The 71,827-nt window shown below is 45.4% G+C and overlaps 1 protein-coding gene across 1 annotated transcript; it reads left to right on the forward strand.

The window, feature by feature from the left end:
• The first annotated feature begins 25,024 nt into the window (after positions 1-25,024).
• On the forward strand, positions 25,025-42,059 carry LOC148590945 (ATPase family AAA domain-containing protein 2-like). The gene is made up of 6 exons (XM_088538282.1): positions 25,025-25,072; positions 25,188-25,300; positions 27,518-27,701; positions 28,172-28,357; positions 28,826-28,961; positions 42,001-42,059. The coding sequence occupies exons 1-6, from the start codon at positions 25,025-25,027 to the stop codon at positions 42,057-42,059; spliced, it is 726 nt and encodes a 241-aa protein (XP_088394408.1).
• Positions 42,060-71,827: the final 29,768 nt, after the last annotated feature.

Consider the following 71,827-nt stretch of genomic DNA (forward strand, 5'->3'; position numbering starts at 1 on the left):
TTGAAGATGTTTTTGTTGTTTTTTTTTTAACGTCCCTTGCCAGATTGCGTTCCAACCGCGCCTTAGTTTTCCTTGTCATAGTATTATTATTATTATTATTATTATTATTATTATTATTATTATTATTATTATTATTATTATTATTATTATTTCTTCTTCATCTTCATCTTCTTCTTCTTACTCTAATTATTCTTATTATTTTTATTATTTTCCTTTTTCTATCCACCCCAAATCCCTCCCGGTCCCCCTCTCCCCTTCGCCCCGCCCGTGTTTCCAGGGCGACCATAAAGGCCATTGCGCAACCGGCTCCGCTGCGTCCATGGCGACCGCAGGGGGGGGCAACCGCCTCCCGGTGCCACGTGGCCGCCCCCCCACCCCGGGAGGACTCCCTCCTTCCCCCGCCCGCCCGCGGCTACCGAGAGGGCGCGTGCGCAGTGGGCAGGAACCGCAATCCCCGCCCCCGCGCACGCGCAGTGCCCTTCCGCCATGAGGCACCGCTGGCGCAGCCGCGAGCCGAGAAGCGGCCGTGAAAGATGGCCGAAAAACGGCCAAAAGAGAGCGAAAAGCACGAGGATAAGGAAAGCTGAGGAGGCCCCGTCAGCGGACGAGCACCCCCGCCGCGGCATTTTGGCGGAAAAGAACCATCCCGACCCAGTAAAGTGGTGGTGTGGGCGGGGGGGGGCGGTGCGGGACCCAGGGCCGGGCCGGTGGGAAAAGCAGTGGGACGACTAACGTGGGGGCGAGGGAGTGCGTGTGTCTGCAGAGATGGAAGCCGCGGTGTCAGGGCAGGTTTTGATACGATCCCAAGAGCGAGATTAAAACACAAACTGGGTCAAATGTCAAAAAAGCTTGTAAGTTTTATTCTCATACACACAATAGGCCAGGGCGGAAAAGAAGGGAAAAGGAAGGAAAAGAGAAGCAAGCGGGAGAGACACAGCAGGATTGTGGTTGCCACCACCCCCAGCGCAGCTGAGTGTCGCTGGCTGCGCCTGGGTGCGGGCACAGGTGCCTGGGTGCAGGCGCTGTCCCGCAGCCCTCGGTGCAAGGGATGTTGAGGGCCAGAAAGCGTGCGAGTGGGTGCAGGGGATGAACCACACACCTGGGAGGGAAATAGCACACAGCAGCGGAGGGGGGAAATCCGTGCTGCTTTTATGTGTCCATTCTTGCAGAGTCTGCCCCTTTGTGCGTGCTCTGGTGCTCCTCTTCCTCCAGCTCCAGTGCCAGCGCCGCTCCGTAGACGCTGCAGAGCATCATTTGGGCCTGGTGCTGGTGGAGATAGAACACCTGGAGCTGATGCCACAGTCCTCCCAGAAGCAGGATCCCAAGGTGAAAAAGCCGTAAATCAGGTGGAGATAAGAGATCCCGGTCTTCTCGGAGACGGGATGGGGAGGCCAAGGAGTCGTAAATTGTATGGAGATATCCCAGTCCTTGCAGAGACGGGATGTCAACGCGTCAAGTGTCTAGAGATAAGACACGTGGAGCTGATCGATGGGAGGCCTGGGTCAAGAAGTCCTAAAGGGTAGAGCAACAACGTGGAGCCCACCACGATGCAGGGCTCAAAGCAGAGCCCCGAGCGGAGCCCGGCCTGTGGGCAGGCAGGCGGCAGCCGTGCCAGGGCGCTGCCTGAGGAGCCCTCCTTGGCAGCCAGCAAGGCTGAGGCCGCACGTTGCTCTCTGCCACCGGGCTCATCCGTGCCAGGAGGAGCCCAGCACAGCAGCAGCCTTCCTCACGGCGGCCCCTGGCCCCTGCCGCTGCTGTCACCCCCCGGCAATACGGAACATTCCAGAGGGGCAGTTATCGCCACGGGAACACCGATGCTCCCCAGGGCTCCGTGGAGCAGTGGCCCCAGCGCTGGCCACGCAGCAGCAAGGCCAGGTGAGCAGCAGGTCTGCGCAGCACCAGGGCCACTCGTGGTGCCCACAGGGTGCGGGGCAGCTGCGGGGCTCCGGGGCAGCCTGCGCGACGCCTTCCAAGGGAGGCCCCAAAGCCCCGCGCCCCCCTCGGCGCTGGCACCGCTGCCCTTGCCCTGTTCTCTGCTCCGCTTGGCACTGGGCTCCCCGCGTCCCTGCCAGAGGGGCTGCCGGGGGAAGGAGGCTGCTGCGGGCAGGCCCGGCACTGCCTGCTCCGGGCCCCACCGCTCGGCACAGAGAGACCCCTGGCACAGAGAGCCCTGCTCTCGGGGCTGCGAATGCCAGCGGCTCCTTGGCCCTTGCAGGCCACGGGCCCCTTCACCCTGGCTGCTGCCAGCAAGTGCTGGGCCCACAGACGCCGTCATGAACGTGGTATGGAAATGTTTCTTTCTTGATTTTTCAAGTAGTGTTTTTTGTTGCTTATGTTCTTGTTAATGTTCCTGTTATTGTTAAGGAGATTGTTCTTATTTGTATTCTTGTTGATCTCTTTCATATTATTTTAATGCTTTTGGTTTCAATCTATATTTTGAGGTCAGTAAAGGCCCATTGTGAGGTCACGGGAGGCCCATTGTGAGGTCGTCCATTGTGAGGTCGTCCATTGTGAGGTCGTCCATTGTGAGGTCGTCCATTGTGAGGTCGTCCATTGTGAGGTCGTCCATTGTGAGGTCTTCCATTGTGAGGTCACAAGAGTCCCATTGTGAGGTCATCCATTGTGATGTCGTCCATTCTGAGGACATCCATTGTGATGTCATTAGAGGCCCATTGTGAGGTCATCCATTGTGAGGTCTTCCATTGTGAGGTCACAAGAGTCCCATTGTGAGGTCATCCATTGTGATGTCATTAGAGGCCCATTGTGAGGTCGTCCATTGTGAGGTCATCCACTGTGAGGTCATCCATTTTGATGTCATTAGAGGACCATTGTGAGGTCGTCCATTGTGAGGTCACAAGAGTCCCATTGTGAGGTCGTCCATTGTGATGTCGTCCTTTCTGAGGTCATCCATTGTGATGTCATTAGAGGCCCATTGTGAGGTCTTCCATTGTGAGGTCATAAGAGGCCCATTGTGAGGTCATCCATTGTGATGCAGTCCTTTGTGAGGTCATCCATTGTGATGTCATTAGAGGCCCATTGTGAGGTCTTCCATTGTGAGGTCATACGAGTCCCATTGTGAGGTCGTCCATTGTGAGGTCATCCATTCTGAGGGCAGTAGAGTCCCGTTGTGAGGTCATCCATTGTGATGTCGTCCTTTGTGAGGTCATCCATTGTGATGTCGTCCTTTGTGAGGTCTTCCATTGTGAGGTCATAAGAGTCCCATTGTGAGGTCATCCATTGTGATGTCGTCCATTGTGAGGTCATCCATTGTGATGTCGTTATAGGCCCATTGTGTGGTCATCCATTGTGAGGTCTTCCATTGTGAGGTCACAAGAGTCCCATTGTGAGGTCATCCATTGTGATGTCATTAGAGGTCCATTGTGAGGTCATCCATTCTGAGGGCAGGAGAGTCCCGTTGTGAGGTCGTCCGTTGTGAGGTCGTCCGTTGTGAGGTCACAAGAGTCCCATTGTGCGGTCATCTTTTGTGATGTCGTCCATTGTTAGGTCATCCATTGTGATGTCATTAGAGGCCCATTGGGGCGTCGTCCATTGGGGCGTCGTCCATTGGGGCGTCGTCCATTGTGAGGTCGTCCATTGTGAGGTCGTCCATTGTGAGGTCGTCCATTGTGAGGTCATTAGAGGCCTCACATTAGAGCCAGCATTCTGAATCTCTGTCTGTGTAGCTCTATCAATTTTTGAGTCAAATCAGAAATTTTACTCTACTATTAATAAGCTTTGCATGGTGAGGCTTTGTGGTTTTTTTTTTTTTTTTTTTTTTGGGACTTTTTTTTAATGCACTTCTATTTTATTAGGCCAGTTTGATGTGTAGTTATTTATGAGCAGCCTGTGCTCCTGGTTCATTGCTCTTACCAAAGCTTTCATTTTACTTGTTTATACGAGAAGCTCAGAGGACAGCACCAAGTATAACTTATATTCCACGGATCAATGTGTGATGGGAAACGGCTGGCATTACCTCGAAAACTACCTTTACAACGTTCCTAGAGAACATTCCAGCATTTGCTCCGGATTTGTTGCTTGCAACAGCAAACGTATCGTACATGGATCTCCAAGATGAGGTATTTCTATCAACACTTTTCCCGATTCTTCTATTCAGTTTAGTTTTATGAATCCTTTAAGTATACGAATACTGTCCTCCCTCAAGCAAATGGATCCTTTTATTACGAGGGCACCCTTCTGAATCATGTAGATTTGCTTAGACACAAAGCAGCGCTGAGAACGTTTGTCTCGGTTGTTTTGTGAGTCAAGGGACTCGCTTCCACTTCAGCAGGAAACCTCAAAGGTGGGGGATGTCATCACTCTGTCAGTGCATCGTGTGCTCGTCCATTCCCTGAGCTTAAATTCTAGAGCTTTTCCTCAAAGAAGATATTTTATTTGCCATCCTGACCTAAAGAAATCTAGCCTTTGATCACCAGGAAGATAAGATTATTATTATTTATTATTATTATTATTATTATTCAGATCATTATTAAGCTTAATTTAAAAAATCCTCTTTTTGACGTAGTGATCTTCTACCTGAAATGTCTTTCCTTCTCATGCCATAGATACAGGAGTTGTTTATTGAAGATTATGGAGAAGTTTTCGATATCCCATTGCCTGCTAAGGAAGAGAGAAGCAACTTTTTTGAGGACTTAATTTTAAGTCAAGCTGCTAAACCTCCTGCATCTAGAAAGAAAGCAGGTGAGCCTATTCTATAGATAAAAATTTGCTAACTGTATGTTAACAGCCTTACAGTATTTGTTTTGGTAGTGGGTTTCCTATCAGTAACTCTGTGTGTGCTCCTATTTGAGTGCTGCGGATGAAATAAACTTTTCTGGTTCCCTTAAGCTCGGCAGGCCCTGGAAGTGCTGCCGGTGGCGCCGCCGCCTGAACCTCGGGAACCACCACGGGGAGAAACGCAAGGGGCAGAGGAGCAGGAGGAGGAGTCCCTTGGTGCACTTAGCGTTTTCTTAAGGGATGTTACTCTCAGACTTGCTACTGACAGATGTTTCAAGGCCTTCACAAACCCTGTTGATGCAGATGAGGTAAACTGCTCTGGGTCTGTAATACTGTACTGTCTGGGTGTATTTTTAACTGCCCAGTGTTGGTGTGCTCTAGCGAAAGGCTTATCTTTAGCACTGCACTAGAAGAATTTATTTTTGAGGAGCAAAAAGTGTTTTGTATTTTATTTTGCTGACTCCCTGAGGCTCTTCAATGTCCTTTTTTTGAGTAGTCACTGGAAGCCCTGGTTTCCTCCTAGAAAGTCAGAGCAGCTACCACCAGAGTTTGCCTGGGGAAAGACTTTGATATGTAGGTATGCTACAACTCTGAAATAAACAGTCAGCTTTCTTTGGGGCTGTTGGAATAAAGCCTAAAGCTCTCGCCACGTGTTTGTTGGCTGTCAGTGGTTCCTCTGGGAACAGGAGAAGAGCAGATGTTTGAAAAAAAATTGAAGATTCCGCCTGCCATTTTGTCTCTGGCTCCCCAGTACAGGATCAGCCATAAATGACATGTGGTTTCATCTTCCCCCAAAACTTCCAAGTCCCTCTTTTACTCATTTAATTTACTGACTGTGCCCCCATCTTAACAGACTTATACTTCAGAGTCAGATGCAATTTTAATACAGCTGTGTATCAGCAAGGGCCCTGTTCCTCTGGGCATCCCTCGTCTTTCCCTTCCAGGCTCTTGACATGTGAATAGTCTAAACAAATAGAGGTCTCCTCACCTAAACTAGCCTTGAGGCTCCTCTCAAGCTCCCAGTAAGGACATAATTAGCTCTGCTCCAGGTATCTCTTCCTAAGGGAGATGCCTAGAGCAGCTGCTTCCAAAGGGCAATTCCGGCAGCGGATTTCTTGCTGCCCAGAGCAGAGCCTGGCTCGGGTGGCTCAATCCAGTGTATTTACTGTGATGTTTTGAAGCTGAAGGAAGCAAATCCTGCTCTGCATGTCTGTTCCCTTTGCTGTCCCACACACACTCCCCAGCTTCCTGCTGCCTTTCTTCTCCCTTCCAGTGTGTCTCTTCAAAGCCCTTTGAAAGAGCCCTTCCTTTTTCAAGCAGCTAAGTGGTTAATTCCACTATCTGCTCATAATGTCACAAATATTCATGGTTTTTAAGAAGTCATTTATTTGAATTTATTAAATTAATGTGGGTAGATATTGTGTAAGTCTAATACAACCTCTGAACCCATCTATTTAATTTGTAAGTACCTGATTATATCACAGTTATTAAACAGCCAATGGACCTTTCGACAATTCTCTCTAAAATTGACTTGCACCAATATATAACTGCAGGAGATTAACTGAAAGATCTTGATCTAATCTGTAGCAGTGCCTTAGAATACAAGCCAGATAGAGAAGCTGGAGGTGAGGATAGCTCTTTATCCCTCATTTAGACAACATTTAAAATGAATAGATTGAGAAGAGTTGTCTCTTTACAATGGCCTTGGGATTAGCTCCCTTGAAACATCCACAGAGAGCATTTTTTGCCACTTTAAAAATTGGTGTAGTGTTAAATTATTTAGAGATGAAATTATGTGCAATCGGTGCTAATGAAGATGTAGTGCCTCTGCCTTCATTATTAACTTTTATGTTCTTCTGCCAAAACTATTCACTGAAATAGCTTGCAAAACCTCTTTGGGAAAAGAGTTCATCTTTTCCATATAATCCAAATCAAGGATTTCACTTAGCTAGTGGCAAACACTCAGTTCTGACTGTCAACTTTCAGATCGTCTCCTTAGAGACAAAGCTTGTGCTCTGAGAGATGCTGCCTGTGCCATAGTGAAGGAAGAAATGGATAAAGACTTGGAACAACTTTGTGAAGAAATGAAAGAGTCTCGTGAGAAAAGAGGTATGTATTCCAACCCTAGGGATTTGAAGACTTGCCTCAGTATTTGTAAGTAGAAATGTGAGACCAACTTTTTTGCTGTCTGTTCTTCATTGCAAGGCTGCAGCTCTTCACAGGATGTGCCATCTCACTACGAGGTGATGCCACAGCAGCCCTCTGTTTCTGGATGTAATAAACAAGATAACAAGTGTAACGAAAGAATAGAGATGCCAGTGATGCCTGGAGCCTGCCCTACACCACGGCCTAATGGCAAGTTGCTTTTTCTTTTTAGATTTTTTTTCTTTTTTTCTCCCCACCAACAGGCTTTCTGGGTGATATTGCTAATGCCATTGATATCCTTCTTGTGACAAGGTTTCTGCCGGTGGAAACTTTGCCAAGGATTTCACCCATCTGTTTTGTGCAATATTCTGTAAATAGAAAGAAGGGTGGGGTTTTTTTGTTTTCCTTTTTGGAAGGCATAAGGACAAAAACAGTTTTAAACAGGTTATCTGAATCATAAAACTTTACTGAGAATTTTCTTTATCCTTCAGTTACTTTCTTGAAATGGTCTCTTTTTAACTCTTCCCAGCATTCACTCTGCTTTTGATCTTTACTGGTTTTATAAGAGATTTGAAGAAGAGCTTTTCTCCAAAGGCTTTTTTGCTATTCATCTCTATTAGTTCATGTAATGAGACAGTAAGCAACTTTACCCAATAGGCAGACAATAGGACTGCAAAGCAAGGCTAAAGTAGGAATTTTCTGCGCTTCAAATCTAGTTTAAAGTCTTGAATAAATTTAAAAATCTAACAGCAAACGGACCACATGAACTTGCAACCTTTTCTTTAGACCTACATGTGTAGTGAGATATGTCAGTACTTTCAGTTCTTTGATTGTTTTACTTGACATACATACGAGGAAGATAAGAAGAGCAAATTTTAAAGGAGGAGCTGCTTTGCTTATATTTTGGGTTGTTTTTTTCTAATATCTTATTGCAGTTCCGTCCAAAAGAAAGCGCAAAAGGAAGAATTGCACTTCCAGTGGTGAAACAAAGAGGAGAAAGATTTTGCAGTGGAGTAAAGTGAATAGAAGTGGAGAAGACCAAGAGGAAGTAGACAGTGAGGGAGAAGAGTTCCTGGAAAACGGTGCTTCTAGCATGCACCAGACTGAAGGTGAGTTCATAGGAGGTTCTCATGTGGAAGAAAGCCACAATAGTCTTCCACGGCGACAGACAAATGTCTATGAAAATAAACATGAAACAGAAAACAAGAGATTTTTCCTCTGTGACTAAATCTGGCTCTGAAAAGAAAAGAGCCCAGTTTTCTCCCAATTCAGGGCTAAGAAATTGAAATGACACTTTGGATTCCCAAAATACAGCAAGTTTGCAAGAGGGTGATTCAAAAGGTAAGCGAAAGGTCCAGCAGACCAGGTAGCTCCATTTTGTTGTTGAGGGGTTTACATTAGCCTCCTTTAATTTCATTCTATTATTTCTTTACAAATCACTGCACTGTGTTGCTTCCGTTAAGATTCTGTCCCTCTGATTATGCCACCAAAGTCATTTTTCTTAAGCTGCTGCTCTTCTGATTGTGAAATCAGTTTTGTAATTCTATCTCCTCGCAAACCAACAATCATTTGCTTTCTTTTATGGCACGTGCATCTTTCTGATAAGGAGCAGCTTGGGATAAGAAGCTGTAACTCAGCTTGTGTAGATTTAGTCACGATGTGGCAGAGATGACTCACATCCTAATGCTTGCTTCAAATGGGAGATGGGTTTTCTTAACATTCAACTTCCTTAAGTAGGCACTGCTGTAATGGCAACGTTTTGACTATTGCTTTTTTCTCCTCTCAACCCTGGGCTTTTCACTCCCACTGCTTTTTGATCTTGGTTCCTATTTTTTATGGAGGAGAAAGTAGAAGGCAAGTATTTCTCAGTGAACAAATAACAGGGAACCATAGAGAAAGATTGGATGCCACTTGTGGGATAGCTGATGGGTATCCATGTTCCGGAAAAAGAGAAATCATGACTTAAGAAAGTGTTTTCATCCCAGAGACTTACATGCGTCATGAGAGTCTGGCCGGACGTCATGAGGGTCCGGTGGGAATTCCTGAGGAGCCGGATCTCCCCGTTGTGGTGGATTACAGCAAGCTTGTGGTATGTCTGTTTTCAGTTTTCTTTAGAACAAGGTAGGGAACTTTCTTCCCGCACTGCTGTGAGGGAAGTGGAGCTTGGTGGGCAGTTGTGGGCAGTATTTCCACTTGCCTGGTTGCTGTGTGTGGGTCCACTCCGACAGCCTCACTCCACGCACAGCTCCTGGACAGTGTTGGCAGTCAGTTGTGCTGTGATGGGACTGTTTAGCTCCTGAAGCCTTCAAGAGCTTTAGCAGAAGGTCTCGTGGTATTTTCAACTCGTGTTGTCTCCATTTTGTTTTCAGCATCTGCTGGATTCTGTCACTAAGAGGACAAGGACCTTCAACATCTTTTACCTGGAAAAAAATATACGCTCTCCTCAACCAGTGCATTTACAAGCACCGGAACGATTATGACAAAACTAAACACAATATGGTAAATTTTATATATGTTTTCTAATGGTTATATATAGTATTCTGTCATGGTTACAGAGTCTGCATGCCCTCTGGATATCATGCTTATTTCATATTCATTGCTTTAGTGCTTAGCTGTCATGTTATAAGACTTAGTATTTCCGTCTGGAAGACATTTACCCATATTGCAAAACCATTGTTATATTTGGCATAACTCTTTTCAGTTTCAGCAGGAAAAAGAGATTGGACTTGAAGACAACGGTTCCACCCACCCAGCTCCTTCAAAGCAATTAACCTTGGAGACTGTGGATAGCTGGTCTTGCTATCCACAAGTGTATCCAAGGTGTAGGGGGACCATGAAAGGAGGGTGCTCTTCTCAGTCTGTTACTTCCTCTTTCTCCCCCTCCTACAAGCAGGCAAACATTTACAGATGTCTTCAGGAGGCATCCACCACCCAAGCCGGGCAATCCCAGTGTTGATTTGGTTTAGAGATGCTGGAAATGGAGTGTTCGGGTCCAAAGAAGCCATGAGCCATGAGTTTACCTTGAAAAGAAGGAGCCTCTTTGCTTAGGCACTGGTATCTCCATCTCTTCCCTCACATCTGATTGAGAGGTAGAACGGACACTCTGTTCTCACTGTGCACAAATGGGGATATTTTGGATTCAGGGAGGTCACGCCTGACAGACGTTCCTTTCTCACCTGGTATAATGCCACGTACTAGCTTGAGAAGGGAAAATATTGATGTTATCCCAGCACTTGTGGGCTTCTGGAACTTAACGTTGGAATGCTCAAATTAAATGTGCCTGGATTTCTTTGTTTCCTCCATTTTTCTTTAAAAAAAAAAAAAAGCATTGTGATGCTTTTAGCACATGATATAGCTAAATATCACCAACAGGGGAATGTATTTACAGATGCTTTAACTTTGTGTGAAGAAAGAATCTATCAGGTTCTTAAACTATTATTTGTGCTTATTGATAATTTGTCTTTTCTTTATTATCAGGAAATGAAGAAAATCATTAGGAACTTCTACTGTGCTTCATAATGTGATCTTCAGAACACTTCACTTCTACTTTATTTAAAATAAAATTTAAATTGCATTCTCTTTTTAGCTGTAAAGAGTACTTGTAAATATATTTATTACATACATACAGATATGGATGTATAAGGTATATACGTATATAAAATTATATAAAACAAATAAGATATATTTAATAGTTGTACTATAATTATATATATTACATATTTTATATGTATTTTATATATTTATATCTATTAAAATAAGTTTTAAGATATGTCTTTTACACCTCCATATTTATAAAGCAAATATACCTTTCAAACAATAAAAAAAAATATTGTTTTAATAAAAACCTATTTTAAGTAAAACAGCATTCGAGTTTGTGTGTTTTAATTGTAGAATAATTTCAGCATTAGAAATCTTCCTTGTTCCTGGTATATTAAGTAGATCATGGGAAAGTTTACCTCCTTTTTGGTTTATCAGTTATATAACTGAGGCAAACAAGAAAAATGCATAGTGAAGAAAACAGGAAGCTCCCATCTTGCCTTGGCTTGATCTCCAACTTAGCTGGCTGCTGCCTTTGATTGACAAGATGGGTCTGTATGGATCTTAGCGAATAGGATGGCTTTCCATTTTTTTAAAAAAAAGACAAACTGTGCAGTAGGGGTGAAGCTGAGAAATTATGAGAATGATGCCTGAAAGTAGCTTCTGAGAAGCCCGAGAGAGTACACACTGAACACGTCCAGTTTTGCTTCCCTCCTCGTTTGCTTTTTCGGTGCCCTCGTGTTTCTCCTCTAGCTGGGCTCTGCAGGCTACATTGCTGGGATGCTAAATGGCCCACCAGAGCAAGCAAGCGTTGGCTCTGCTTCCTACGCTAATCTTAGGTCAGGACTGCCCATGTATAAAAGGGCAGAGTCCTGCATTATAGCAAATCTAGGCCTAAGGCCACCCAACCCTGCTTTTTATGCTGTGTTGTACTGCACAAAGCTTCCTTTTTCAGGTGAAACTTCTAATTGTAAACAGAGTGGCTGCGTTAAGAAAGAGGTATTTCTTGCATTCTAGCTACTCTATGAACAGTTCTTCTAGCGCTATTTATTTTTTTTTCATATAGGGTTTTTTTGTTGTTGTTCCCCAGTTGTTCCCCTGAAAACACGGAGTTTATAACCCTCTACTCAAAGAGAAAAAGCAAGAGCCCATCGCCACCAAGAAGCAGCAGGGTCAGCTCCATAACCACAGGCGGGCACCAAGAATCCCAGAACCACAAGCGGGCACCGCTCGGACCCCCTGCTCTGCCCACCCTGCTCACGCACCAGCTCTGAAACCAGCCTCTCCCAGCGGGAAGCGGAGCGTTAACTCCAGCCTGCCGGCACCGCTGCAGGCCAAGCTGGGCACTAAGTGCTGAGCTGAGCTCGTCCACGCACACAGAATTCCCCGAGGCCGGACGCCTCGGCTAGGCAGCCAAATTAAGCCCCCCCCGCCCGCCAAAAACACTCACAGGAACTCTTCCCAAAGCACGCACCCCTTTTACGCCTTACCTTAACAGGAAGAGAGAGACGACTTTTGCCCAAAAATTCTCCAATATTCACACATCCAATTCTTTGGCCCACTCTAAGGGGAGCCCCTGCCTCCCATGCCCACTGCAGGGGCCTACTACTGAAGGCCCCTATCTACAGGGCAGCTAATAACATCAAGCATTTCATTTTTTAAAAAAAAAACCCTATATGAAAGAAAAATAAATACTGCTAGAAGAACTGTTCATAGAGTAGCTAGAATGTAAGAAATACCTCTTTCTTAATGCAGCAACTCTGTTCACAATTAGAAGTTTCACCTGGAAAAGGAAGCTTTGTGCAGTACAACGCTGACCCCAGCATAAAAAGCAAGGTTGGGTAGATTTGCTATAATGCAGGACTCTTCCCATTTACACACAGGCAGTCTTGACCTAAGATCAGCTTAGGAAGTGGCTAGATAAAGAGATATTAGAGATAATAATAAAAGATAGAGATAAAGATAATAGATAAAGATAGAGATAAAGAGATGCTAGAGATAAAGATGGCACGACGACTAAAACTTACATGCAAAGATTGCACAGTTGGACACTGAGCATTGCTAGGTGTTATGTCCCATGCCATGTGCAATAGCAGCATGATATATGTTCTTTATTGTGCTTTTATATAATTCCGTTTTCAAAAAATGGCTGTCCCGTCACGAGTCCGAGATTGCAGCAGTTCCCCCGCGTCTGTCAGCAGGGAGGGGAGTTTGGGAGGGCCCAGGCCCACCACCCACGGCCTTTAACGAACTGGCCCAGAATTAAAGATTTAGAGTGGGAAAAGCCATACAGATCCAAAAAACATTTCTGTATATACCTGTTGAAAGCTGAGAGGACCTCTTCCGTCAATACGCACTCACAGGGTGAGTTTTAGGATTTAGTTTAGGGTTTAGTTTTAGCTCTTGCCCCGCGCTCTTCCTGCAGTGATGTGCTTCTCCTCGCTGTTTTTAACAGGGTTATGCGGTTTTGAGGTCAGACACCCAACTCTGGGAACAGCAGCAGAGGTAGGAAGAAACAAAGAGTGACTTTTAGGAAGGATCACCCCCATAGCATCACATGAGGGAAGACCACCGCTATTTGCCCATTTATACACATACACTTCTAAAACACCATAGCAACAGTTTCCTGCCGAGAGCAGCAGTACAAAAAAAGTTGAACCAAAAGTTTGAAGTGCAAAAGCTTTACCAGAAGATTGTTTCTGGGTCTGCCTTTCCCACCCTGTCCCTTCTTTTTCAGTGTAAGAAGTTTCCCTGTTACCACAGAATGAACCAACAGCGACTCCCTGGTGAAAGGTGCATTTAAGATGTCAGGATTTCAACACCATCTTCAAGGGCTAAGAAACAGATTTTTGCTTCTATAATTTTTTCCCTCTCCTCTCCCTGGAGATGCAAGGAAACCTTCCTGGTGCCCAGTGGAGCAAGCACGTGCAGGCCCGTGGCTTTCACACAAAGCACCAACAGACAAGAATTGCCTTCACTTAACTTACAGGCATCCACTTTAGAAATCTGGACATTTTATTTTCCACGCTTAAGTGAAGCCTGGACAAAGCCTGCATCTGTAACCCATCCAAGAAAACAACTCAGATATAAAACACAGAGCTTACCTGGCACATGCTTTGCCCTGGTTTACCCAGAATATATGAGACAAGTAGCTCTAGTAATGGTTAAGAAGTGAATTTGTACACTCTGCAGGTGAGGCCTCGTGTCTCAGGGGTGGGAGAAGCTCCTTAGCTCGGCCTGGGAAGCAGAGCCAACGCTTGCTTGCTCTTGTGGGCCATGTAGCATCCCAGCAATGTAGCCTGCAGAGCCCAACTAGAGGAGAAACAGAAAAAGCAACCGAGGAGGGAAGCAAAACTGGACGTGTTCAATGTGTACTCTCTCGGGCTTCTCAGAAGCTACTTTCAGGCATCATTCTCGTAATTTCTCCGCTTCACCCCTACTGCACAGTTTGTTGACTTCTGTTTTTTTTTTTTTTTTTTTTTTTTTTTTAAAAAAAAGGAAAACCATCCTATTCTCTAAGATCCATACAGACCAGTCTTGTTAATTGATGGCAGCAGCCAGCTAAGTTGGAGATCAAGCCAGGGCAAGATGAGAGCTTCCTGTTTTCTTCCCTATGCATTTTTCTTGTTTGCCTCAGTTATATAACTGATAAACCAAGAAGGAGGTAAACTTTCCCATGATCTACTTAATATACCAGGAAGAAGAAAGATTGTTACTGCTGAAATTATTCTACAATTAAAACAGACAAACTCGAATGCTGTTTCACTTAATAAAAACCTATTTTAAAACAATACAATTAAAACAATAAAAAATATATATTTGTTTTATAAATATGGATGTATAAAAACATATCTTAAGACTTATTTTATATGTATTTTATATATTTATATCTATTAAAATATGTAATATTTATAATTATAATACAGCTATAAAATATATCTTAATTTGTTTTATATATATTTTATATACATATATGCCTTATACATCCATATCTGCATGTATGTAATATATTTAGAAGTACTCTTTACTGAACTATACACAGCTAATAAGAGAATGCAATTAAAATTTTATTTTAAATAAAGTAGAAGTGAAGTGTTCTGAAGATCACATTATGAAGCACAGTAGAAGTTCCTAATGATTTTCTTCATTTCCTGATAATAAAGAAAAGACAAATTATCAATAAGCACAAATAAAATTTTAAGAACCTGATAGTTTCTTTCTTCACACAAAGTTAAAGCATCTGTAAATACATTCCCCTGTTGGTGATATTTAGCTATATCATGTGCTAAAAGCATCACAATGCTTCTCTATTCTCTGTAGCTTCAGAGACATCCCTATGTGTCCAAAAGAGTAGACGACACAGAGCCTGGAGCAACAGTGGTTAAAACAGGTCGGAAGAGATCCTCCCTGAGCAACCACAGCTAAAAGTTGAGAAAGTTACTTGCTGGATGCTCCATAATTAATTTACCTTTGCTACTTGCCCAGTGCACTCAGAAGAAGAGAGAACTGTACTTAGAGCTAAAGAAAAAGGGAGGAAACAAAGAAATCCAGGCACATTTAGTTTGAGCATTCCAATGTTAGGTTCCAGAAGCCCACAAGTGCTGGGATAACATCAATATTTTCCCTTCTCAAGCTAGTACGTGGCATTATACCAGGTGAGAAGGGAACGTCTGTCAGGCGTGACCTCCCTGAATCCAAAATATCCCCATTTGTGCACAGTGAGAACAGAGTGTCCGTTCTACCTCTCAATCAGATGTGAGGGAAGAGATGGAGATACCAGTGCCTAAGCAAAGAGGCTCCTTCTTTTCAAGGTAAACTGCAGAGGGACCAAGAATTTTATCTATCCTCACACACAAGCGCCTCAGGGACGAGTGGGCTCATGGCTTCTTTGGACCTGAACACTCCATTTCCAGCATATCTAAACCAAATCAACACTGGGATTGCCCGGCTTGGGTGGTGGATGCCTCCTGAAGACATCTGCAAATGTTTGCCTGCTTGTAGGAGGGGGAGAAAGAGGAAGTAACAGACTGAGAAGAGCACCCTCCTTTCATGGTCCCCCTACACCTTGGATACACTTGTGGATAGCAAGACCAGCTATCCACAGTCTCCAAGGTTAATTGCTTTGAAGGAGCTGGGTGGGTGGAACCGTTGTCTTCAAGTCCAATCTCTTTTTCCTGCTGAAACTGAAAAGAGTTATGCCAAATATAACAATGGTTTTGCAATATGGGTAAATGTCTTCCAGACGGAAATACTAAGTCTTATAACATGACAGCTAAGCACTAAAGCAATGAATATGAAATAAGCATGATATCCAGAGGGCATGCAGACTCTGTAACCATGACAGAATACTATATATAACCATTAGAAAACATATATAAAATTTACCATATTGAGTTTAGTTTTGTCATAATCGTTCCGGTGCTTGTAAATGCACTGGTTGAGGAGAGCGTATATTTTTTTCTAGGTAAAAGATGTTGAAGGTCCTTGTCCTCTTAGTGACAGAATCCAGCAGATGCTGAAAACAAAATGGAGACAACACGAGTTGAAAATAGCACGAGACCTTCTGCTAAAGCTCTTGAAGGCTTCAGGAGCTAAACAGTCCCATCACAGCACAACTGACTGCCAACACTGTCCAGGAGCTGTGCGTGGAGTGAGGCTGTTGGAGTGGACCCACACACAGCAACCAGGGAAGTGGAAATACTGTTTTCATATACATTTGTCTGTCGTCATGGAAGACTATTGTGGCTTTCTTGCACACGAGAACCTCCTATGAACTCAGCTTCAGTCTGGTGCATGCTAGAAGCACCGTTTTCCAGGAACTCTTCTCCCTCACTGTCTACTTCCTCTTGGTCTTCTCCACTTCTATTCACTTTACTCCACTGCAAAATCTTTCTCCTCTTTGTTTCACCACTGGAAGTGCAATTGTTCCTTTTGCGTTTTCTTTTGGATGGAACTGCAATAAGATATTAGAAAAAAACAACCCAAAATATAAGCAAAGCAGCTCCTCCTTTAAAATTTGCTCTTATCTTCCTCGTATGTCAAGTAAAACAATCAAAGAACTGAAAGTACTGTCAAATCTCACTACACATGTCATAGAATCATAGAATCATAGAATGATAGAATGCTTAGGGTTGGAAGGGACCTCTAGAGATCATCTAGTCCAACCCCCCTGCATACGCAGGGACACCTAGAGCACGTGGCACAGGACTGCATCCAAGCGGGTTTTGAAGATCTCCAGAGAAGGAGACTCCACAACCTCTCTGGGTAGCCTGTTCCAGTGCTCTGTCACCGAAGGACCGCAAGTTAGCGGTCCATTTGTTGTTAGATTTTTAAATTTATTCAAGACTTTAAACTAGATTTGAAGCTTTTAAGCCCAGAAAATTCCTACTTTAGCCTTGCTTTGCAGTCCTATTGTCTGCCTATTGGGTAAAGTTGCTTACTGTCTCATTACATGAACTAATAGAGACGAATAGCAAAAAAGCCTTTGGAGAAAAGCTCTTCTTCAAATCTCTTATAAAACCAGTAAAGATCAAAAGCAGAGTGAATGCTGGGAAGAGTTAAAAAGAGACCATTTCAAGAAAGTAACTGAAGGATAAAGAAAATTCTCAGTAAAGTTTTATGATTCAGATAACCTGTTTAAAACTGGTTTTGTCCTTATGCCTTCCACAAAGGAAAACAAAAAACCCCACCCTTCTTTCTATTTACAGAATATTGCACAAAACAGACGTGTGAAATCCTTGGCAAAGTATCCACCGGCAGAAACCTTGTCACAAGAAGGATATCAATGGCATTAGCAACATCACCCAGAAAGCCTGTTGGTGGGGGAGAAAAAAAGAAAAAAAAATCTAAAAAGAAAAAGCAACTTGCCATTAGGCAGTGGTGTAGGGCAGGCTCCAGGCATCACTGGCATCTCTATTCTTTCGTTACACTTGTTATCTTGTTTATTACATCTAGAAACAGAGGGCTGCTGTGGCATCACCTCGTAGTGAGATGGCACATCCTGTGAAGAGCTGCAGCCTTGCAATGAAGAACAGACAGCAAAAAAGTTGGTCTCACGTTTCTACTTACAAATACTGAGGCAAGTCTTCAAATCCCGAGGGTTGGAATACATACCTCTTTTCTCACGAGACTCTTCAATTTCTTCACAAAGTTGTTCCAAGTCTTTATCCATTTCCTCCTTCACTATGGCATGGGCAGCATCTCTCAGAGCACAAGCTTTGTCTCTAAGGAGACGATCTGAAAGTTGATAGTCAGAACTGAGTGTTTGCCACTAGCTAAGTGAAATCCTTGATTTGGATCATATGGAAAAGATGAACTCTTTTCCCAAAGAGGTTTTGCAAGCTATTTCAGTGAATAGTTTTGGCAGAAGAACATAAAAGTTAATAATGAAGGCAGACGCACTACATCTTCATTAGCACCGATTGCACATAATTTCATCTCTAAATAATTTAACACTACATGAGTTTTTAAAGTGGCAAGAAATGCTCTCTGTGGATGTTTCAAGGGAGCTAATCCCAAGGCCATTGTAAAGAGACAACTCTTCTCAATCTATGCATTTTAAAGGTTGTCTAAATGAGGTATAAAGAGCTATCCTCACCTCCAGCTTCACTATCTGGCTTGTATTCTAAGGCACTGCTACAGATTAGATCAAGATCTTTCAGAAAATCTCCTGCAGTTATATATTGGTGCAAGTCAATTTTAGAGAGAATTGTCGAAAGGTCCATTGGCTGTTTAATAACTGTGATATAATCAGGTACTTACAAATTAAATAGGTGGGTCCAGAGGTTTTATTAGACTTACACAGTATCTACCCACATTATTTTAATAAATTCAAATAAATGCCTTCTTAAAAACCCTGAATATTTGTGACATTATGAGCAGAGAGTGGAACTAACCACTTAGCTGCTTGAAAAAGGAAAGGCTCTTTCAAAGGGCTTTGAAGAGACACACTGGAAGGGAGAAGAAAGGCAGCAGGAAGCTGGGGAGTGTGTGTGGGACAGCGAAGGGAACAGACATGCAGAGCAGGATTTGCTTCCTTCAGCTTCAGAACATCACAGTAAATACACTGGATTGAGCCACCCGAGCCAGGCTCTGCTCTGGGCAGCAGGAAATCCGCTGCCGGAATTGCCCTTTGGAAGCAGCTGCTCTAGGCATCTCCCTTAGGAGGAGATACCTGGAGCAGAGCTAATTATGTCTTTACTGGGAGCGTGAGAGGAGCCTCAAGGGTAGTTTAGGTGAGGACACCTCTATTTGTTTAGACTATTCACATGTCAAGAGCCTGGAAGGGAAAGACGAGGGATGCCCAGAGGAACAGGGCCCTTGCTGATACACAGCTGTATTAAAATTGCATCTGACTCTGAAGTATAAGTCTGTTAAGATGGGGGCACAGTCAGTAAATTAAATGAGTAAAAGAGGGACTTGGAAGCTTTGGGGGAAGATGAAACCACATGTCATTTATGGCTGATCCTGTACTGGGGAGCCAGAGACAAAATGGCAGGCGGAATCTTGAATTTTTTTTCAAACATCTGCTCTTCTCCTGTTCCCAGAGGAACCACTGACAGCCAACAAACACGTGGCGAGAGCTTTAGGCTTTATTCCAACAGCCCCAAAGAAAGCTGACTGTTTATTTCAGAGTTGTAGCATACCTACATATCAAAGTCTTTCCCCAGGCAAACTCTGGTGGTAGCTGCTCTGACTTTCTAGGAGGAAACCAGGGCTTCCAGTGACTACTCAAAAAAAAGGACATTGAAGAGCCTCAGGGAGTCAGCAAAATAAAATACAAAGCACTTTTTGCTCCTCAAAAAGAAATTCTTCTAGTGCAGTGCTAAAGATAAGCCTTTCGCTAGAGCACACCAACACCGGGCAGTTAAAAATACACCCAGACAGTACAGTATTACAGACCCAGAGCAGTTTACTTCATCTGCATCAACAGGGCTTGTGAAGGTCTTGAAACGTCCGTCAGTAGCAAGTCTGAGAGTAACATCCCTTAAGAAAACGCTAAGTGCACCAAGGGCCTCCTCCTCCTGCTCCTCTGCCCCTTGCGTTTCTCCCTGTGGTGGTTCCCGAGGTTCAGGCGGCGGCGCCACCGGCAGCACTTCCAGGGCCTGCCGAGCTTAAGGGAACCAGAAAAGTTTATTCCATCCGCAGCACTCAAATAGGAGCACACACAGAGTTACTGATAGGAAACCCACTACCAAAACAAATACTGTAAGGCTGTTAACATACAGTTAGCAAATTTTTATCTACAGAATAGGCTCACCTGCTTTCTTTCTAGATGCAGGAGGTTTAGCAGCTTGACTTAAAATTAAGTCCTCAAAAAAGTTGCTTCTCTCTTCCTTAGCAGGCAACGGGATATCGAAAACTTCTCCATAATCTTCAATAAACAACACCTGTATCTATGGCACGAGAAGGAAAGACATTTCAGGTAGAAGATCACTACGTCAAAAAGAGGATTTTTTAAATTAAGCTTAATAATGATCTGAAAAATAATAATAATAATCTTATCTTCCTGGTGATCAAAGGCTAGATTTCTTTAGGTCAGGATGGCAAATAAAATACCTTCTTTGAGAAAAAGCTCTAGAATTTAAGCTCAGGGAATGGACGAGCACACGATGCACTGACAGAGTGATGACATCCCCCACCTTTGAGGTTTCCTGCTGAAGTGGAAGCGAGTCCCTTGACTCACAAAACAACCGAGACAAACGTTCTCAGCGCTGCTTTGTGTCTAAGCAAATCTACATGATTCAGAAGGGTGCCCTAGTAATAAAAGGATCCATTTGCTTGAGGGAGGACAGTATTTGTATACTTAAAGGATTCGTAAAATGAAACTGAATAAAAGAATTGGGAAAAGTGTTGATAGAAATACCTCATCTTGGAGATCCATGTACGATACGTTTGCTGTTGCAAGCAACAAATCCGGAGCAAATGCTGGAATGTTCTCTAATAACGTTGTAACGGTAGTTTTCGAGGTAATGCCAGCCGTTTCCCATCACATATTGATCCGTGGAATATAAATTATACTCGGTGCTGTCCTCTGAGCTTCTCGGATAAACTAGTAAAATGAAAGCTGTGGTAAGAGCAATGAACCAGCAGCACAGGCTGCTCATAAATAACTACACATCGAACTGGCCTAATAAAAAAGAACTGCATAAAGGCAAAATCCAAAAAACCCCAAAAGCCTCATCATGCAAAACATATTAATAGAAGAGTAAAATTTCTGATTGGACTCATAAAATGATAGAGCTACACAGACAGAGATCCAGATTGCTGCCTGTAATATTAGGCCTCTAATGACCTCACAATGGATGATCTCACAATGGACGACCTCACAATGGACGACCTCACAATGGGACTCTTGTGACCTCACAATGGAAGACCTCACAATGGATGAGCTCACAATGGATGACCTCACCATGGGCCTTTCATGACCTCATAATGGATGACATCACAATTGACGACCTCACAATAGACTACCTCACAATGGGCCTCTCATGACCTCACAATGCATGACCTCACAATGGGATTCTTGTGACCTCACAATGGACAACCTCACAATGGATGACCTCACAATGGACGAACTCACAATGGGCCTCTCGTGCCCTCACAATGGATGACCTCACAATGGATGACCTCACAATGGGACTCCTGTGACCTCACAATGGAAGACCTCAGAATGGATGACCTCACAATGGACGACCTCACAATGGACGACCTCACAATGGGCCTCTAATAACCTCACAATGGATGACCTGACAATGGACGACATCACAATGGAAGACCTCACAATGGGACTCTTGTGACCTCACAATGGAAGACCTCACAATGGACGACCTCTCAATGGGCCTCTAATGACATCACAATGGATGACCTCACAATGGACGACCTCACAAAGGATGACCTCACAATGGGACTCTTGTGACCTCACAATGGAAGATCTCACAATGGATGACCTCACAATGGGGCTCTAATGACATCACAATGGATGACCTCACAATGGACGACATCACAATGGATGACCTCACAATGGACGACCTCAGAATGGGACTCTTGTGACCTCACAATGGAAGACCTCATAATGGATGACCTCACAATGGGACTCTTGTGACCTCACAATGGAAGACCTCACAATGGATGACCTCACCATGGGCCTTTCATGACCTCACAATGGATGACATCATAATTGACCACCTCACAATGGACGAGCCCAGAATGGGCCTCTAAGGACCTCACATTGGATGACCTCAGAATGGCCCTCTTGTGACCTCACAATGGACTACCTCACAATGGGCCTCTCACGACCTCACAATGCATGACGTCACAATGGGACTCTTGTGACCTCAGAATGGATGACCTCGCAATGGATGACCTCACAATGGACGAACTCACAATGGGCCTCCCGTGCCCTCGGAATGGAAGACCTCACAATGGATGACATCACAATGGACAACCTCACGATGCACGACCCCAGGATGGGCCGCTCAGGACCTCACAATGGATGACCTCATAATGGACGACCTCACAATGGGCCTCTAGTGACCTCACAATGGATGACCTCGCAGTGGGCCTCCTGTGACCTCACAGGGGGCCTTTCCTGAGCTCAAAATATAGATTGAAACCAAAAGCATGAAAAGAATATGAAAGAGAACAACAAGAATACAAATAAGAACCATCTCCTTAACAATAAGAAGAACATTAACAAGAACATAAGCAACAAAAAACACTACTTGAGAAATCAAAAAAGAACCATTTCCATACCACGTTCGTGACGGCGTCTGTGGGCCCAGCACTTGCTGGCAGCAGCCAGGGTGAAGGGGCCCGTGGCCTGCAAGGGCCAAGGAGCCGTTGGCATTCGCAGCCCCGAGAGCAGGGCTCTCTGTGCCAGGGGTCTCTCTGTGCCGAGCGGTGGGGCCCGGAGCAGGCAGTGCCGGGCCTGCCCGCAGCAGCCTCCTTCCCCCGGCAGCCCCTCTGGCAGGGACGCGGGGAGCCCAGTGCCAAGCGGAGCAGAGAACAGGGCAAGGGCAGCGGTGCCAGCGCCGAGGGGGGCGCGGGGCTTTGGGGCCTCCCTTGGGAGGCGTCGCGCAGGCTGCCCCGGAGCCCCGCAGCTGCCCCGCACCCTGTGGGCACCACGAGTGGCCCTGGTGCTGCGCAGACCTGCTGCTCACCTGGCCTTGCTGCTGCATGGCCAGCGCTGGGGCCACTGCTCCACGGAGCCCTGGGGAGCATCGGTGTTCCCGTGGCGATAACTGCCCCTCTGGAATGTTCCGTACTTGCCGGGGGGTGACAGCAGTGGCAGGGGCCAGGGGGCCGCCATGAGGAAGGCTGCTGCTGTGCTGGGCTCCTCCTGGCACGGATGAGCCCGGTGGCAGAGAGCAACGTGCGGCCTCAGCCTTGCTGGCGGCCAAGGAGGGCTCCTCAGGCAGCGCCCTGGCACGGCTGCCGCCTGCCTGCCCACAGGCCGGGCTCCGCTCGGGGCTCTGCTTTGAGCCCTGCATCGTGGTGGGCTCCACGTTGTTGCTCTGCCCTTTAGGACTTCTTGACCCAGGCCTCCCATCGATCAGCTCCACGTGTCTTATCTCTAGACACTTGACGCCTTGACATCCCGTCTCTGCAAGGACTGGGATATCTCCATACAATTTACGACTCCTTGGCCTCCGCATCCCGTCTCCGAAAAGACCGGGATCTCTTATCTCCATACGATTTACGACTTTTTCACCTTGGGATCCTGCTTCTGAGAGGACTGTGGCATCAGCTCCAGGTGTTCTATCTCCGTCACCACGAGGCCCAAATGATGCTCTGCAGCGTCTACGGAGCGGCGCTGGCACTGGAGCTGGAGGAAGAGGAGCACCAGAGCACGCACAAAGGGGCAGACTCTGCAAGAATGGACACATAAAAGCAGCACGGATTTCCCCCTCCGCCGCTGTGTGTTATTTCCCTCCCAGGTGTGTGGTTCATCCCCTGCACCCACTCGCACGCTTTCTGGCCCTCCACATCCCTTGCACCGAGGGCTGCGGGACAGCGCCTGCACCCAGGCACCTGTGCCCGCACCCAGGCGCAGCCAGCGACACTCAGCTGCACTGGGGTGGTGGCAACCACAATCCTGCTGCATCTCTCCCGCTTGCTTCTCTTTTCCTTCCTTTTCCCTTCTTTTCCGCCCTGGCCTATTGTGCGTATGAGAATAAAACTTAAAAGCTTCTTTCACATTTGACCCATTTGTGTTTTAATCTCGCTCTTGGGATCGTATCAAAACCTGCCCTGACACCGCGGCTTCCATCTCTGCAGACACACGCACTCCCTCGCCCCCACGTTAGCCGTCCCACTGCTTTTCCCACCGGCCCGGCCCTCGGTCCACGCCCCCCTACACACCACAACTTTACTAGGTCGGGATGGTTCTTTTCCGCCAAAATGCCGCGGCGGATCCCCTCGTCCCCTGACGGGGCCTCCTCAGCTTTCCTTATCCTCGTGCTTTTGGCTGTTTTTCGGCCTTTTTTGGCCATCTTTCGCGGCCGCTTCTCGGCTCGCGGCTGCGCTGGCGGCGCCTCATGGTGGAAGGGCACTGCGCGTGCGCGGGGGCGGGGACTGTGGCTCCTGCCCACTGCACACAGGGCCTCTCGGTAGCCGCGGGCGGGGCGGGGCGGGGGAGGGAGGGAGTCCTCCCGGGGTGGGGGGGCGTGCGCTCATGCGCAGTGCGCCCCTCCCCTCCATGCCGGGGCGGGGCGGAACCGCGCGGAACCGGGAGGCCGTTGCCCGTCCCCCGCGGTCGCCATGGACACAGCGGAGCCGGTTGCGCAACGGCCTTTACTGTCGCCCTGGAAACACGGGCGGGAAGAGCGGGACCGGGAGGGATTTGGGGTGGATAGAAAAAGGAAAATAATAATAATAAAAAGAAGAAGAAGAAATAATAACAATAAGAAATAATAATAATAATAAGAGGAAATAATAATAATAATAAGAGGAAATAATAATAAGAAATAATAATAATAATCCCCAGTGGCCGCTGGGGATGATTTTTGGGCCTGAGCTGCCTGGGAAAGAACACACGACACTTAAGCTGCGACACAGGAATGTAGAAAGAACGGGGACATAAAAGGAGCCCGGATTTCCCCCCAGGTGTGTGGTTCTTCCCCTGCACCCACACACATGCTTTCTTACCCTCAACATCACTCGCACCGAGGGCTGCGGGACACCCCTGAAAGAAGAACAAAAATAATAAAAATTAAAAAGAAAGAATTAGAAAAAGAAATAAATAATAATAATAATAATGATAATAATAGCTAGCTGCCGTGGGGATTTTTTTTTGGCTTGCTTTTTTAGCTTATTTAGAACGAAACCCACTCTAGCATGAAGTTAAAAATACAGAAAAAGCATTTTTGGTACTTAATATCTTTTAATATCATTTGTTGTATTAAGTATTTAGCAAATATGTTTTCAGGCAGATGTTTCTGAAATGCCTGTCTTTTGTTACACACATTTGCTTTCCAACGCTTAAAAATAAAAGTCTTCCAGCTTTCCCTTCAGTTAGGAGGAGACTTTCTTTTTAATTCCAGTCAAGTGTCTTCCCATTAACGTTTGGAAAGACGACTTAAAGGGAGTTCACGAGGCTCGAACAAGCATGAGAGCAAGTCTGGCTGATGCCAGTGCCATGCAAATGGACAGGGCCGTAAGTGATTTTAACTCGTTGTGTTAGAGGGATTTTTCCAGGGTTTCTGATGGAACCTTCTGTAGGCTGCAGCTTTCTTTAAGGTGTGAACTTATTCTGTTGACTTGATCTTTAGGTCCGATTTGGTGTGGGTGGTCTTTCTGAGCACATTGCAATGTTAAAAGAGATGGTAATTTTTCCGCTGCTTTATCCGGAAGTCTTTGAGAAATTCAAAATTCAGCCCCCAAGGTAACACACCTTTACGAAACTCTAATTCAGCTGTCTAGGGGAGGATGTTATACTGAGGCATCAATATATTTTTTTGTGCTTCAAACATTTGGGCATTGTTGAGTTTTTTTTTTCTAAGTAGTAAAAATGTTTTATTTAAAATGTATAAAATCTAGAGTATATGCAGGTTGAAAATGTAAGCAAAGGCCTTGGCATGATAGAAGACCTGGTGTGTGGTGCTTTAAAAGGGAGTATCACTTGCCTTAATCTATTAATACTAGGGGTTCTGCCTCTGCCTTTTGACTCAAGACAAGCTATAATGCAAGCACTTTGTTTCTAGGCTAGAAAAGAGATTTTCAAGATTCACACACGAAACTGGACCCCTAAACCATGTGACACGTTCCTTGATGAGCTGGCTGAAAAATCTGCTGGTAAGTTCAAAAATGAAGCGAGTTCCTGCATGTGACTGAGTCTGCAGGAGTTTCAGCTCGTGGCGCACGGCAGGGGGGAACCAGGCGCTTGCACCTCGCTGCACAACTAGCCAGGGAGCCAGCTGCGTGTCCCCAAAGCCATCAGAGTGAGACACTTCCATCCACTTATTGCTTTACTTTCTGTCTCTCCAAACAGTGAGTGGCTTTTGGAGCAGCTTCCTCAGGAGAAAAGTTTTGCTTAGAAGGTTCAGGAGAAAAGTCTGGCTGATTTGTAAGCGTGCAGGGTGGCTAACAAAACCTCTGGAGTGCAGCAACACTTTTCACATTTCCTATTAGACTGTTTTAACCTGCATGCAAAGTCTTTGCATGTTGCACTTTGGCACCTTGACCTTTCTGTGTTGCCACAGCCTGACATAATGCTCCATTTGATGTTCTGTTTTGTTAGGATACTGTGGTGCTGATATCAAGTCCGCATGTGCTGAAGCCGCCCTCCGGGCTTTGCGGCACCGCTACCCTCAGATATACAGAAGCCCTGAGCAACTGCAGCTAGATGTCTCTTCAATTAAAATAACAGCAAAAGATTTTTTCATGGCTATAGAAAGAATTGTACCAGCTTCACAGAGGTCTGCGGCTTTGCTCAGACAAGCATTATCACTCATTTTTAAACCACTGCTTAATAAGACTTTTCAGAGAACTTTACGAGTCCTGCAGAGAGTATTTCCCCACGCAGAACTTGTCCTAAAGAAGGACCAGCAGCAAGGCAGGACCATAACATGTACAGCTGGTTAAAACTACTTGTTGTTTTAGCTATCATCATTTCACCTCATATGAATTGAAGTATTTGTGGATCACACTGTGCGATGTGTGAGATCACATGCATCACATTTCCTGGCAACATCCTGCTGGCTTTTCTACCTGGAGAGTTGCTAGGTTCATTTTTATTGGTAGAACAGGCAGAAAGCCACAAGTGCAAGCAGAGACGCTAGGTGATCCATAATTACTTCCCCTCTCTATTCTCTGCTTCTACCTTCTCCTCCCTGAGTGATCTTGGAGGATCTTTATACAGAAGATGTGTTGATCTACACACCCTGGCTTAGGAGTCTTGAGACAAAGGCCAGTTGGTGGCCATCACATTCACTTAATTCCCATACTTTTACTGTGGGACACAGATTCCAGACACACAGCCTCGTGGGTTGTGTGGGTGTCTAGCAAGTACAGGAGTTGTTGCTGATAATCACATTTCTTTGTTCTTGGGGCAAAAAAGGGACTTTTTGCCAATAAAGAAATATAACTTTTGCAAAACATAAGACTTAGGCGAGGTTTGTAGAGCCTTGTGCAATCTCTTTAGACCTGTGGTAGGATCAAGTCTTCAAAAATAGCATTTAGTGTGAGCCCATCCAAGGGAGAAAGAGAGATAAGTGGGTTTTGGGGCTGCTTTGGAAGCTGTATTAGAGTGAGACATGCAGACTATCCAGGCAAGTTAACAAACCCTTCTTGTCTTCCAGATGATATGAACGCTACTTTACAAAGCGATTTCATCTGGAGTGATGAAGAGTCACTTTCAGCCTTTGAAGATGAGGAGACTTTTCCTGAAAAGACTTGTCGAAAGAAGAAAAACTTCCTTGACTTCAAGAGGTAAATGCCTGTCCCCTTTTAGGTTCAGAATCTTCAGCTTGCTGTGTCTTTGGAAAGAGATTATGCTGCTTGTGTCTTCTCTCAAGAGAAACTTGAAACAGAACAAATTAACATTGATGTCTTTATTCATCACTATGTGTTTTAAACTTGCTATTTTCTAATTTTGTTCCAGAAATGCTTCTCACCAGCCAACGTGTCACAGACCAAGGCTCTTGCTCTCTGGAGAGCCAGACCGTGGGCAAAGCTCCCACTTGGCCCCTGCAGTCATACACGCCCTGGAAAAATTTCCAGTTTATACCCTGGACCTGCCAGTTCTGCTTGCTAGTGCCTCATCACCAGAGGAAATATGTGCACAGGTATCTTTTTTTTTTTTTTTCCTTCTTTCTTTAATCTCATGAGATTCACTGACTGTCTGTAAACTGCTCAAGTGAGGTAAGTGAAATTGTTAATGGAGGTGGTCTGCTTTTACTGTACTTTGCTACTATATTATAACATTTTGACCATTGATGAGAGATGGACACGTAAGCACAGATGTTCTATTGAGTCGTGTGGCTCTTTAGAAGTTAACTTACATGTAAGCAGTCTTGCAATCAGGCAGCAATCTGGATCTCTGTCTGTGTAGCTCTCTCAATTTTTGAGTCAAATCAGAAATTTTACTCTACTATTAATAAGTTTTGCATGGTGAGGTTTTTTTGTTCGTTTGTTTGTTTATTGGTATGTTGCCTTTATGCACTTCTATTTTATTAGGCCAGTTTGATGCGTAGTTATTTATGAGCAGCCTGTGCTCCCTGGTTCATTGCTCTTACCAAAGCTTTCATTTTACTAGTTTATCCGAGAAGCTCAGAGCACAGCACCAAGTATAATTTATATTCCACAGATCAATGTATGGTGGGAAACAGCTTGCGTTTCATTGAAAACTACTTTTACAACGTTATTAGAGAACATTCCAGCATTTGCTCCAGTTTTGGTGCTTGCAACAGCAAACGTATCGTACATGGATCTCCAAGATGAGGTATTTCTGTCAACACTTTTCCCAATTCTTCTATTCAGTTTCATTTTATGAATCCTTTAAGTAATACTGTCCTCCCTCAAGCAAATGGATCCTTTTATTACTAGGGCATCCTTCTGAATCATTTAATTTTGCTTAGACACAAAGCAGCGCTGAGAACGTTTGTCTCGGTTGTTTTGTGAGTCAAGGGACTCGCTTCCACTTCAGCAGGAAACCTCAAAGGTGGGGGATGTCATCACTCTGTCAGTGCATCGTGTGCTCGTCCATTCCCTGAGCTTAAATTCTAGAGCTTTTTCTCAAAGAAGGTATTTTATTTGCCATCCTGACCTAAAGAAATCTAGCCTTTGATCACCAGGAAGATAATATTTATTTTAATATTATTTTTCAGATCATTATTAAGCTTAATTTAAAAAATCCTCTTTTCGGCGTAGTGATCTCGTACCTGAAATGTCTTTCCTTCTCATGCCATAGATACAGGTGTTGTTTATTGAAGATTATGGAGAAGTTTTTGATATCCCGTTGCCTACTAAAGAAGAGAGAAGCAACTTTTTTGAGGACTTAAAATTAAGTCAAGCTGCTAAACCTCCTGCATCTAGAAAGAAAGCAGGTGAGCCTATTCTATAGATAAAAATTTGCTAACTGTATGTTAACAGCCTTACAGTATTTGTTTTGGTAGTGGGTTTCCTATCAGTAACTCTGTGTGTGCTCCTATTTGAGTGCTGCCGATGGAATAAACTTTTCTGGTTCCCTTAAGCTCGGCAGGCCCTGGAAGTGCTGCCGGTGGCGCCGCCGCCTGAACCTCGGGAACCACCACAGGGAGAAACGCAAGGGGCAGAGGAGCAGGAGGAGGAGGCCCTTGGTGCACTTAGCGTTTTCTTAAGGGATGTTACTCTCAGACTTGCTACTGACGGACGTTTCAAGGCCTTCACAAACCCTGTTGATGCAGATGAGGTAAACTGCTCTGGGTCTGTAATACTGTCCTGTCTGGGTGTATTTTTAACTGCCCGGTGTTGGTGTGCTCTAGCGAAAGGCTTATCTTTAGCACTGCACTAAAAGGATTTCTTTTTGAGGAGCAAAAAGTGTTTTGTATTTTATTTTGCTGACTCCCTGAGGCTCTTCAATGTCCTTTTTTTGAGTAGTCACTGGAAGCCCTGGTTTCCTCCTAGAAAGTCTGACCAGCTACCACCAGAGTTTGCCTGGGGAAAGACTTTGATGTGTAGGTATGCTACAACTCTGAAATAAACAGTCAGATTTCTTTGGGGCTGTTGGAATAAAGCCTAAAGCTCTCGCCACGTGTTTGTTGGCTGTCAGTGGTTCCTCTGGGAACAGGAGAAGAGCAGATGTTTGAAAAAAAATTCAAGATTCCACGTGCCATTTTGTCTCTGGCTCCCCAGTACAGGATCAGCCATAAATGACATGTGGTTTCATCTTCCCCCAAAGCTTCCAAGTCCCTCTTTTACTCATTTAATTTACTGACTGTGCCCCCATCTTAACAGACTTATACTTCAGAGTCAGATGCAATTTTAATACAGCTGTGTATCAGCAAGGGCCCTGTTCCTCTGGGCATCCCTCGTCTTTCCCTTCCAGGCTCTTGACATGTGAATAGTCTAAACAAATAGAGGTGTCCTCACCTAAACTACCCTTGAGGCTCCTCTCACGCTCCCAGTAAGGACATAATTAGCTCTGCTCCAGGTATCTCCTCCTAAGGGAGATGCCTAGAGCAGCTGCTTCCAAAGGGCAATTCCGGCAGCGGATTTCCTGCTGCCCAGAGCAGAGCCTGGCTCGGGTGGCTCAATCCAGTGTATTTACTGCAATGTTCTGAAGCTGAAGGAAGCAAATCCTGCTCTGCATGTCTGTTCCCTTCGCTGTCCCACACATACTCCCCAGCTTCCTGCTGCTTTTCTTCTCCCTTCCAGTGTGTCTCTTCAAAGCCCTTTGAAAGAGCCTTTCCTTTTTCAAGCAGCTAACTGGTTAATTCCACTATCTGCTCATAATGTCACAAATATTCAGGGTTTTTAAGAAGTCATTATTTGAATTTATTAAAATAATGTGGGTAGATACTGTGTAAGTCTAATACAACCTCTGAACCCATCTATTTAATTTGTAAGTACCTGATTATATCACAGTTATTAAACAGCCAATGGACCTTTCGACAATTCTCTCTAAAATTGACTTGCACCAGTATATAACTGCAGGAGATTTTCTGAAAGATCTTGATCTAATCTGTAGCAGTGCCTTAGAATACAAGCCAGATAGTGAAGCTGGAGGTGAGGATAGCTCTTTATCCCTCATTTAGACAACATTTAAAATTCATAGATTGAGAAGAGTTGTCTCTTTACAATGGCCTTGGGATTAGCTCCCTTGAAACATCCACAGAGAGCATTTCTTGCCACTTTAAAAACTCATGTAGTGTTAAATTATTTAGAGATGAAATTATGTGCAATTGGTGCTAATGAAGATGTAGTGCCTCTGCCTTCATTATTAACTTTTATGTTCTTCTGCCAAAACTATTCCCTGAAATAGCTTGCAAAACCTCTTTGGGAAAAGAGTCCATCTTTTCCATATGATCCAAATCAAGGATTTCACTTAGCTAGTGGCAAACACTCAGTTCTGACTGTCAACTTTCAGATCGTCTCATTACACACAAAGCTTGTGCTCTGAGAGATGCTGCCCATGTCATAGTGAAGGAGGAAATGGATAAAGACTTGGAACAACTTTGTGAAGAAATGAAAGAGTCTCGTGAGAAAAGAGGTATGTATTCCAACCCTAGGGATTTGAAGACTTGCCTCAGTATTTGTAAGTAGAAATGTGAGACCAACTTTTTTGCTGTCTGTTCTTCATTGCAAGGCTGCAGCTCTTCACAGGATGTGCCATCTCACTACGAGGTGATGCCACAGCAGCCCTCTGTTTCTGGATGTAATAAACAAGATAACAAGTGTAACGAAAGAATAGAGATGCCAGTGATGCTGGGAGCCTGCCCTACACCACGGCCTAATGGCAAGTTGCTTTTTCTTTTTAGTTTTTTTTTCTTTTTTTCTCCCCACCAACAGGCTTTCTGGGTGATATTGCTAATGCCATTGATATCCTTCTTGTGACAAGGTTTCTGCCGGTGGAAACTTTGCCAAGGATTTCACCCATCTGTTTTGTGCAATATTCTGTAAATAGAAAGAAGGGTGGGGTTTTTTGTTTTCCTTTGTGGAAGGCATAAGGACAAAACCAGTTTTAAACAGGTTATCTGAATCATAAAACTTTACTGAGAATTTTCTTTATCCTTCAGTTACTTTCTTGAAATGGTCTCTTTTTAACTCTTCCCAGCATTCACTCTGCTTTTGATCTTTACTGGTTTTATAAGAGATTTGAAGAGCTTTTCTCCAAAGGCTTTTTTGCTATTTATCTCTATTAGTTCATGTAATGAGACAGTAAGCAACTTTACCCAATAGGCAGACAATAGGACTGCAAAGCAAGGCTAAAGTAGGAATTTTCTGCGCTTCAAATCTAGTTTAAAGTCTTGAATAAATTTAAAAATCTAACAGCAAATGGACCGCATGAACTTGCAACCTTTTCTTTAGACCTACATGTGTAGTGAGATTTGTCAGTACTTTCAGTTCTTTGATTGTTTTACTTGACATACAAGGAAGATAAGAAGAGCAAATTTTAAAGGAGGAGCTGCTTTGCTTATATTTTGGGTTGTTTTTTTCTAATATCTTATTGCAGTTCCGTCCAAAAGAAAACGCAAAAGGAACAATTGCACTTCCAGTGGTGAAACAAAGAGGAGAAAGATTTTGCAGTGGAGTAAAGTGAATAGAAGTGGAGAAGACCAAGAGGAAGTAGACAGTGAGGGAGAAGAGTTCCTGGAAAACGGTGCTTCTAGCATGCACCAGACTGAAGGTGAGTTCATAGGAGGTTCTCATGTGGAAGAAAGCCACAATAGTCTTCCACGGCGACAGACAAATGTCTATGAAAATAAACATGAGACAGAAAACAAGAGATTTTTCCTCTGCGACTAAATCTGGCTCTGAAGAGAAAAGAGCCCAGTTTTCTCCCAATTCAGGGCTAAGAAATTGAAATGAGACTTTGGATTCCCAAAATACAGTAAGTTTCCAAGAGGGTGATTCAGAAGGTAAGCGAAAGGTCCAGCAGACCAGTTAGCTCCATTTTGTTGTTGAGGGGTTTACATTAGCCTCCTTTAATTTCATTCTATTATTTCTTTACAAATCACTGCACTGTGTTGCTTCCATTAAGATTCTGTCCCTCTGATTATGCCACCAAAGTCATTTTTCTTAAGCTGCTGCTCTTCTGATTGTGAAATCAGTTTTGTAATTCTATCTCCTGGCAAACCAACAATCATTTGCTTTCTTTTATGGCACGTGCATCTTTCTGATAACGAGCAGCTTGGGATAAGGAGCTGTAACTCGGCCTGTGTAGATTTAGTCACGATGTGGCAGAGATGACTCACATCCTAATGCTTGCTTCAAATGGGAGATGGGTTTTCTTAACATTCAACTTCCTTAAGTAGGCCTTGCTGTAATGGCAAAGTTTTGACTTGCTTTTTTCTCCTCTCAACCCTGGGCTTTTCACTCCCACTGCTTTTTGATCTTGGTTCCTACTTTTTATGGAGGAGAAAGTAGAAGGCAAGTATTTCTCAGTAAACAAATAACAGGGAACCGTAGAGAAAGATTGGATGCCACTTGTGGGATAGCTGATGGATAGCCATGTTCCGGAAAAAGAGAAATCATGACTTAAGAAAATGTTTTCATCCCAGAGACTTACATGCGTCATGAGAGTCTGGCCGGACGTCATGAGGGTCCGGTGGGAATTCCTGAGGAGCCGGATCCCCCCGTTGTCGTGGATTACAGCAAGCTTGCGGTATGTCTGTTTTCAGTTTTCTTTAGAACAAGGTAGGGAACTTTCTCCCCGCACTGCTGTGAGGGAGGCGGAGTTTGCTGGGCAGTTGTGGGCAGTATTTCCACTTGCCTGGTTGCTGTGTGTGGGTCCACTCCGACAGCCTCACTCCACGCACAGCTCCTGGACAGTGTTGGCAGTCAGTTGTGCTGTGATGGGACTGTTCAGCTCCTGAAGCCTTCAAGAGCTTTTGCAGAAGGTCTCGTGCTATTTTCAACTCGTGTTGTCTCCATTTTGTTTTCAGCATCTGCTGGATTCTGTCACTAAGAGGACAAGGACCTTCAACATCTTTTACCTAGAAAAAAATATACGCTCTCCTCTGCCACTGCATTTACAAGCACCGGAACGATTATGACAAAACTAAACTCATTGTGGTAAATTTTATATATGTTTTCTAATGGTTATATATAGTATTCTGTCATGGTTAAAAGAGTCTGCATGCCCTCTGAATATCATGCTTATTTCATATTCATTGCTTTAGTGCTTAGATGTCATAAGACTTACCCATTTCCATTTGGAAGACATTTACCCATATTGCAAAACCATTGTTATATTTGGCATAACTCTTTTCAGTTTCAGCAGGAAAAAGAGATTGGACTTGAAGACAACGGTTCCACCCACCCAGCTCCTTCAAAGCAATTAACCTTGGAGACTGTGGATAGCTGGTCTTGCTATCCACAAGTGTATCCAAGGTGTAGGGGGACCATGAAAGGAGGGTGCTCTTCTCAGTCTGTTACTTCCTCTTTCTCCCCCTCCTACAAGCAGGCAAACATTTGCAGATGTCTTCAGGAGGCATCCACCACCCAAGCCGGGCAATCCCAGTGTTGATTTGGTTTAGATATGCTGGAAATGGAGTGTTCAGGTCCAAAGAAGCCATGAGCCCACTCGTCCCTGAGGCGCTTGTGTGTGAGGATAGATAAAATTCTTGGTCCCTCTGCAGTTTACCTTGAAAAGAAGGAGCCTCTTTGCTTAGGCACTGGTATCTCCATCTCTTCCCTCACATCTGATTGAGAGGTAGAACGGACACTCTGTTCTCACTGTGCACAAATGGGGATATTTTGGATTCAGGGAGGTCACGCCTGACAGACATTCCCTTCTCACCTGGTATAATGCCACGTACTAGCTTGAGAAGGGAAAATATTGATGTTATCCCAGCACTTGTGGGCTTCTGGAACTTAAAGTTGGAATGCTCAAACTAAATGTGCCTGGATTTCTTTGTTTCCTCCCTTTTTCTTTAGCTGTAAGTACAGTTCTCTCTTCTTCTGAGTGCACTGGGCAAGTAGCAAAGGTAAATTAATTATGGAGCATCCACCAAGTAACTTTCTCAGCTTTTAGCTGTGGTTGCTCAGGGAGGATCTCTTCCGACCTGTTTTAACAACTGTTGCTCCAGGCTCTGTATCCTCTACTCTTTTGGACACATAGGGATGTCTCTGAAGCTACAGAGAATAGAGAAGCATTGTGATGCTTTTAGCACATGATATAGCTAAATATCACCAACAGGGGAATGTATTTACAGATGCTTTAACTTTGTGTGAAGAAAGAAACTATCAGGTTCTTAAAATTTTATTTGTGCTTTTCTTTATTATCAGGAAATGAAGAAAATCATTAGGAACTTCTACTGTGCTTCATAATGTGATCTTCAGAACACTTCACTTACTTATACTATACAGATATGGATGTATAAGGCATATATGTATATAAAATATATATAAAACAAATTAAGATATATTTTATAGCTGTATTATAATTATAAATATTACATATTTTAATAGATATAAATATATAAAATACATATAAAATAAGTCTTAAGATATGTTTTTTATACATCCATATTTATAAAACAAATATATATTTTTTATTGTTTTAATTGTATTGTTTTAATAAAAACCTATTTTAAGTGAAACTGCATTTGAGTTTGTCTGTTTTAATTGTAGAATAATTTCAGCAGTAAAAATCTTTCTTCTTCCTGGTATATTAAGTAGATCATGGGAAAGTTTACCTCCTTCTTGGTTTATCAGTTATATAACTGAGGCAAACAAGAAAAATGCATAGGGAAGAAAACAGGAAGCTCTCATCTTTCCCTGGCTTGATCTCCAACCTAGCTGGCTGCTGCCATGAATTGACAAGACTGCTCTGTATGGATCTTAGAGAATAGGATGGTTTTCCTTTTTTTTTTTTTTAAAAAAAAAAAAAAAAAAAAAAACGGAAGACAACATACTGTGCAGTAGGGGTGAAGCTGAGAAATTACGAGAATGATGCCTGAAAGTAGCTTCTGAGAAGCCCGAAAGAGTACACACTGAACACGTCCAGTTTTGCTTCCCTCCTCGTTTGCTTTTTCTGTGTCCTCCTGTTTCTCCTCTAGTTGGGCTCTGCAGGCTACATTGCTGCGCCAAGGCCGACCCTGCGAGATGGAATGAACGACACTTCAATGTGAAGCAGGTTCAATTCGCTTTACTATTGTCTACTATGTAGCTTTCGCACACACACACTAAGCAACAGCATTCCCATTGTTTAGGCTCTAGTGTCCATGCATAGTTAGCTTTCAGCTGACTGGCATTCTTTCCCGATGCTCTGTTGCTGGGCCTCCCGGATGCTTATCTGGTTATGGCTGGCCTAATTCATTAAAAAGTTGCTAACAGGCGTTATCTTCTCCGGGAGGCCTTGGTTCCCATTGCTTCAGTTCCTCGGTTCTCATCGCCTCAGCTCCTCGTATTCTTGCAAAAGTGGTAAGGCCCCAACATTTCCCCCTCTTTTTTCAAAAACAGAATTAGCAATATTATGCATCAAGCGTTGCAGGCATTGGCAAAAGCAAGGTAACATAATCACAAGCACGAGTATAACCATTCCGATCACGCATAAGTGGTACAACATTTATGTAATCCATGGTCCTAAGCCTAACGATCTGAGCCAATCTTCCAATCCCCAACTTTCTTCCTTTAACTTGTGCAGCCCTTCCCTCAAGAGCACAATCTTTTTATGAATAGACTCTGAATGATCGGATAAGTTTAAACAACACATACCTTCAAAATCCTCACACCCATGCCCATGTGCTAATAGCAGAAAATCTACTGCGGCTCTATTCTGCAGTACTGCATGATTTACACTAGCTACATCTTGCAATAGCTGGTCTAAAATGTCTGATGTTAAATTTAACTCATTCCTTGTCCAGCATGTTAGCTGTTTTAAGGAAGTCATTGTTCGGGCGGCAGTGCTCCCTGGGACAAGCAGGGACACAAAGATAGTTTTGACCCTTGACCAAAACCTTGGATCCCCGACTTTTGTACAATCTAACTCATGTATCGATCGTTTCTTCCTTTTGGATACAAAGGTCATCACTTGGGATATATTAGGGTGAAACAAGCTCAGTTTCCCCAGATAACATGGACCTCCTTGTGGACCGGACGGTACTCCGTTCCACGCCCGGTCTCCACATATTAAAAACACTCCTGGTGGTAGCCGTTTCGCAGAGAAGCTCGTTAATTTACATTGGGTATATGTGTGAACATAAACATCGTTAATTTTCAGCCCAGAGTTAACCGTCGGCCATTGCGATGTACTTTCTTCAAGTGCACCTTTGCTATGCGGTTCAAAACTAACCCATCCATCGTTTCGGGTGGTATTTGTGGCATTCAGACTTCCCAACAAGTCTAATTCCTCCGGCGGGAAAGTCAGAGCGCCATTCAGACTTCTGATGATTTCACACTGCCAGCACCCGTCTAACTGTTCTGCCGTTTGCTTTGATCGGTAAGGGCACATAGTAGTATTTAATAGAGTATCATTAAGCACAGCAAAATTAGCTACGTACCCATTGAATTCTTGAGGTTACCAAACAAGGACACCTATCAAACAAGTGCGGAAAGGGTCTCCTGGACGTTACAAGCTAAGACAGAAGGCATTTTGGCCTGTCTGTCTGATTAGCTATGGTGACCCAAATGTTCTCCCTCTGTTGGACTTCTGTCTGCCATTTTCCCTGCACTATCCCTGTCACCATTATCAAGATGATTACCAACCAGCTGAACCTGGTCCATTCTGACATCCTGGTCCATTAACTGTTCCTGTCTCTTCCGCAACCACGGTCGTACCCACTTGGCTGGTACCCAGGTCACTCCGTCTCCTGCAAGTACACAAGCATAACCCCGTCCCCACATAACTAACTCGACTGGACCTTCCCAGATTTGTTTCTGCGGCCAGAAAACTTCTACTTGCACCTCTTTTCCTGAAAGATCAGCTGAGTTTTTAGAAAAATAGGTGAAAATAGGAGCTGGGGCGATGAGAACCGAGGAACTGAAGCGATGGGAACCATCATTTCGAGGGTTAAGCCAATTTAAAACATAACATGCTTTGCTGATTAATTCGTAGGGACTCTTCTCCCCCTCTTTTTTCAAAGCAAACAATAATTGTTTTAAATTTTGATGGTGACGCTCGATAATGGCCTGACCACCGGAATTATAAGGGATACCCGTCTGATGGATTATTCCCCATTGCTGGAAAAAGGTTTTACAGGTGTTACTCTTATACGCGGGTGCGTTATCTGTCTTTATGATGTCAGGCTTTCCTAAGACAGCAATTGCCTGAGCCCAATGTTTACAGGCCGACTTGGCATTTGTGGAAGTGGCAGGGGTCGCCCATAGAGCCTTCGAACAGGTATCCACAGTAACATGTAAATACTTTAGTCGCCCAAAGGGTGCAAATTCTGTTACATCTGACTGCCATATCTGCCTTGGTTGTAACCCTCTCGGGTTGGTACCCATTTCCTGTAAAGGGGTCAATCTTGCACAATCAGGACAGGCAGCAATAATAGCACGAGCTGTTGCTCGGGAAATTTTAAATTCGCGTTGTAACGCTCGAGCAGATTGATGGAAAAATGAGTGAGAAGTTGATGCCTGCTGTTCCACCGAACAAGGAATACCTGCTGCTGACACGGCACTACCTATGACTGCATTACCTTCTGTTAAAGGGCCAGGGAGTGCAGTATGACTACGGATATGTGATACCCAAAAAGCATGCTTCCTTTGTTGTATGATGTTCCAAAGCTGAACAAACAAGGCTTGGAGACTATGGTTGTTTACATGCCCTATAATTGCCCTATGAATTCGTTGAACAATGCCTACCACATACAGGGAATCGATAACTATATTCATGGGCCGATCATGAAAGGTTAGAAATGCCCAAACTACAGCTTTTAGTTCTAGGACCTGCACAGATGCGATCTCCTTCCGTATTTGAGTTTTCCAAAGATCTAACTCCCGGAAAGCATACCCATATTTTCCAGTTTTGCTACTAGCATCCGTGAACACAGTAATCGCATTTGGCAATGGTCTTGAGCTCTGGTTTTCTCGTTCTTCCAGCTCCAAAGAGGTGTGGAAGAGAGGATGCTTAGGATAGTGATTGTCCACTCTAATTCCCTGAATGGCTAAGGCAAATTCTACACTTTTCAAGCACCATTCTACGACTAGCTCCAGAGCCTTTAGAGGCAGGATAATACTGTCAGGCTCTCTACCGGCAATTGTTTGTAAACGTTGCCGGGCTTTCAAAATTCCCATCCCAACTGCTTCATGCCTCTGAGTTAAGGTGCGTCGTAGATGACTTGGGAGAAAAACCCATTTGAGTACAAACAAGATCCCCTTCTCATTTATCTGGACGATGATTACCGCCACCTCCCTTTCTCGGTTGTAGACCACCAAACATATTGGTAACCCTTCCTGGAATCTGTAGGCAGCTGTTTCGGCTATCTTTTCCTCAATCCGTTCTAGGGCTATGGCAGCCTTTGGAGTTAAGCTCCGCTTTTCCACAGGCTCTTTAGCTCCTCTGAGCAGTTGAAACAACGGCTCCATTTCCTCATTCGTAATACCACAAGAATTCCTGATCCATTGAATGTCTCCCACTAATTTTTGCACACAGTTAACAGTGTCAATATTTGTCTGCAATTTAAGCTTTTGGGGTCTAATTCTAGCCTCTGTGATAACCATACCCAAATAATTCCAAGAAGCTTGCCTTTGAACTTTCTCAGGGGCAACGACCAAACCAAATTCTTTTAAACAGTTAGTTAATTCCTCTTCCTGCTTGGCTGGTAAAACTTCAGGACTTGCTACTAGGATGTCATCCATATAATGGTACGTAATCAAATCTGGGTGATTTTCCCTCCACGGTTTCAGGGCCAAATTCACAAACCATTGACAGATGGTTGGCAAATTTTTCATTCCCTGGGGAAGAACTACCCACTGGTATCGCTTTGATGGGCCTTCCCTGTTAATTGTAGGAACCGTGAAGGCAAATTTTTCACTGTCCTCCGGGTCGAGGGGTATTGTAAAGAAACAATCTTTCAGATCAATTATTAGCAAATTCCATGCCTGTGGGAGCATAACAGGTGAAGGCAACCCTGGCTGTAAGGCTCCCATGTTTTCCATGCATGCGTTAACAGCTCGGAGATCATGTAACAACCTCCACTTTCCTGATTTTTTCCTAATGGTGAAAATAGGGGTGTTCCAAGGACTTGTTGACGGCTTAATGTTACCTTGGTCTAACTGTTCTTTGACTAATTCCTTTAGGTAACGCAGCTTTTCCTCTGGCAGCGGCCATTGGTCCACCCACACAGGGTCTTTCGTGGTCCGTGTTAACTTTAAGGTAGGGCGGAAGCTGCCCCCAATGGCTGCTAGGGAAAAGGTGTCTGCAAGATGACTCCCCACTGGGCCAGAACACCCCTTCCCAGCAGCCACAACGATGTGCACATCACATAAGGCTTTATCATGGCTCTGTTTCCCTCTTCATCCATGACTGTTACAAAACATCGACTAACCTGCGTAGGCGATTGCCCTCCGATACCTGTCACAGGAGCATCAATTTCTTGCAGATCCCACTGTGGTGGCCACGCAAACTTGGGAACGATAGTGATATCTGAACCTGTATCAATCATCATGGCAACATCAGTAAGACGAACACCATCTGGTCCCACCATACTCACGAGTCTTGTCGGACGCTGAGTAGTTATCTTTTCACAAAAGGCGACCTGGGGGGGTCCAGAAGATCCAAAGCCTTTGTTTCCGTGCTGGGCCTGTCCAGGATTAAGAACTATGGCTCGCAAAGGTATCAACTGGGCTATCCTGCTCAGTGCTGGAATAGTAATAGGAGGGTTGAAAATTTTTATCATTATACCAATATTTCCAGAGTAATCAGCATCAATACACCCTGGTAGAACAAAAATGCCCATTTTTGAAGCTGAGGAACGGCCAATCACCAAAGCAGATAGGCCCCTCCCCAGGGGACCAGTGCACGTAGACTCTAATATGTGCACATCAGAATCTCTAATTATTGTGGATTTTGCCACAGCCAGATCGACTCCTGCACTTCCGCAAGTTGCGGAGGAGAGTTCACAGAGACAGCCATTGTTTGGGGATATTTGTTTGCCAAAAAAAGGCTTGTCTGGCTTTTGTACTATTTTGGTATATGGTAATTGAGGTGTTCCTATCTGTGGCAGGGCAAGAAAGGTTGCTAAAGCTGCATTTTTCGACTGTTGTAATATTCTAGGATGAAGCGCTGCTTGGGCCTCAGGTGCCTGATAACGCCCATTTCCCATCAGTTGGTCGAGAGTGGCGATCCTTAATGGATCATCCATACTACAATTTAAATTTTCCAATTGCTTTTCTTCCAACCTTTCTTGCCACTTCGCTAGCCAGAGCATATAGGTAGTAGAGGAAAGCAGAAGTTCCATTATAGCCCTGCTGTCTGCAGGAACCATATTAGAATATTTAAACAAAGCAGAGATTTGGTTTCGAACTAGCTTATTATCACATCCATATTGCATCACTGTTTTTTGTAAACCTTGCACCAATTTCCAATCTAAAGGCTCCCACTTGGGGCCCTGGGCTCCCACTACTACGGGGGCTGCTATTGGAGTTAATATAAAGTCCCCCTGTAACCGAGCATTCTCTATCAACCCCTTATACCGCGCTCCCGCATTAAAAGTTGGATCAATAGGTGGCGACACATCCTTACACTTTCCCCCACCATCACTTCCACCTGCAGTGGCTCGGAGCCACGACAACAACCCCCTCCTCAGCTGGATCGCTTCCTCCAGCTGCTTCTCGTTTCTTTTGAATCTTCCATAACTCCTCAACCTCTTCACCCAAAAGCCAGCCCTCCAGGCCAAACTTTGCCTGCAGATAATTTTTTGCTTCATCAATTGTCATACTCCCTTCCTTGACCTTCTGCAGTACCCACTCTTTTTTCCGTCTCAAAGCCTCTTCACTCGCCTTAAAGGTAGAAGTACCTTTTCGCGCCTCCCATTGCCCCGTTTACCCACATTCTCCAACCCCTCTACTATAGCCTTATGGGCAGCCTTATATGCTGCCTTCACATCCCTTGCCCTGGACCCGCCGTCTAATCGCCGCATCTGTCCCAATAACTCCGTCATTCTCTCTGCTTGCTCCCGAAGTTCTCGTCGCATTCCTTGGACAATGGCGTCATCGTCATCCGACCCATCCGGGATCGGTGCTTTAATCGGATCCACGTCCATTTCGGGCGCTGTGAGGGGTGGTCGTTCCGAGGGCGGTCGTTCCTCCCCCTCCCACGGTGGAAGATACTCATCCACTCCCCCCCATACTTCACGTTCAGCTAGAGTTACTGGGCACGCCTGCCGAGATGAAGCCCCTTTTTCCTTATTGTCCATTTCCTCGCATGGACTCGGCTCAGTAATTTCAGTCCACTCGAAGCCTCCTGAACCACTCTCCTCCCCTTTTCCTCCGCAGAGTGCTTCCCGCAAAGCAGCAGCGACTTGAGCCTCCCCGTGCAATTGTTCAAGCATTAGCCGCACGGGACGATATATTTTCGCAAGTCGCCGAGCTTCCTTTGAACCTACTTGCACACCATCCCACAGTTCTTTTCCCACTCACTCCCAGGACTCGAGCTTATATACCTGATAAGTTTCCTCTATGAGTTTTTTCTGCTTACAAAAAAGCAGTAAGTCAATTAAATCGTCTTTAGAGATCTCAGTCTCAGTCTTTTGAGCGAGCTTTAACAAACTTTCTATAGTAGCACGCTCCGTTGCTGATGCAGCAATTTCCATTCTAGTTGCTGATGCAGCAATTCCCATCCTGCTCCCTGACTCACCAGGTCAGTCCTGACTCACTACGTCAGCCGCGGCCACGATCCGCCTTTCTTCGGGCGCCCAGCTACTTCTCCGCTGGCTGCAGGATCCCTCGCGTTCTCGGCTCCACTCTACCCACGATCACATCACGTCGGGGTCACCAGATGCCGATGCCAACTCCACGAGACGGAATGAACGACACTTCAATGTGAAGCAGGTTCAATTCGCTTTACTATTGTCTACTATGTAGCTTTATACAATTCTATTACCCGTAAGCGCACACACTCGCTAAGCAACAGCATTCCCATTGGTTAGGCTCTAGTGTCCATGCATAGTTAGCTTTCAGCTGACTGGCATTCTTTCCCGATGCTCTGTTGCTGGGCCTCCCGGATGCTTATCTGGTTATGGCTGGCCTAATTCATTAAAAAGTTGCTAACAGGCGTTATCTTCTCTGGGTGGCCTTGGTTCCCATTGCTTCAGTTCCTCGGTTCTCATCACCTCAGCTCCTCGTATTCTTGCAAAAGCGCTAAGGCCCCAACATTGCTGGGATGCTAAATAGCCCACAAGAGCAAGCAAGCTTTGGCTCTGCTTCCCAGGCCGAGCTAAGGAGCTTCTCCCACCCCTGAGACACGAGGCCTCACCTGCAGAGTGTACAAATTCACTTCTTAACCATTACTAGAGCTACTTGTCTCATATCTTCTGGGTAAATCAGGGCAAAGCATGTGCCAGGTAAGCTCTGTGTTTTATATCTCAGTTGTTTTCTTGGATGGGTTACAGATGCAGGCTTTGTCCAGGCTTCACTTAAGTGCGGAAAATAAAATGTCCAGATTTCTAAAGTGGATGCCTGTAAGTCAAGTGAAGGCAATTCTTGTCTATTAGTGCTTTGTGTGAAAGCCACGGGCCTGCACGTGCTTGCACCACTGGGCACCAGGAAGGTTTCCTTGCATCTCCAGGGAGAGGAGAGGGAAAAAATTATAGAAGCAAAAATCTGTTTCTTAGCCCTTGAAGATGGTGTTGAAATCATGACATCTTAAATGCACCTTTCACCAGGGAGTCGCTGTTGGTTCATTCTGTTGTAACAGGGAAACTTCTTACACTGAAAAAGAAGGGACAGGGTGGGAAAGGCAGACCCAGAAACAATCTTCTGATAAAGCTTTTGCACTTCAAACTTTTGGTTCAACTTTTTTTGTACTGCTGCTCTCGGCAGGAAACTGTTGCTATGGTGTTTTAGAAGTGTATGTGTATAAATGGGCAAATAGCGGTGGTCTTCCCTCATGTGATGCTATGGGGGTGATCCTTCCTAAAAGTCACTCTTTGTTTCTTCCTACCTCTGCTGCTGTTCCCAGAGTTGGGTGTCTGACCTCAAAACCACATAACCCTGTTAAAAACAGCGAGGAGAAGCACATCACTGCAGGAAGAGCGCGGGGCAAGAGCTAAAACTAAACCCTAAACTAAATCCTAAAACTCACCCTGTGAGTGCGTATTGACGGAAGAGGTCCTCTCAGCTCTCAACAGGTATATACAGAAATGTTTTTTGGATCTGTATGGCTTTTCCCACTCTAAATCTTTAATTCTGGGCCAGTTCGTTAAAGGCCGTGGGTGGTGGGCCTGGGCCCTCCCAAACTCCCCTCCCTGCTGACAGACGCGGGGGAACTGCTGCAATCTCGGACTCGTGACGGGACAGCCATTTGTTGAAAACGGAATTATATAAAAGCACAATAAAAAACATATATCATGCTGCTATTGCACATGGCATGGGACATAACACCTAGCAATGCTCAATGTCCAACTGTGCAATCTTTGCATGTAAGTTTTAGTCGTCATGCCATCTTTATCTCTAGCATCTCTTTATCTCTATCTTTATCTATTATCTTTATCTATTATTTTTATCTATTATTTTTATCTCTAATATCTCTTTATCTAGCCGCTTCCTAAGCTGATCTTAGGTCAAGACTGCCTGTGTGTAAATGGGAAGAGTCCTGCATTATAGCAAATCTACCCAACCCTGCTTTTTATGCTGGGGTCAGCGTTGTACTGCACAAAGCTTCCTTTTTCAGGTGAAACTTCTAATTGTGAACAGAGTTGCTGCATTAAGAAAGAGGTATTTCTTACATTCTAGCTACTCTATGAACAGTTCTTCTAGCGGTATTTATTTTTCTTTCATATAGGTTTTTTTTTTTTAAATGAAATGTGTGATGTTATTAGCTGCCCTGTAGATAGGGGCCTTCAGTAGTTCATATGAAAAAGAACCATGAGTTTTTAGTACGCACATCCTCTGATACTTTCCATTTCACCCACAGCAGGTTCAAGCAAGAAGAACAAGAACAGGAGGAAAAAAGCAACTGCAAGATGGTAGAGGGAGTTCTGCTGGTAGAGTAGGCAGGGTTCATTCCAGGAAAAGAAAAGGAGAACCTGCAGGATTCTCTATCTCACCCACTAAGAGAGAGGGATACACTGCTGAGAATAGGAATATACAACCAGGGAGACCCTACTGGCAGGGAACTTGATTGTCAAATGAGAGGCTCTTGCAAAAAGGAGGAGCACTAGATGAAAGTACATAGACAAATTGGCATAACAAATTGGCAGGCAGAGGGGGCAGACGACCTGCGTGGATGAGCCGGGAGCTTGTGGCAATGCTCAAGCAGAAGGCAGCGGTATACAGAATGTGGAAAAAAGGACAGGTCCCCTGGGAGAAATACAGGAACGTAGTCAGGGAATGCAGAGATGTGACAAGGAAAGCTAAAGCACGGCTGCAAGGCAATCTGGCAAGGGACATTAAAAATAACAAAAAAAAATTCTTCAAATACATTAACAGCAAAAGGAAAATCAGGGAAAACGTGGGTCCGCTGGCGGACGGGATGGGCACCCTGGTTACAAATAACACAGAAAAAGCAGAGTTCTGAATGCCTTCTTTCCTTCGGTGTTTACCAAGGCCAGCCCATTAGAGCCCCAGGCCCTAGGGACAAGAGAAGAAGCTGGTGGAGAGGAAGACTTGCCCTGGGTAGAGGAAGATTGGGTCAGAGAGCACCTAAGGAACCTCGATACCCACAAATCCATGGGCCCTGATGGGATGCACCCCAGAGTGCTGCGGGAGCTGGCAGATGCCATAGCTAAGCCGCCCTCCATCATCTCTGAAAGATCCTGGAGAACGGGGGAGGTGCCGGAAGACTGGAAGAAGGCCAATGTCACGCCAGTCTTCAAAAAAGGCAAGAAGGAGGACCCAGGTAACTACAGGCCAGTGAGTCTCACCTCCGTCCCTGGAAAAGTGATGGAACGGCTCATGCTGGCCGTTGTCTCTAAGCACATGGAGGACAAGAAGGTGCTCAAGAGTAGTCAGCATGGATTCACCAAGGGGATATCTTGCCTGACTAACCTGATAGCCTTCTATGATGAAATGACTGGCTGGATGGACGAGGGGAGAACGGTGGATGTCGTCTATCTCGACTTCACCAAGGCTTTTGACACCGTCCCTCACAACATCCTCCTGGGCAAGCTCCGGAAGTGTGGGATAGATGAGTGCACAGTGAGGTGGATTAGGAACTGGCTGGATGGCAGAGCTCAGAGGGTGGTGATCAGCAGTGCAGAGTCTGGTTGGATGCCTGTAGCTAGCGGGGTCCCCCAGGGGTCAGTCTTTGGTCCAGTCCTATTCAATTTATTCATCAATGACCTGGATGAAGGCACAGAGTGCTCCCTCAGCAAGTTTGCTGATGACACCAAACTGGGAGGAGCAGCCGATACCCCAGAGGGCTGCGCTGCCATCCAGAGGGACCTGGACAGACTGGACAACTGGGCGGTGAAAAACCTCATGCAATTCAACAAGGCCAAGTGCAAGGTCCTGCACCTGGGGAGGAATAACCCCAGACACCAGGACAGGCTGGGGACTGACCTTCTGGAGAGCAGCTCTGTGGAGAAAGACCTGGGTGTCATGGTGGACGACAAGTTGACCATGAGGCAGCAGTGTGCCCTCGTGGCCAAGAAGGCCAATGGGATCCTGGGGTGCATTAAGAAGAGCATCTCCAGCAGGTCGAGGGAGGGGATCCTGCCCCTCTACTCAGCCCTAGTAAGGCCGCATCTGGAGTATTGTGTCCAGTTCTGGGCTCCACAGTATAAGAGGGATGTGGAGCTGCTGGAGAGAGTCCAGCGCAGGACCACAAGGATGATGAGGGGCCTGGAACATCTGTCCTATGAGGAGAGGCTGAGGGAGCTGGGCCTGTTCAGCCTGGAGAAGAGAAGGTTGAGAGGGGATCTAATCAGCGTATATAAATACCTCAAGGGAGGGAGTGCAGAGGACGGTGCTGGTCTCTTTTCAGTGGTGGCAACTGATAGGACTAGAGGAAATGGCAGGAAACTGAAACACCAGAAATTCCATAGGAACTTAAGGAAAAATTTCTTAACAGTGAGGGTGACAGAGCACTAGAACAGGCTGCCCAGAGAGGTTGTAGAGTCTCCTTCTCTGGAGATCTTCAAAACCCACTTGGATGCAGTCCTGTGCCACGTGCTCTAGGTGACCCTGCGTATGCAGGGCGGTTGGACTAGATGATCTCTAGAGGTCCCTTCCAACCCTAAACATTCTATGATTCTATGATAACTCAGCCCTCAGCGCTGCCCTCGCGTGCCCACAAATCAGCGCTGCTGCTCTGGCACATCTAGAAAGCAGACTGTTGAGCGGAGGGGGCAGGAGTGCGGCCGCTCTGACAGCCCCTCGAGGGTGGCGCACGGCATGGGAAGCTCCTGCAAACAGCAGGTTCAGAGCGGGAGGCAGCCTTGTTCTTGGAGCCGCCCTTGAAGATGCTGCCTGCATCAGCCCAGGTAGGACTGGGGGATGTGAGGGAAGAGATGGAGATACCAGTGCCTAAGCAAAGAGGCTCCTTCTTTTCAAGGTAAACTGCAGAGGGACCAAGAATTTTATATATTCTCACACACAAGCGCCTCAGGGACGAGTGGGCTCATGGCTTCTTTGGACCTGAACACTCCATTTCCAGCATATCTAAACCAAATCAACACTGGGATTGCCCGGCCTGGGTGGTGGATGCCTCCTGAAGACATCTGCAAATGTTTGCCTGCTTGTAGGAGGGGGAGAAAGAGGAAGTAACAGACTGAGAAGAGCACCCTGCTTTCATGGTCCCCCTACACCTTGGATACACTTGTGGATAGCAAGACCAGCTATCCACAGTCTCCAAGGTTAATTGCTTTGAAGGAGCTGGGTGGGTGGAACTGTTGTCTTCAAGTCCAATCTCTTTTTCCTGCTGAAACTGAAAAGTGTTATGCCAAATATAGTAATGGTTTTGCAATATGGGTAAATGTCTTCCAGATGGAAATAAGTAAGTCTTATAACATGACAGCTAGGCACTAAAGCAATGAATATGAAATAAGCATGATATCCAGAGGGCATGCAGAGTGTGTAACCATGACAGAATACAATATATAACCAATAGAAAACATATATAAACCTTACCTCGTAGTGAGATGGCACATCCTGTGAAGAGCTGCAGCCTTGCAATGAAGAACAGACAGCAAAAAAGTTGGTCTCACGTTTCTACTTACAAATACTGAGGCAAGTCTTCAAATCCCTAGGGTTGGAATACATACCTCTTTTCTCACGAGACTCTTTCATTTCTTCACAAAGTTGTTCCAAGTCTTTATCCATTTCCTCCTTCACTATGGCATGGGCAACATCTCTCAGAGCACAAGCTTTGTGTGTAATGAGACGATCTGAAAGTTGACAGTCAGAACTGAGTGTTTGCCACTAGCTAAGTGAAATCCTTGATTTGGATCATATGGAAAAGATGGGCTCTTTTCCCAAAGAGGTTTTGCAAGCTATTTCAGTGAATAATTTTGGCAGAAGAACATAAAAGTTAATAATGAAGGCAGAGGCACTACATCTTCATTAGCACCGATTGCACATAATTTCATCTCTAAATAATTTAACACTACATGAGTTTTTAAAGTGGCAAGAAATGCTCTCTGTGGATGTTTCAAGGGAGCTAATCCCAAGGCCATTGTAAAGAGACAACTCTTCTCAATCTATGCATTTTAAATGTTGTCTAAATGAGGGATAAAGAGCTATCCTCACCTCCAGCTTCTCTATCTGGCTTGTATTCTAAGGCACTGCTACAGATTAGATCAAGATCTTTCAGAAAATCTCCTGCAGTTATATATTGGTGCAAGTCAATTTTAGAGACAATTGTCGAAAGGTCCATTGGCTGTTTAATAACTGTGATATAATCAGGTACTTACAAATTAAATAGATGGGTCCAGAGGTTTTACTAGACTTACACAGTATCTACCCACATTATTTTAATAAATTCAAATAATGACTCCTTACAAACCCTGAATATTTGTGACATTATGAGCAGATAGTGGAATTAACCACTTAGCTGCTTGAAAAAGGAAGGGCTCTTTCAAAGGGCTTTGAAGAGACACACTGGAAGGGAGAAGAAAGGCAGCAGGAAGCTGGGGAGTGTGTGGGACAGTGAAGGGAACAGACATGCAGAGCAGGATTTGCTTCCTTCAGCTTCAGAACATTGCAGTAAATACACTGGATTGAGCCACCCGAGCCAGGCTCTGCTCTGGGCAGCAGGAAATCCGCTGCCGGAATTGCCCTTTGGAAGCAGCTGCTCTAGGCATCTCCCTTAGGAGGAGATACCTGGAGCAGAGCTAATTATGTCCTTACTGGGAGCGTGAGAGGAGCCTCAAGGCTAGTCAATCTCATGACATCAAAAAAAGAAAAAAAAAAAAAAAAAAGATACCTGTGCACCTATTTCCTCTGATGATGAGGCACTAGCAAGCAGAACTGGCAGGTCCAGGGTATAAACTGGAAACTTTTCCAGGGCGTGTATGACTGCAGGCGCCAAGTGGGGGCTTTGCCCACGGTCTGGCTCTCCAGAGAGCAAGAGCCTTGGTCTGTGACACGTTGGCTGGTGGGAAGCATTTCTGGAACAAAATTAGAAAATAGCAAGTTTAAAACACATAGTGATGATTAAAGACATCAATGTTAATTTGCTCTGTTTCAAGTTTCTCTTGAGAGAAGACACAAGCAGCATAATCTCTTTCCAAAGACACAGCAAGCTGAAGATTCTGAACCTAAAAGGGGACAGGCATTTACCTCTTGAAGTCAAGGAAGTTTTTCTTCTTTCGACAAGTCTTTTCAGGAAAAGTCTCCTCATCTTCAAAGGCTGAAAGTGACTCTTCATCACTCCAGATGAAATCGCTTTGTAAAGTAGCGTTCATATCATCTGGAAGACAAGAAGGGTTTGTTAACTTGCCTGGATAGTCTGCATGTCTCACTCTAATACAGCTTCCAAAGCAGCCCCAAAACCCACTTATCTCTCTTTCTCCCTTGGATGGGCTCACACTAAATGCTATTTTTGAAGACTTGATCCTACCACAGGTCTAATGAGATTGCACAAGGCTCTACAAACCTCGCCTAAGTCTTATGTTTTGCAAAAGTTATATTTCTTTATTGGCAAAAAGACCCTTTTTTTGCCCCAAGAACAAAGAAATGTGATTATCAGCAACAACTCCTGTACTTGCTAGACACCCACACAACCCACCAGGCTGTGTGTCTGGAATCTGTGTCCCACAGTAAAAGTATGGGAATTAAGTGAATGTGATGGCCACCAACTGGCCTTTGTCTCAAGACTCCTAAGCCAGGGTGTGTAGATCAACACATCTTCTGTATAAAGATCCTCCAAGATCACTCAGGGAGGAGAAGGTAGAAGCGGAGAACAGAGAGGGGAAGTAATTATGGATCACCTAGCATCTCTGCTTGCATTTGTTGTGGCTTTCTGCCTGCTCTACCAATAAAAATGAACCTAGCAACTCTCCAGGTAGAAAAGCTAGCAGGATGTTGCCAGGAAATCTGATGCATGTGATCTCACACATCACACAGTGCGATCCACAAATGCTTCAATTCATACGAGGTGAAATGATGATAGCTAAAACAACAAGTAGTTTTAACCAGCTGTACATGTTATGGTCCTGCCTTGCTGCTGGTCCTTCTTTAGGACAAGTTCTGCGTGGGGAAATACTCTCTGCAGGACTCGTAAAATTCTCTGAAAAGTCTTATTAAACAGTGGTTTAAAAATGGGTGATAATGCTGGTCCGGGCAAAGCCACAGACCTCTGTGAAAACTGGTACAATTCTTTCCATAGCCATGAAAAAATCTTTTTAAAAAACAGGTTAAAAAACAGTCTAATAGGAAATGTGAAAAGTGTTGCTGCACTACAGAGGTTTTGTTAGCCACCCTGCACACTTACAAACCAGCCAGACTTTTCTCCCGAACCTTCTAAGCAAAACTTTTCTCCCGAGGTAGTTGCCCCAAAAGCCACTTGCTGTTTGGAGAGACAGAAAGTAAAGCAATAAGTGGATGGAAGTGTCTCACTCTGATGGCTTTGAGGACACGCAGCTGGCTCCCTGGCTAGTTGTGCAGCGAGGTGCAAGAGCCTGGTTCCCCCCTGCCATGCGCCACGAGCTGAAACTCCTGCAGACTCAGTCACATGCAGGAACTCGCTTCATTTTTGAACTTACCAGCAGATTTTTCAGCCAGCTCATCAAGGAACGTGTCACATGGTTTAGGGGTCCAGTTTCGTGTGTCAATCTTGAAAATCTCTTTCTAGCCTAGAAACAAAGTGTGTGCATTATAGTTTGTCTTGAGTCAAAAGGCAGAGGCAGAACCCCTCACATTAAAATAATCACTTGCTTTAATCTGTTAAAGTGTAGTGAATTCACTCCCTTCTTTTCAAAGCTTAATATTTCTGTTTGTTCCATTAAACTCTTTCTGCAGACCTAAGGCCAAAAGGCAAGTAAAGCTTCTATAAAAGTTAATTTTTGACAAGTGGGAGACCTATTGATTTGGGGAAAGAAACATTAGAAAACTGCAAAGAAAAGGTTTTCCTCAAAGAAAACTTATCTCAAATGTAGCAAGGTATCATGACGACAGACTCACTAGTTTGCTCTTCTGTCAGTTCATTCAAGCAAAATAGTCCTAGCACTGGTTCCAATTGCTGCAATTGCTACAAAGACCAACTGTGATTCAAGCTAGTATCACCGATCCAGAAACTCAATGGAAACAGGAGGCAAATGCTTATGGAAAATACATTGTTTCGTTAAATACACTGCTTGGTGCATTTTTACTTGCTTCCAGTCATACTCCACTTTATCCTTTTCCCCAAAAGTGCTAATTAAAACAAACAAACAAAAACCTAACAATAGTCGAGATATTCTGGCTAACTAGCAAAAGCCAGAAAAAAAAAAAAATCAGCTTCACGTGGAATTTTCCTTTTTTTAATACTTTGGGTTGTTATATACCTATTCTTTCATTGCTTAGAAACAGTGATTTTAGTGAAAAGCTACTTTTAAACCTCTCATTTTTATTTGGGACAATGGAGTTCCCTAGGGCTTGTCCCTCTTCTTTCGTACCGTGTCCACCCTCCGCACCAGGATGGTCTCTCAGGATATTGCTCCTGTGTGTGAGCTGCACGGGGCTGCATTCCCGCTTACCTGCTCCACGACACCGTGTTGTGACACGGCTTTGTCAGCAAGAAAGATTTGCTGGATGAGCACCAGGATTGAATACAAGTTCCTACCTCTTTTTCTGGCAGTTTAAAAAGGAATTCTCGCTCAAAGCGCCCGGCTCTGCGTTGCGCAGGATCTATCCAATCCAGCCTGTTGGTGGCTCCAATGACGACGACTTCTCCTCTGGTATCCAACCCATCCATAAGGGCCAGCAGTGTTGATACAACTCAGCTAGCAGGAAAAAAAAAAAAAAAAAAAAAAAAAAAAAAAAACGATTTTGCTGCACTGGGTTAGTAAATTTTGTTAAATTATGCATTATTTTCTCTAGTGATCCCTGAGAAAGGACAAGCTTTTGCGCATTAAGATGCTGATGAGCGAGAGGGCTCATTTTAAGGCTCTCAAAAATAGAGAAGGTCACTTAAACGTTATGCTGATATCAAGCTTAGTAAATGCCTTTAAACTATTGCTTAAAGTCACATGAAATTTATTATAATTGAGCTACAGGTTTGCAGGATAATATTTCATATATAAACAGGTTTTGGTCTTCTTTCCACAAAGATAAAGCACATTATGTGTAGAAAATGATGGAAGGACTAAATTTATGGGCCTGGAATAGAACAGGGATGCAGGAATACGACGTAAGTAAAACAGTGCTACCCTAAGAGGAAACACGTGAAATGCGCTGTGGTTGCAACATCCCTGGAGCAGATTTTTAGAGCAACAGAGATCTCTAACAACTGAGCTGACGGAGTGACGTGTTCTCAGCCTGCATCTGTTTCCCTCTGAACCTGAGCCATTATCTTGTGCAACCTCCTCTGTGGTTTTGGTGGGGAAAAAAATAGTGGTTTGAGGATTTTGGGGGTTTTGTTCATTTGTTTTTTTAAATCTTCCCCAACATATCTCCAAGATTTCAACTCTCCAATCCAAAATACAGAGGCACTGGGAAAGAGAACACCAGTGTTCCCATTTCAGTCTTAGAAATGGACAGAATAAATAAATAAATAAAAGTAAAAAAAGGGCAAGTCTTCCTCCAAAAAATCTTCATCACAAAAAATTACAGTCCCAGCTCTGCCAGAGTACACTGCAACCTTACCTGCTCAAAGAGCAAACGAAGTTGGCGCTCCGACTCCCCTGTCCACTTACTGAGGCAGTCAGCACCTTTTCTCATGAAAAAGGATATTTTCCTGCCACCTTGGCTGCACTCGTTGGTAAGGGCCCAGGCAACCAGGGTCTTTCCAGTCCCTGGGGGGCCGTAGAATAAGCAGCCTCTGTAATAAAGAGAGATTCACATAGAACAAAATTATCAAAAACGCCCATTTGAAGCCCCATCCCTAAGATGATCAACCCCCTCCTCTGAACCAACACACTTTATGTCCAGAACTGCAGTAACAGCCAAATTGTGAGAACAGTCAGAGCAGGAGGAAGTTTTGTGTTTCTAAGGGATGTCACATGCCAATAAGCAAAGTTAACCACGGCATTAACAAACTCAGACCCCTGCTCTGCTCTGGAGAGAGCGCAGTGTCCAGCAGGACACGTCCAAAACGGCCCCCAGGCACCACAAGGGACCACGGCAGAAGGGAGACAAACAAGAGCCAACTTCTGGGGCTCCAAGTTTTATAATACTAGTTTGTTCTTCAATTCGAGTTGTCTAATATACTCCCTTTTTCAAGCACCATACACCAGGTCTTTGATCATGCCAAGGCCTTTGCTTACATTTTGAACCTGCACATGCTCAAGATTTTATACATTTTAAATAAAATATTTTCACTACTAAAAAAAAATGCCCAAATGTTTGAAGCACAAACAAATATATTGATGCCTCAGTGTAATATCCTCCCCAAAACAGCGGAATTAGCATTTTGTAAAGCTGTGTTACCTTGGCGGCTGAATTTGGAGTTTCTCAAAGACTTTTGGGTAAAGCATTGGAAAAAGCACCATCTCTTTAAATGCTGCAAGCTGGTCAGAAAGACCACCCACACCATCAAATTGGACGTAAAGATCAATTCAACAGAATAATTTCACACATTAAAGAAAGCTGAAAAAGGTTCTATCAGAAACCCTGGAAAAATCCCTCTAACACAACAACTTAAATCACTTACCGCACTATCTATCTGCATTGCCCTAACGTCAACCACAGTCGCGCTCATGTTCGCGGGATCCGTGTCAATCCCCTTTAAAAAAAAAAAAAAAAAAAGAACTTTAACCATTTTCGCTATGCAAATGACTGACATAATTAAGTACAAAGTAAAGATGATTTCTAAACACTGCTTTGTTTTAAAAGCACCCCAGGGGGTAACTCTACACATTTCCCTGGAGCGTGTCACAGGTTTCCCTTGCGGGCGGCCCTGTCCCAGGGGTCCCACAGCTGGAGGCGGGGGGCGAGGGGTTGCCCTGGGGCTGCTGCCGGCCCCTTCCCGCGCTCCGGGCCGCCCTCCTGCAGCCGCCTGCGCCCTCCCGCCGCGCTCACCCCCTGCTCCTGCGCTCTCGGCTCTGGTTCCTCCGCTGCAGCCGCATCCCTGGCGCCATCCGCAACGGCGACGGGCCCGGGCGCGAGGGCCACCGCGCAGCGGGGTAAACTGGTCGCTGCCGTCACTGCCCGGCGGGACGGCGGCACCGCCATGGCGCAGGGCAACACGCGGCGACACCGCGAGTTCTGGTGCGGTGCCCTCCCCTCCGCCGCAGCCGTGGCCCTCCCCACGGATCCCTCCGCCGCGCCGTGCCCCGCTCCACTCCGCTCCACTCGCGGCCGCGCCGCCTCCTGCCCGCCGCTCCCCGCTGCTCCCCGCCGCGCCGCCAGCCCGCGCGGCTCCCGCCTGCCCCCGCCGAGCGCCGCCGGCCGCCTCCCCTCGCGGACTCTTTTCTCCGCGGCCACTAGTCCCGGCCCGCGGGCGGAGGGACACAGCGCAGCGCGCCTCTCACAGCTTAGCGCGCCTCCACATTGGGGCCGCCTGCTTTTCCGGCGCCTGATTGGCTGAGGGGGGCCCCGACCCTGCCCTTTTTTGCTGGGAGGCGGGGCTCTCCCAGAACCACCCCTTAAAGGCGCCGCCCCTGCGCTGGGTGTCCCGGGTCCTTCGCAGTTCCCTGGAATAGCCATGGGATGGCTGCAGCTTCCCGGTATGGAGAGCTCCGGCCTTGTGCACCCGCGGAGATGGGTTGTAAATGGGATGGGCCAACACTATGCGGAAAACACCCAGAAACAGTGCTATTCCACACCGCTGAGCGGAATGCTCAAGTTTCTGTATTCATCAATAAGGGGGTTTCTCCACAGTTTGGCTGAAGAGCAGGACAAAGGGAGGGGAGACTGAGTGGAGCCATGAGCCCAGTGGGACAAAAAGAGCCATCTGCAAGGAGATGGAGGCCTTTACAAAGGAGGGAAATAGGGCAATTCCCCCACATTCTTCAGCAAGGGGGACAAAGGAGTTGGTGAGCTCAGGTGAGAACAGATGGCGGGAGGCCGGAGTTCGGTGTAGGCGGCCGGGAAGGCTGTAACTTCTGAGTACCTTGGCCAAGGGGGAAAAGGAGAGGGCGTCCCTTGGTCGGGAAATTAGGATAAAAGGGGGGCTGCGTCCCCCAGCAATTTGAGAGACCCCACAGGGATATGCCCAGTGGACCCTCCCTTTATTCGAATAAAGTTTTAGGACTCCTCTGTCTCCTTTTGGACATTCAGTTCTTGACAGCGAGATTTTCCGCACAATTGGGGGCTCGTCCGGGATCCTTCCACCTTCCGGGAATGGCAGACGGCGATTGGAGTCGACGGCGCGCCTCACCAAAGCTTTTGGTGATCGACTCCCTTCGACGGCAGCCTGCACCGGGCGACTGATTGGGTTCCCGAGACTGTCTGGAGACAGACGAGAAGCGGATCAGGGGGATCCGCAGGTAGGACCAGGAGGAGGTCCTCAAGGGGTCCGACAGAAAGGGCTAGGTCTGACGGAAAGGACCTCTGGGTAGCGCTAAGCCCGACGGAAAGGGCTAGGTCTGATGGAAAGGACCTCCCGGTAGCGCTAAGCCCGACGGAAAGGGCTAGGTCCGACGGAAAGGACCATTGAAATCTCACTGGTGAGTACTGTGGGACTGGGGAACAAAAGGGGTGACGACCCCGATATGGACAGCCAGGGAGGGCAGCAAAGGGAAGCCAAAAGAGGGTGTTGGGAAAAAGGTATGACCGCCTCGACTTATATAGTCCCTTGGGAAGACTTTTGAGGGTTTGGGATAACTTATGCATTCCCCTAGAAATAATTAAGGAACTAATGATAAAATATTGTTGTTTTGTTTGGCCAGAATATAAGTTACCAGGGGGATTTAGGTGGCCCCCTGTAGGGTCGGACGACGATCCTAGTCTTTGTCAGGTTTTGTGCCAGTATCTCATGATACTGAGAAGGGTCTCATCGAGAAAGAATGTGTGTCAATACGGTTAAGGGCAACATCTAGAGGAATCTATGTAACAAAAGAGAGAGGCCATCTGCTGAGGGATTGGAGTTGATGGCTGGATTGGGAATGTCAATTGATATTGTGGGGGATGATAAAGAAGTTAGCACTACTGTAACTTTGTGCAAAGCGTCTGATAAAGCTAGGCTGAAGTGAACTCAGAAGTGTGGACAGTTCCAGGAAAATGATAAAACACCAATTGACATGGACAGTCCTCCTGCAAGGATACACCAAGGCACCGGTCCTATTTGGACAAGCCTTGCAGAAAATACTGAAGGAATTTATCCCACCCCCAGAAGCCAGGTTATTGCAGTATGACTTGCCCCTATCAGGTGAACAAGAGAGGGTGGTGAAGGAAACTGCTGTGAAGTTACTCAATTTCTTGGCCCAAAAAGGATTTATTACATATATTTGGGGCATATTTTGGCTGGGGGTTTAACCCAAAACAGCCCCAATGTTGTGGTATGGACATGAGAAGGAGAACAGAGCCATGGCAAGGGAATTTTAGTGCAAAAACATGGAGGCATGAGAATACCAATAGCTTATTTTTCTAAAATGTTAGACCCAGTGGCTAAGGGGTGGCCTTATTGTCTGGAAAGCCCCGGCTAACTCTCCGTAGATCTGTACCGCTGGCGGGGAGTGGGTCTGGAAAATAAACTCTGGGTTGCTGGGTCTGTGGGAGTCCAGGAGAATATGAAGACTACTCATGGATACTAGACATACTGAACACAGGTTGTTAGTTAATAAACTAGTTTGTAAAAACAAATATTGTCCAAAGGAGGGAGGAAAAAAAAAGAAAAGAAAAAGAGGAGGGATTGAGCGGAATGCTCAAGTTTCTGTATTCATCAATAAGGGGGTTTCTCCACAGTTTGGCTGAAGAGCAGGACAAAGGGAGGGGAGACTGAGTGGAGCCATGAGCCGAGTGGGACAAAAAGAGCCATCTGCAAGGAGATGGGGGCCTTTACAAAGGGAAATAGGGCAATTCCCCCACATTCTTCAACAAGGGGGACAAAGGAGTTGGTGAGCTCAGGTGAGAACAGATGGCGGGAGGCCAGAGTTCGGTGTAGGCGGCCGGGAAGGCTGTAACTTCTGAGTACCTTGGCCAAGGGGGAAAAGGAGAGGGCGTCCCTCGGTCGGGAAATTAGGATAAAACGGGGGCTGCGTCCCCCAGCAATTTGAGAGACCCCACAGGGATATGCCCGGTGGACTCTCCCTTTATTCGAATAAAGTTTTAGGACTCCTCTGTCTCCTTTTGGACATTCAGTTCTTGACAGCGAGATCTTCCGCACACCGCCAATGCAAAAGTTGCCCTTAGTGGGGAAAACACCATTTTGCTTTCCTCTCTCTATTGAAAAAAAAAAAAAAGGACACAAGGCAAGTATTAAACAGGGCTGGAGCCCCCTGCCCAGGTCACCGGGGCCAGGTCCTGTCAGCTTTGACCCTGTTTGAGCAGCGGGCTTGGACTAGACGATCCCTAGAGGTCCCTTCCGACCTCAACCATTCTCAGATATCCAGGGACTGAGACCCCACCACAGTCTTTCCTGGCAACACGAGCCAGTGTTCAAGCAGCCTCTCAGCAAGTAATTTCTTCTATTCATTTACCCTGTGATGCACCCATGTATTTTCTTTCTAAATCAGTAAGTCTCAAGATGACAACAGGCTTTCAGATATGAAAACATTTTTAGCTCCTGTTTTCTCCTCAGAATAAAAGATTTTCACATGAAGACAACTTCAGGAGCATCTGCCCCTGCGCAGAGCGGCGGGGACATGAAATGGCAGCGAGGTCATGAAATGGGGCGGCGGGGTGAGGAAGGTGTTCGGAAGCTGTGTGGCTACACCCGAAGCTGGGATCAGTACCCCCTGGAGGAATTCTGTGCAGTTTTCACCTCCAGTGAGAGGAGGCCGGTGGGTTGTGGTTAAAGGCAGCCCTAGAAGCACTTGGGGCTGCCTCAAGGGCCTTGGGGTGCGTGGGCTTCTGGGGCCTGGCAGCTGGCCCTGATAGGAGGCCTATGGATCACCCTGTACTGATCCATATTTATGATCCCTACTTATCTCATGCTTTCGGAGCTGCTTGTAAGACAACACATCTTTCCTGTAACCTGCCAGTGTAGCAGAATGGTGTATTTAGAGGGTGCTGTTGGCTGCTGAGTGCTCTGGAAATGTCAAAACTGATGCTGTGGTTTTGTGGGATTTTTTTGTTTGTTTGTTTTGTTTTTCTGCAGCACAGGTATAAGCGGGTGCGATGTGTTGCCTGGCAAAGAACCACTTGTGTTAATCTTTATTTAAAATTACTTATGACTTTCAGATTCCCCTATGGAAGCAGAAATGTGGACACAGAAATGAACCTGTTGTCTGGGTATTTTGTTCTTCATGTATTTTTTATGTATTTTGTTGTTTATATAGGGCAATTTATATAGGGCATTTTTTTTTAACAAGTAGCAGTTCTGCACTGAAGTTCTGTATTAATGACACAATGCCAGTATTTGTCCTTCTGCAACAGATACGGAAACACTGTAAATCAGGTCTCTTTTTTACTGCTTGTAGGAATTTAACAATGAAATACTCAATAAAATCTACACATGAAGAACATTGATTACAGTGCATAACAAGCTTGTGAAAATTATTTTGCGTATACTTGTGAAGCCATCAAATTTGCAGAATTTCAAGGAAGAGATGTTTGTATTTTTGAGGAATAAAAGAAAATACCTCTATGCACTTGGCACAGGATGGAAAAATACAAACAATACATTTCTCAGGTGTCAGCGTGTAAATTGATTCCAATTGGTGGCTTTATAGTGTTATTTGTAATGAATGGAATTCAGTAACTGCTGTTCTAGAATTCCTTTTAAATGGATATCATTACAGTGTTTTTTCAGTTATCCTGTTAATGCAGAAGCGTTCTTCTAGCTTGATGTTATTTCTGTATATCAGGAAATGAAGATTAATTTTGGATTTATGCTGTACTTCTTCACACTTTTAGGCACTTGACATGCATCATGCCAGAATGGGAAGGATTTTGGGGGGAAAAAGATGACAAAGTATTTGAGTCTTTTAAATCACTTCAGGAATAATTAATTCTCTCACAAAATATTGGCACATTATCAAGAAAAAAAAAGAAAAAAAGAGTTTATTTTAAAAATAGATCTGAATGTTATCAAGAAGAACTATGATGAAAAAGAGGAATAGAAGTATCAGAAAAGGCCTCTGCAAAATGTTAGTTTTCCTTCAAATTCATGGCTTGAAAGCTGTCTTTTTCTTTGATATTGCAATGCCTTACAGAATTTGTTCAGCTTGAAGCTCATTTTTCACTAGACTCTATAAAAGCTTTTCTAAGTATGGTTGTTACATACAATTCTATATCCACTTGGTAATTTGGTCTCTCAGAATACTTGCACAAAGATCTTTTACATTCCCTTTCCATTATGGTCAGCATTGTTCAATATTGAGAATGTGAGTGGATTTAATGTTCCCTTTATTAACAGTGGTTGCTAACAGGCTAATTTAATTCTGCAAAACAACAGTGTAAGTAACTTGTGTGCGGAAAATCTCACTGTCAAGAGCTGCATGTCCAAAAAGGAGAAAGAGGAATCTTAAAACTTTATTTGAATAAAGGAAGAGTCCACCGGGCATATCCCTGTGGGGTCTCTCCAACTGCTGGAGGATGCAGCCCCCTTTTATCCTAATTTCTCGAGTGAGGGACGCCCTCTCCTTTTCCCTGCTGGCCAAGGTGCTCAGAAGTTACAGCCTTCCCGGCCGCCTACACCAAACTCCTGCCTCCTTCCATCTGCTCTCAACCTGAGCTCACCCTCTTTTTGGCCTATGCTCTCCTGTCCCACTCACTCATGGCTCCGCTCAGTCTCCTCTCCTGCATATATTCCTTTGTCCCACTCATCAGCCAAAGACTGTGGGGGAGTCCCCTTATTTGTGAATACACAAAATAGTGTATTCCACTCAATCCCTCCCTCTCTTTTTTTTTTCAATATTTGTTTTTACAAACCTCTATACCCATCTTTAGAAGCATAGTGAACTCTGCATAAGTTATTAACTAAGCACCTGTGTTCCATAGGGCTGGCACCCATGGCTAGTCTTCATATCCTCCTGGACTCCCACAGACCCAGCATTTATTCTCCTGACCCAACCCCAGACAGCGTTACAGCTCTAAGGAGAGTTATCCAGGGCTTTCCATCCTTTTCCTTCAACTGAGAAGTCCAGATTTCAGGCATCATGGCCATCCATGCTCAGCTGTCTTGACTGATGTTTCTGTGGTTCTAAGGTCCACTGCACTTTGCTGCCAGTGGTGCTTTTTCTGCTTTTTGACCAAGACCCGATCTCCTGGTACTGCAAAATCCAAGGGCAGGATCTGTGCGAGCTGGACTTCCTGTTGGAGATCCTTTACACGGGAAAGTATTCTGCCCACATATTGATCACTCATCTCTACCTTCCCGGCAGCTTGGGTGTTAGTAGGGTGGGGAAATCTTGAATATTCTTTCAAAGGAGAACAGTTGAATGTCTCCCCTAGGTTTTGCTCTCATTCTTGAATGGTAGAAGTTGTCTCCATGGCATCTTAGCTTCTAACACCAATTTTAGAAGATGCCTTTTAATGTTCCCATTCATCCTTTGCACTGTACCAGAGCTCTAGAGATGCCAAGGGGTATGCAAGTCCCCTTGAATCCCCAGGGCAATCACGACACCTTGAAGGAACTTTCCCGTAAGAAGATTGCATCTGTTTGTGTCTATCGCCTCTACCAACCCATATATTGGAGTTCTTTGTTCTAAAAACAGAGTTTGTTCTAATTACAGAGCCGGTTGTTGCTGAGGTAGTTGGCAGTCAGAAATGCCTTGGGCCATCCTGTTACCGTTACCAGAAGATGCTTAAGGCTCCCTATACGGGGCATCTCACTAGAGTCTACTTGGATCATTGGAATGGACGCACAGCCCAGGGTCGTCCTCCTCTTGCAGCTTCCCTTGTGGCTCAGCTGTTTGCCTTACAGCCCTCAATAGCCCATTTCCCCAGAACAAAAAAAAGACCAAGGGCAGCGCAGGTTTTGAGGAAGGCCCCTGCCAGTCCTCGGGAGCCCCAATGGCTTCCTTCTTTCTTCTGCCCCACTATTTTTAATTATCTCTAATGCTTCTGGAGGAAAAGATATCTTTTCTGGTAATGGCTGGGCTACCGGGAGGAGAGGGAGGATGGTGCCTACCTCCTCCTCCGAGTGTCCTGTCTGATGTGCCCCGATGCGAATTATCGAGACTCTCCTGGGTAGGTTAACAGGTTTGCTACCTCCAGGAGGCAGGTAATCACATCCTTTGTATCAATGCCTTTCCCCAGCAAGTTAACACACCTCTCTCTTGGCACAGTTTTCCAAACATATGCACCATCCCACATGCATATTTAGAATCTGTAAAGATATTTGTTACGTTGCCTTGGTATAATTCACAGGCTCTTATTAGAGAATACAATTCTGTGGTTTGGGCTGAGCAGGGAGACGGCAGCTTTCCTTCCTCTAGCAGCTCCCTTCCCTTAATGATGGCATATCCTGTGGCCCATTTCCCTTCTATTACTTTTGAAGAACCATTAATGAATGCATTGTCCCCATCTGGCCAATGTGCTCTTCTCAGATTTTCCCTAGCCCGAGTCTGGAGATCTGGTACCTTCGATGCTTTTCCCTCGGGGCCAGCCAGGCTAGAAGCTGAGTTAAACCCTCCCCTGCTTCTTAATTTTCAATCTGGTCATCCATGTAGAAGCCCTTGCAGTTAGTAATGCCTTGACCTGCTGTAAGAGACAGTTGTGGATTGTGTTTGTCTCAACACTGTTGTTGCACCGTTTACCTCAGCGTCCTGTCTCTGGGAAGATGGTGAGATCAGCACGAGACTCAGACAGTGCTCAGCAGAGGCTGCGGAACGGCACTACCACTCGAGTCGGCTGCACAGGAGCCCCAGAGCACGCGGCATGTATGACACAAACACCATGCACCAGAAAGCGGGTGGACTCTTTGAGAACGGGGACATGAAGGGACTTGTATTCCTCCCCTGGTGTGTGGCTTCTTCCCCTGAACGGCACCTGCGCTGCGGTAACTTTGGGACAACAGAGAAAAATATTATAGTGTCACCATTGGCTCCGGGGATCGCTGCCAAGCAAGCATTGACCACGTTGTGCAGACTGGGATGCTGGCTAGCAAAGTCCAGCAGTGCTACAACGAGAGCTTTGTCCTCATTGTGAGTAGAAGTGGACTCGATTCAGCACGCAACTGTACAAGACCACACTGCCATAGATATGTTATTGCTTATGCATGGCCATGGGTGTGAAGAGGTAGGAGGCATGCGCTGTATGAATCCAAGCGACCACTCCAAGTCTATACATGCCCAGATCCAGGCCTTACAGGATCTGACTCATCAACTGAGAGATGCTGATGACTGGAATGCATTCGGACAGTGGAAGTGGGGTTGGCCATGGCTACAGAAACTGCTACTGGGGCTATTATTTCTATTTGCTGTATTTGTCTGTGTTATCTACTGTATCCCTTGTGTAATGATGCTGACACGAGGTATGGTTGAAACTGCTATGAAAATGTTATCTCTTCGGGTGCTTCGCTACAATAGATTGACCTCTACAGATCACGGGGCGGCATGTATAGGAGGTAGATATTTTTATGATTATTTATGCTCTGTAAGCTCATAAGACTATTGTGCGAAACAGAATCCAGACCTTGAGAAATCAGATGTTTGCCCATTTGGGCGGAACGATAAGGAACACGGAGGCGGCTGCTCAGCCACGTTCACAGCCGACTCCGTCCAAAACCAGTTGAAGGTGGCTGCCGGACCGGACTTGCAGCCAGCTTAACCGCAGATGTCCTCTAACCCAGTTTGAAGGTCAGCCGCTCCAGGAGGAGGAGGAAGATGAGGAAGGCAGGACCCTCAGACTGAGGGCTGGGACCCCCTACCGGTATGCGCGCTTGCGCACCCGGGAGGGAAGGTTATGTGGCTGAGGGTGGAGTTTGTCCGCCCCCCGACCTGCCTCCTGGCATGTACTGGCCCTACGGGGCGGGAGGCACCGTGCGTAAAAAGACAGTGCGGGGAGGGGAACGGGGAGACACCTAACACCGAGGTCTACGTTGTCTCCGCAGGGACGCCCGCCAAGTTGGGAGCCTGTCAGCAACCCTCCAATCCACCAGCTCGAGAGGATGTTCAGGCTCAGTATCCTGCTAGCAAGTGCTAAGTTGTGAGCAACTATCCGCATTTTGCTCCTCTGTTTATGTGCTTTCACCTGAAATAATGCTTGACGTAGCCACCTGATTTTGCGTGATTATTGCCCAATCCCGAGCCATGTGCAACAGCCTTTGGAGGGGAAAACCTTATTGGAAGGGAAAGGGTTTTGTCGAAAAATAAAAGTTGTGTGTGTATTTTGTGTGATTTTTTCAGAGGATAAAATGATCTGGATGGGAAAAAAAATCAGAAGGAAACATTTGGTCAGGCATAGTTTTTTGGAACGGATTTTTTTTTAGTGTTTCTTTATGGAAAATTATTTGTTAGGAATTTTCTTGGGGGGTGTTGAAAGGGAATTATTTTGAGGGGGAAGTTATTTGAGGGAAGAATTTTGGTGGGGATTTTTTTTTCTTTTGAGAATTAGGTTTAAGAAAAAACCTCCTGATGATTGTCTGTATATAGGCAATATAAATAATATAAGCTATATGAATAATAAGTTATTCTTAAAAGAAATTATTCTTTTAGAGATTATATTTTCTTTGGCTACCTGCTATTCCCAGCATCTAAAGCAGGCTCCACTTAAGTGAATGTAGCAAAATAATTTTGGAGAAATACATAACTCTCCTTAAAAGTTGTTGGTATGTACTAGAGAAATATCTGAATTTGTGGATTTTCCTTTTTCCCTTTGACATCAAATTTGTGGAATAGAAACCAGTAACTTCTGTTCTTCTTCTTCTGGCCCAGATGAAAGGGAAAAAAAAAAAAAACTTACCGTGATTCTTTCTAGCCGTAGTAAAGTAGCATGATATTCTTGCTAAAATCCCAGTGGGAATGAGTGTCAAGGCAGTGACATTGAGGAAGAGACTCAAATGTGTGATCTACTGAAATGAGGACTGTGGGGCAGAATTGCTACAGTAGGTAAGTAGATGATATTTTCAACCTCAGGAGTTACTGAAAGAAGTTCCTTATCCTTGTCCTCTAATTACTAAAGCCCCTGTCTCAGCAACTGTAATTAAGCAAAAGGTAATGAAGACATTTTAAGATTGGACCTCTTTCAGGGTTCTTTAAGAATTTCCTTTAGTAGGTCAGCATACTACCTTGAAAGAAAACATAGAAAATATCATGTTCCAATTCTGCATTTACTCTGCTCTCCTCTTTAGTAAATCTAAATGCTGCTCCAGTTCATCTCTTCTTCACGGCTTTGTGCTGAACCTCTCTGTTGTCAGGTGTTGGACAATTCCAACCCTTACTGCTATTGACAATTTGAGAATAATTTGACAATTATTTTCAAATTCTGCATTTCTTCTGTTATATTCTCTAGTAAATCTGTATGTTGCCTCAGTTAATCTCTTCTTCACTCCAATGAGTTTCTTCGTGGTTTTGTGCTGAACCTCTCTGTTGTCAGGTGTTGAACAATTCCAACCCTTCCTGGTACTGACAATTTGACAAAAATTTGACAATTATTTTCAAATTCCGCATTTCTTCTGTTATCTTCTCTAGTAAATCTGTATGTTGCTTCAGTTAATCTCTTCTTCACTCCAATGAGTTTCTTTGTGGTTTTTTGCTGAACCTCGCCGTTCTCAACTGTTGGACAATTCCAACCATTCCTGGCATTGTAATTCACAAGCGTTTTCAAAATCTGCATTTCCTTGGCTTACCTATTTATTAAAACTGAATGTTGCTTCAGGTCACCTCTTCTTCGTGGCTTTGTTATGAAGAACTCTGTTGTCAGGTGTTGGACAATTCCAATTATTCCTGGTATTGTATTTCACAATTATTTTCAAATTCTGCATTTCTTCTGTATTCTTCTCTAGTAAATCAGAATGTTGCTTCAGTTAATCTCTTCTTCACTCCAATGAGTTTCTTCGTGCTTTTGTGCTGAACCTATCTGTTGTCAGGTGTTGGACAATTACAACCTTTACTACTATTGGATTTGAGAATTGTTTTCAAAATCTGCATTTCTTCTGTTTTCTTCTCTAGTAAATCGGAATGTTGCCTCAGTTAATCTCTTCTTCACTCCAATGAGTTTCTTCGTGGCTTTGTGCTGAACCTCCCCATTCTCAATTGTTGGACAATTCCAACTATTCCTGGCATTGTATTTCAAAATTGTTTTCAAAATCTGCATTTCCTTGGCTTTCCTGTTTATTAAAACTGAATGTTGCTTCAGGTTGTCTCTTTTTCGTGACTTTGTGATGAACCTCTCTGTTGTCAGGTGTTGGACAATTCCAACCCTTCCTGGTATTGTATATCACAATTGTTTTCAAAGTCACTATTTCTTCTGCTTTCTTCCTCAGTAAATCTGAATGTTTCATCAGCAAATCTCTTCTTCATTCCGTTCATTTTCTTCGTGGTTTTTTGCTGAACCTTTCTGTTGTTAGGTGTTGGACAATTCCAACCTTTACTACTATTGTATTTGACATTGTTTTCAAATTCTGCATTTCTTCTGTTTTCTTCTCTAGTAAATCGGAATGTTGCCTCAGTTAATCGCTTCTTCACTCCAATGAGTTTCTTCGTGGTTTTGTGCTGAACCTCCCTGTTGTCAGGTGTTGGACAATTCCAACTATTACTGGTATTGTATTTCCCAATAGCTTTAATATTTTCCATTTCTTCTGCTTCCTTGTTTAGTAAATCAGAATGTTGTTTCAGTTCATTTCTTCTACGTGGCTTTGTGCTGAACCTCCCCATTTTTAGGTGTTGGACAATTCCAACCCTTCCTGGTATTGTATATCACAATTGTTTTCACATTCTCTATTTCTTCTGCTTTCTTCTTCAGTAAATCTGAATGTTTCATCAGCTAATCTCTTCTTCATTCCGTTCACTTTCTTCGTGGCTTTGTGCTGAACCTGTCTGTTGTCAGGTGCTGAACAATTCCAACCCTTCCTGATATTGTATATCACAATCGTTTTCAAATTCTCTATTTCTACGCATTTCTTCCCTAGTAAATCTGTATGTTTCCTCAGTTAATCTCGTCTTCAGTGCGTTGAGTTTCTTCGGGGCTTTGTGCTGAAGCTTGCCGTTCTCAACTGTGGGACAATTCCAACTATTCCTGGCATTGTATTTCACAATCGTTTTCAAAATCTGCATTTCCTTGGCTTTCCTGTTTATTAAAACTGAATGTTGCTTCAGGTCGTCTCTTCTTCATGGCTTTGTGCTGAACCTGTCTGTTGTCAGGTGTTGGACAATTCCAATTGGAATGGGCGCACAGGCCAGGGTTAACACATGTCTCTCTTCGCACGGTTTGCCAAATATGTGCAGCATCCCACATGCACATGGGTTAGGGTTGGGTTAGGGTGTTAGGATTAGGATGAGGGTTTAGGTTTAGGGTTAGGGTTAGGGGTTGGGGTAGGGGTTAAGGTTGGGGTTAGGGTTCGGGTTCGGGGTTAGGGTTAGAGGGTTAGGAACAGGGTTATTTAGGTTTAGGGGTTAGGGTTAGGGTTATTTAGGGGTAGGGGTTAGGGGTGAGGAGTGGGGGTGAGGGGGTAGGGGTAGAGGGGCTGAGGGGGGTTGGGGGTGGTATTAGGGGGTTAGGGTTAGTGGTTACGTTTATTCAGGGTTAGGGGTTAGGGGTGTGGTTGGGTTTGGGGTTTGGGTTTGGGGTTAGGGTTGGGGTTTGGGTTTGGGGTTAGGGTTGGGTTTAGGGGTTGGGGTTGGGGTTATTTAGGGTTCGGGGTTGGGGTTGGGATTATTTAGGGTTTGGGGTTGGGTTTGGGGTTGGGGTTATTTAGGGTTTGGGGTTGGGGTTGGGGTTGGGATTATTTAGGGTTCCGGGTTGGGGTTACATGGGGTTCGGAGTTGGGTTTGGGGTTATTTAGGGTTCAGGGTTGTGGATATTTAGAGTTCGGGCTTGGGGTTGGGGCTGGGGTTATTTAGGGTTCGGGCTTGGGGTTATTTAGGGATCAGGCTTGGGGTTGGCGTTGGGGTTATTTAGGGTTTGGTGTTGGGGTTGGGGTTATTTGGGTTTGGGGTTAGGGTTGGGGTTATTTGGGTTCGGGGTTAGGGTTTGGGGTTAGGGGTTGGGGTTACGAGTTAGGGTTCGGGGTTAGGGGTTCGGGGTTTGGGGTTAGGGTTTGGGGATAGGAGTTAGGGTTTGGGGGTAGGGGGTAGGGGCTAGCAGGTAGGGGGTGGGGGGTAGTGGGTAGGGGGTAGGGTTAGGGGGTAGTGTTAGGGGGTAGGGTTAGGGGTAGGGTTAGGGGTTGGGGTTAGGGGTTCGGGCTTAGGGGTTAGGGTTAGGGGTTTGGGTTAGGGGTTACAGATAATGGATAAGGGTTAGGGATAAGGGATAGAGTTAACAGTTAGGGTTAGGGGTTGGGGATAGGGATAAGGGACAGAGTTAAGAGTTAAGGTTAGGGGTAGGATCTGGGTTTGGGATAGATGTTCGGGTTTAATTTTGTTGTACTTACGGTTAAGAGCTCAATTTGGATTTAGTGGAGTTGTATGTCCTCCTCCTCCTCCTCCTCCTCTGAATCCTCCTCCTCCGAATCCTCCAAATCCGAATCCTCCGAATCCTCCAAATCCTCCTCCAAATCCTCCTCATCCTCCTCTTCCTCCTCCTTATCTTCCTCCTCCTCCTCCGAAGGGATAGGGGTTAGGGTTAGGGTTAGGGGTTAGGGTAAGGGGTTAGGGGTTAGGGTTTAGAGGGTTTAGGGTTTAGAGAGTTTAGGGTTTAGAGGGCTTAGGGGTTAGGGTTAGGGGTTAGGGTTAGGGGTTAGGGTTAGGGGTTAGGGTTTAGGGTTAGAGGTTAGGGTGTAGGGTTAGACATTAGGGTTAGAGGGTTAGGGTTTAGGGTTAGGGTTTTAGGGTTAGGGTTAGGATTAGGGTTTGGATTGGGGTTTGGGTTAGGGTTTGGGTTTAGGGTTTGGGTTACGGTTAGGGGTTGGGGTTTGGGGTTAGGGTTAGGGGTTAGGGTTAGGGTTTGGGGTTAGGGTTAGGGGTTAGGTGTTAAGGGTTAGGGTTAGGGGTTAGGGGTAGGTGTTAAGGGTAGGGGATAAGGGTAGGGCTTTTAGGGTTAGGGTTAAGGGTTCAGGGTCAATGTTCTCAGTTGGGGTTTAGTGCGGTTGTAGTTCATTCTTGCCCGACCTTGTCCGGACAAGAACTTGTTCTCGTTTGAACTTGGACTTCACTTGTCCAACCAAAGAATCCTGTTTATCTTTATGTTGAGTTTCGTAGTGCCGACACGAATTGTATTCCTTGAACGCAGACGCTGAATTCTGGCCTATCAGACAAACAGATCTTACTCGGTCCTCCGTGAAAAACTAATAATCAGAAGTCCACTTTTCTGGGAATACCCTGCGCTCAGAGTCCATTTTTCGTTTTTTTGACACGATGGTGCACGTGCTTCCCACCGGTGCTGGCTGCTTGTCCTGCCTGGAAGCTGGAGGGAGGGAGGGAGAGACGGGGCAGTCGCCCCCCTCGCTGATGCTGCCGCCCCCCTCCTCAGCCCAAGGTGGCCAGAAGGGACTGAAGGAACTTTGGCACGCCGGGGCTCTGGCGATCCGCCCGAGTTGGCTGGACCTCACAGTCCAGAGGCTGCCGAGGGAGCTTGCCCGGCAGAGGAGATGCCCGCGCCTCTCACCTGCCGCGCGTTGCGGAGGAGGAGGAGGACGGGGCGGTGGCGACGCGGTTTGTAGCCGACAGGCGCCCCTGGGGGGGCAGGTCAAGGACGAGGCGCCGGTTTCAGCCCAGGCCCGGCAGGTGCTTGTGGGCTGCGGAGGCCGGCGCGCCGATTAAGCAGCAGGAAGTCATCTGCGGCTGTTTGGTTTCCCCCCAACCCCTGGTGGGGGGACGGGGGGGTTCTGTAAATACCCGCAGGCCGGATTGAGGACCTCGGCGGGGCCGTATCCAGCCCGCGGGCCGTAGTTTGAGGAGCCCGGATCTACAGCATCACCCATAACAAATGAGAATTCTTAAGTTGAAGATTAAGACGATTAACCCTAAGTTTCTGCCTGATAGATTTGGTGTATTTTATGCATCGCAAATGCTCGATCTTGAAAACGAGGCAACGTGCCCTTCTCGGACAGCCAGGGATCAACCCCAGAATCTTTCACCAACTACTACAACTCTCCACATGCTGCAAATGACCCCTGTATACTGTTGTTCCTTATCTAAATCCAGTGGAAAACTGCAAATTTCAAACAACGGTGGCAGATTAGAAAGAAGAGGGTGAGACAGGCAAGGAACAACTTGGTTGCACATCACTGGACAGCAAACCTTAGGTGTGGTTGAATGCATTTCAGAAGAACAGCGGGAGAAGAAGTCTCCAGAAAAGGATTAGGCAAGGGTAAATGCTGGCAATTAGGCTGGGAAGAAAATGAAACCAAAGGCATTCATCACTTTGCTGAAGAAGCTATCTCATTTCGGAAGTTCATGGAAAAGGATTATACGTATTTTCAAAATTCTTCAGAGAGCAATGAGCTGGTTCACGCTACAGCTTTCATTTCAGTTGGCCTACCATTAAAGCAATGATGTGGTGCTTGACTAAAACTTGAAAGACTGAAAAGTTGCTGGAAAAAGTTCCCTATCCTTGTCCTTGAATGGCTAAATCCCATGTCTCAGAAATTCTCATTAAGAAAAAGGTCACTAAGACCTTTTAAGTTTGGATATCGTTCAGCGTACTTTCAGTGTTTCCTTTAGGAGATAGTCCAGATACTATTTGAAAGAGAAAGTCGAAAATATACCAATGCTTCCTCTTGCAAAGCTGGCACAACTGCAGCATTTAAATAGCAATGTTCAGGGTGTTAGTCCTTGTAGTGCCTCGAGTCACTTTGTTTGGCTTTTGCAGAGCTCCTAGAGCCACCAGTCGATTCTGCCGGTAGGATCCATCCAGGAGATTTCCTACAGAAAGGATCAGGGAAGACTACTTTAGGAATGGGAGGAATGCGCCGTTGTGGCCTGCTAAGTGCCAGAAAGCAGCTGGGTCCTTCACTAGCAGCGCTTTCATTTTCGCATGTCCCAATTGGAGTCACTTCTCACGATGATGCAAAAAGAAGTCGTGCAGGTGGAGTGCTGCCAATTTGGTAGGGACGGTCTTGCAAAGAGCAGGAGAGAGCAGGTGAAAGCTGGACACGGCTCAGTGTTCCCTTGGCATGCTCTTTACAGCCTCACTCCAAAAGGCGCTCTGCGATTCTTCCATCTCCAAACTCCATGCTATCACTAAAGTACACTTCTTGCATTTCTTTCAGCGGGAAAACTCCAACGACCCTGTTTTTCACCCCAGCCACAAACTGTTCCCAGCATGAGTCTTGGCACGGCTTCACACTTCCCTTGGCATGCTCTTTGCAGCCTCACTCCAAATGGGGCTCTGCGCTTCTTCCATCTCCGAACTCCATGCTATCACTAAAGCACCCTTCCAGCGTTTACTTCATCAGGAGAACACCAAAAACCCTGGTTTTCACCCCAACCACAAACTGTTCCCAGCAAGAGTCTTGGCACTGCTTCACACTTCCCTTGGCATCTTCTTTACAGCCTAAATCCGAATGGGGCTCTGTGCTTCTTCCATCTCCTAAATCCATGCTATCACTAAAGCACACTACCAGCATTTCTTTCGGCAGGAAAACACCAACAACCCTGGTTCTCATCCCAACCACAAATTGTGCCAGGTATGGATCTTGGCACTGCTTCACACTTCCCTTGGCATGCTCTTTGCAGCCTCACTCCAAATGGGGCTCTGTGCTTCTTCCATCTCCTAACTCCATGCTATCACTAAAGCACACTTCCAGCATTCCTTTCGGCAGCAAAATCTGGAAGAGTGGCTGGCTGATCGGGGACATTTTCGGATGCACAACCCGCGCCTTGTCAAGTAATGTACAGGGGGGTGGCAATGACCTGTCCTTGACCAAGATGGAATAAGGAAGCCGCTGTTTCTAAGCAAGCAACTTGCGGAATCTTGCCCGTACCAGTTAAGGAAGGGGGCTTGTGATTGGGCCATGCAAATGCAGCCTAGCAATCTGCTAAGCAATGGCCAACAGCCAATCCTGTGAGCTTGGGAGAGCCCCTGGATACCTGTAGGGTATAAATGTTTGCATACCTCGGTTAATAAACAGAACAATATGGAAAACTCACATTGAGTCTGTATCTTGTAATCCGGGTCGATCTCCTTCATCTGGCGCCCGAACAGGGACCTGGCACAATGGTGCGGGTATTCGTTGGAGCTGGCACAACGGTACGGGAACCGTCGGTCTTGGAACATCACGCTGAGTGGTGAGCGGAGACCGGGGGATCGACACGTGGCGGTGAGTGCATTGGCACACTGGGACTGGGTGCAAGGGCACAGGTCCAGGGGTAGATGTCACAGGGCCCCTCCGCGAAGACTGCCTTAACCATGGATAGGGAGGCGGCAACGCAGCTGCTAT

Source organism: Tinamus guttatus, unplaced genomic scaffold, assembly GCF_059628265.1.
Source record: "Tinamus guttatus ecotype Peru unplaced genomic scaffold, ASM5962826v1 Tinamus_guttatus_pri_ptg000984l, whole genome shotgun sequence".
NCBI lineage: Eukaryota > Metazoa > Chordata > Aves > Tinamiformes > Tinamidae > Tinamus > Tinamus guttatus.

Coding starts and splice junctions, on each gene's coding strand:
- LOC148590945 (XM_088538282.1), top strand. CDS start 25,025: ATGAGAGCAAGTCTGGCTGATGCCAGTGCCATGCAAATGGACAGGGCC. Junction 25,073..25,187: donor CCATGCAAATGGACAGGGCC/GTAAGTGATTTT, acceptor CTTGATCTTTAG/GTCCGATTTGGTGTGGGTGG. Junction 28,962..42,000: donor TGCATCTAGAAAGAAAGCAG/GTGAGCCTATTC, acceptor TTTCCTCCGCAG/AGTGCTTCCCGCAAAGCAGC.